Source organism: Lygodium microphyllum, chromosome 16, assembly GCF_053477565.2.
Source record: "Lygodium microphyllum isolate KBCC chromosome 16, Lygodium_microphyllum_v1.1.10, whole genome shotgun sequence".
NCBI classification, from domain to species: domain Eukaryota; kingdom Viridiplantae; phylum Streptophyta; class Polypodiopsida; order Schizaeales; family Lygodiaceae; genus Lygodium; species Lygodium microphyllum.
Window position 1 is genome coordinate 56,683,925 of NC_141150.1, and position 72,089 is coordinate 56,756,013.

Here is a 72,089-nt window from a genome sequence, read left to right on the forward strand (position 1 = left end):
TCTCAGCTTTGAATTGGGCATAATCTAGTTTGCCAGCAATATTTGCTTCTTGCTCAGGGTCCAAACATTCCTCTGCATCCTTGTCATTTGCTACCTCATCCAAAAGGCAAAAGCTGGAACATTTTGGACCTTCTAATTGTTTCTCATCAAAATTCACAGGATATTTTACAAGAGAAAACGTAATGAATGCAGTTGTTTTGGACATAAGCCTGCATTTCCTAGAATGAGCAGAACAAAACAAATCTGAGGTACAAAACCGGTCAAGAGAATGAGTTGTACACTTTCTTGCAAACAGGGCCTTCTCTGAAGGTGAGCTCCCAATAGGTATGTGAACATATTCCTTTGCATCCTTTTCAACCACTGGAAATGCAAGACTTTCAAACTTAGCAAACTCCTCCAAGAAAAACTTCTCCAAGAAAAACTTCTTACATGAGTTCAAACTTAGCAAACTCCTCCAATAGGTATGTGAACATATTCCTTTGCATCCTTTTCAACCACTGGAAATGCAAGACTTTCAAACTTAGCAAACTCCTCCAAGAAAAACTTCTTACATGAGTTCAATATATGGTAAATATTCCAGTCAATGTTAAAAATATCATTTGCAATTCCGAAGAAGAAAGTCTAGAAGCCTTTCAGATGGAGAAACCTCTGTGATTTGAGACAATCCAGAAACCCTCAATGGTGACTTGCCTTTGATTGGAGACTTCTTAGGCATTCCCACACTTGTTGTTGAACAAGGGGAGGAAGCTGTGGGAATTTCAGGGGAGAAGGCAGCACAACCAGAAGCTCTTGTTGACCCTGATGACAATCTTTTTCTTTTTTTAGAAGATTACCTGCTCTTGGGAGCCTACAACATCCTTAGGCTCAGACATGAGTGAAAGTATGATACCGCGCGAAAGTGTGCAACCACTTCACGAGCGATGCCTTCTCGCTTCGTATTTGCTAATTGACGATACAACACGAATTTGGCCAAGCAACCTCAAGAACAATATATCCTCACTTCGTATCAAGGGGTAAATAAAATCGTGCAAATTCACATAAGAAACACTAAAAGTGGGCCTCAACTCTAAACAAGCTTGTAAATTTGCAAAAAAAGTCATAAATGCCTGACAACCGTGTTTATATAGAACGAAAAATATTTGCCACGTGCGATGTCATGTAGACAGCCACGTGGATGACCCGCGCAAAACCTAGCCAATTAAACACTACTATGTGTCACGGGCCCCACAGTTATAAAAGATCGATTGTACCTTACATGGCTCACTTTTCAAATCTAGAGTGCGAATACACAGCCACGTCGAGATCAACTTCACCGTGTATCGGTCACCGCAATTACGGTGCGAGGAGTTGTTTTTTTAACCTGCGCTTAAACATAGTCGCCCCGTATCAGTCATCGCAAATACGATGCGAGTAGGTGCTCTTTTAACATGGGCTTCATTGTTTTCACGCCGTATCGAACACTACAAATCCGCGCTTCACTATTTTCACTATTTTTGCATTGTATCGTTCACACAAATACGGCACGAGAGGTTGCTTTTTAAAACTTTGTTTCGATGCATTCACGTCGTATCAGTTAAACCGTGATTTAGCCTATCGTAAATACGATGTGAAGATTAGAATTTTTGACCCACGGTTTGGCGCTATCACGCCGTATTTGTCATCCGCATATACGGCGCGAGAGGTTGCTTTTAAAACTTCGTTTCGATGCATTCACGTCGTATCAGTTAAACTGTGCTTTAGCCTATCGCAAATACGACACGAATATTAGAATTTTTGACCCATGGTTTGTCGCTATCGTGCCGTATTGGTCATCCGCAAATACGGCGAGAGGAGCTTCACTTCAAACCCAGGCTTTTTCACCTATCGCCCCGTATTTGTTAAATCTCTTTGGGTTACTTATGGTTTTTTAATATTCTAACTAGTCTCATTTTTTACTCATAGTTTTTAAATGTTCTAACAAGTCTCATTTTTCTACAGGTTCATGGCTAGGACAAAGCAGACTGCAAGGAAGGTGTATATAGACTGCAAAGAGAGTGAGGAGGAGACACGGTTTTCAGCTTCTCAATCTTTCCATCATGAGATCCCACCTACCCCTGGTTGCCCTCAGATCCCACCTACCCCTGGTTGCCCTCAATCTCCTGCCATGGAATCTAAACAATCTAGTGCAGAGACAATGTCTTCTCCTGCCCAGAGTAAGCTTCATCATGTACAGTCCTACCCTAGCAACAGCCCCTATTCAACAGACAGAGCAACCTGGACCCTCTTATCCCCATGGAGATGAAGACCCTTCCAAGAGAAAGAGAAAGTCTAGATTTTTTTATGTTCATAAATGTTTTAATGAGATAAGGAAGGCACAAAGAGCTACATAGCATGTGATTCCAAAGACAACATTTATTAGGGTTATCAAAGATATTTCTTTTAGATTATCAAGGGTGTCCACTGAAGTTGGCATGCAAAAAAAAAAAGGCAGCTTGCAGCCATTCTTTGCCTTCAGGAGGCTGTTGAAGACTTTGTCATTGATTTTATGAACGATGCTTACATTGCTGCTGCCCACGCTCATAGAATGACTTTGATGAACAAAGACTTTAGTATGGTTAGCAGAATCAGGTATAGGTTCGACAAGGTATTGAGGCCCTTGCCCACTACTGATAAAAAAGCATTTGAGATCCTTAACGTTGCTCCAAAATTGTCTAGGAGAGCGAAACGGCTAGTGATTGAGGACGTGACACATTTACACCCTGCAAAGATCACCTCCGAACTGTCTATCAAGAACCTAAAGAAGTCACCCATCAAGAATGACCACAAGAGACTATAGAGTCAGAGGATGAAGTTTGCAAGAGAAAAATCAATGTCCTTGGTCCTGTCAATCTAAAGAGAATGGATGAGGTATAAGGGCAAATGGTTGTGAATGTCTCTTGCACTTCTTCAGAAGACTATCTTAGTATTTCCCCTGAGGACAAAAGAATGTTTGTTAAGAAATATATTCAGTTGTTAGATTCAGTAGTCTTTTGTTGCATAAGGTAAGGATTTTTGGCTCAAATTTTTTTAATTGAATGATAGTGTTGTTTTGTTCATTGCAATTGACATTCATTTGATTTTGCTTTTGGTTTTACGGCGTTGATTTCTTCTCTTAGCCAAGAAATCTCTAAAACTATATTTATCGTTGATCCACTGTTATCAGTGGAATTGTTTTCAAAATCTCCTTCAAACCTAGAATTATTTTTCAGACCGTTTGATCCAATTACAAACTACCATATTTTTTTTCCTTAGGTTGAAAGGTATGCAATTTTGCAAAGGGTTTAATGTATACTTCTTTATAGTATGCATTTCTTACTAACATTTTACTTTGCAGAGGACATTGGAGCTTAATATATATTGATATTTTGACTCGAGAAATTATCCTTATGAACTCTCTTAGGGGTATCCACGGCGAAGCAAAAATGTGCATTGAATACAAATCCTCACTTTTTGGTTTATTGTTTATTTTATTTATTGTACTGTTTTTATAACATGTTTCCATTGACAATGCTGGGAGGTTGGTGGTAACCTTTTTGAATACTACATATGAGGATATTGCTGATCCTCAAAAACCATATAGTTTTCTTTTACAAGAAGTACCCTTACAAAATGATGCGTATTCTTGTGGATGGAGAGTAATTTCAAATGTTTGTAGGACAATAGATTCAAAGATTGTTAAGATAGATGGGGTTAATGTAAGTATCTTTCACATTCTGTTTTGAGCAACGTTATTAGATTTTGAGCAACAACATTATTATCAAATTTTATAATCATTCAATTTCTTTGCTTTTACTCCCTACAAGTACGAACTATCACTCACCTTACAACTTATTAAAATTTTCCTTGCAGTGCAAAGATTCATATACATGGTGGATAAGAGAGAGATGTATTGAGTTAATTTTGGATAGGGCAATCATGCCAGTGGACCCCGACTCTCCTCCACATAAATCCTTAACTAAGAGTAAGGCAAAAGGCAAGTCATCTGGAAAGACAAGTAAGGCAAGCTCCACAAAGATAGAAATGCCAACGCTTTCTTATCCATCTTCTCATCTACCCCCTCAAGAGAAGAGGGCCCCTCTCCAAGTTAAATTCTTCAACCAACAGAAAAAAAGCCACTGCAACTGCAAGATCTATCTTTTCAAAAAGTGACAAAGAAGTTACAATGATGAAAGAAGACAAATAGATACAAATGGCAAGATCTTTGTATATCTACACTTCAATTTTGTAACTCTTCATTCAATGAAAAGATTTTTGCCCAATGTAATGTTTTCAATTTTATGGTTCGAAGCTTACAATTGAAGGAGGGAAGCAACTCATACAAGAGAAAAAGCGTTCAGCTCTTTTCCCTACTACTTTACTGTTTACTTTGAACTTATATTCTGGGGATGTGCAGTCTAGCATCTCCAAGGTATCCCTTACATATTTAAGATTCCAATTGGAAGTGATATTTATTTCCTTTTCTATAATTTGCACCTTAAGATTGAAGGGCATGCAATCTATATCTGAATCCAAGGGAATCCACATGTCTAGTTTAAGTTTGTATCTCCTATAATCAAAACCCAAAGCAAGAGTTTGTCATGCTATATTATAACACAGAGACAAGGATTGGGGGCATACAATACACCTCATGGTGTCGCCCTTATGGTCAACATCTCTAGATTTCCAAAGCTTTCCTATAATGTTATCTAGTTCCGCGCTTGCAAAATTTCTACTGAGCCAATATACTTTTGTTCTCTGTAAGTTTGCTATTTTGAAGCAACCCACAAAGATATGTAAGGGGATAAACCATGACATGTGTATTCTTCTTGGGATCCTTCCAACTGTCATGGACTTTTGAATATCTTGACATATTTTGAATTTAAAACTATGCATGGTTGCCTTATCAAGAACCTCCCAAATAGCTACTTGTTATATTATTAAACTATGTTCAATGAAAATATCATTGTCCTCTATTGTAGCTTGTTAACTCATTCTTTGGGATATTTGATCGATTGTATAGGTTATTTTCACTTTAGTCAACCATGTAGAGTTATTTTTACTTTCCTCACCATTAACATAAATTGACTTCAAGCCACAAGAGTATGCATTGTGCTATATGTCCAATTTCATTGGTTAATCCAAACAATGAAGGTTGTCTCACAGATGGACTTCAACTTTGACTTCGTTGTAACATGAGAAGCCACCTAGAAAAATGTAGGCCTCCTTGCTTCCCATGCACTCTAGCACGAGCTATGTGTATGGAAGTGCATAGATATCTCTCTTGGTTTGCCACATTGAATTTCTTGTGATTTACTCATTTTTCAACTTTCTTTTATGCACTCTGACTATAAATGACACTTAGATAGGTGCATTGATTTCATGAATGAACCCTATCTTTTAGAGATTATCTAGCTTATTCTTCATGGCTTGTGCGTTATTTCGATTAATGTAGTGTGGCCTTAGCTTTATTGGCTTTGCCTTTGCAACATGTGAGTTGTATGAGGTACAACATTAAGTGGTATCCCATGAACATCCAAATATGTTATAGCTAGAATTCCTTGAGAAGAGCCACTGATAGTATCTCTTCATTGTTGCTATTGAGGTCTTATGGCATAAAAGTGAGTTTGGGTTATTTGACATCTCATAGCCAAGCTATCAAGTATTTATAGGAAGGCCATGGATCTTGCAATCTGCCTGTCAAGTTGACATTTTTGCAGGTCATTTAATTTTTGGTAGAGGTGCCCGATGTGTGATAATGGATGCATATCTTGAGTCTGTTCAAAGCGACAGAGTACCTTTATCTTTGTTAGAATTAGATACATTAGATGATCCATTTGGTAGTGAGACTTTGTCAGGTGACGAATCAAAAGAGGGGTCCACTACAGAGAGGATGTCTACCAGGTGACTCTAAATGAGCTGATAGAACCTCAAGATAGAATAAGAGACATGGATGTGTTTGATTTGAATCTTGGTACATTAGCTGATCCACGAGAGACTAAATTAGGGTCTATGCTCAGCTTGGAAGAAAGGAAGGACTACATGTTCTTAATCTAATTATTCCATGACATCTTCGCTTGGAGTTATGATGAGTTGAGGGGTATTCCTCCCAGTTTAGTTGTGCATACCATTCCCTTGAAGGAAGATAGCCACCCTGTGTGACAAAAAGTGAGGTGTATGTCTTTTGAACTAAGGGACAGACTATTTGAGGAGGTGCAAAAATTGCTAAGACTAGCCTGATATTTCCTATACAATACACAGAGTGGTGTTCATTGATAGTTATTAGAAATAATAATAATAATCAAATCTAGCTTTGCATTAATTTTAGGGAGCTCAACAAGAAAATGGTCAAGGATTACTATCCGCTCCCATTTATTGACCAGATTTTGGATTAGTTATTAGAGGGTGGGTAGAGATATCTGTTCATTCATAGACTGCTTTGCTATATATAACCAAATGGCTATTATAGATAAAGATAAGTTGAAATCGATATTTACCATCGTATTTGTACCTTTGCATATCATGCTATGGCCTTCGGGTTATGCAATGTGCTAGGTTCTTGGCATCATACAACTGATATGACATTTGGTGATATTTCCCAAGAGGAGTTGAAAATCCTTATTGATGATCTTGGGACAGCCACCACAAGGGAGGCAGTTAAGTTATTATAAGAAAATTTTTTGGGCATTGCAAGTAGTTCTGCATTGCTCTTAATCTAAGAAAGTGCATCTTTGGAGTACCCTATGGATTGCTATTGGGTTGTGGGGTTAGCTCGACTGGTTGCGATAGATATTGAAAAGATAAAGGTCTTATCATTATGAGTTAGCCAGGTACTCCTAAAAAAATACATATCTTTCCATTCATTAGTGGTATACTAATTCATCAATGCATTGACAGCCAGAGAGGATGTCCCTATTGAAAAATCTACTATCCTTTAATTGTCAGTTTGTTTGGAGTGACCTATGTTGAGTCTCCTTTGAGGATGTAAAGCAAGAACTACTAAAAGCTCCAATCTTGAAAGCACCCAAAAGAGGTGAGGTCTTCTATATATTTTCAGCAACAATCATAATGTATAACATCAGCTACTATTTAGCCCAAATTTGGGAGGAGAAGTGGTATCATCCAATTGCATTTGCTAGCCGTAAATTGGGGGTATTTGAGATTAATTACACCTACATGGAGAAGTTGTGCCTTGGGATGGTATTTGTGACGATGAAGAAATTCAAGCATTACATTCTCTATGAGAAGGTGGTATTTTATACGAAGGCAGAGGGGTTGAGGCTATCGATGAATAAGTTGCAGCCGCTTGACTGCCTAGCAAAGTGGTCAATCACTTTGCAGTAGTTTGATTATGAAATTAAGAGTAAGCCACCAAAGTTGCAAGGCATCGTTGAATGTCTTGTGGATTTCAGGGAGCCAAAGGAAATTATGGTTGAAGGTAGTGACCTTGAGGGTCTATTCAAAATTGGTAGGTTGAAAGTACCAACAAATAGCTTATGTGTATTCTATCGAAGATAGTATTAGAGGAGAAACGATATTGGGATAAGAAGTTATATGTGGCAGTGTGGGCATATAACATGACCATTAAGCGAGCTCCCGACCACTCCCCATTCAAGTTAGTTTATGGCAAGGAGTGTGTACTACCCCTAGAGATCAAGTTACAGACTATAAGATTTGCAATTAACCATTCTTTGGGGAATGAAGATGCACTCTTTGAGAACTTTACAACTTTAGCACACCTCGATGAGCTCAAATTGTAGAGTTTATTACATTAGGAGATAGCTAAGTGTTGAATGAAGTAGCTTCATGCTTTAAAAGAAAAGAAGTATACCTTTAAGAAAGAGCAATTAGTTTTATATTATGATGCACGTAGGGAGCTGTTTCCTAGGAAACTAGAGCCTAAGTGGGATGGTCCCTACAAAATAGTTAGAATCGAGAAAAATAAGTCCATAGTATTACTAGCAGATTTGCAGGAAGTGGAGTTTAAAAATAAGGTTAATCTAAATAAGATTAAACCTTATTATCTTTAGGCATACTAATGAGATAATTGTCTTGTAGGTCAAGGTTGGACTAATTTGAAACTTGCAAGAGAGGCTAAAAGTTGGTTGATGGGGTGGCTAATTCCCCATTTTTAACACCCATATTTGGAACAAAGATACCATCAGGGAAGACTTGTTTGGTGGAGCAAAGGTTATAAAGTGATTGAGCAAGAGGACATGATACTTGTTTGGGAGATCAAACTCTTCTACCATCACTGTTTAAGGATTTTGACGAGCATCCCTATTGGATTCAATGAAGTGTTGGGGGTAAAGGCGCCTCCGCCTAGCCACCCGTGTATTACTACACTTTACTACACTGACAGTACCCGCCAGTGCACACTGTAGGTGGCGGGTGCTCGTCACTGTCACTTATTCTTTATTCTTTTAGTAACAGTTTGAATAAAGGAAGGCCCGGCCACACATTTTGGTTGTTGGAGTTTCCACTTTGAGTTTCACTCTCACTCTTGCTCTTGCTTTCCATCCGCCATAGCTCTCACTGCCAAGCTTCTTCCTCCTGGGTTTCAATTCCCTTTCAACTGGTATTAGAGCAAAGGCATTGGAGCTTGCCCAACATTCTCTTCAGCCCGGATTTGAAGAGCTTCAACCCAAGCTTCAACCCAAGCTTCAATGGTAGCCATGACACCTTCATTTGCAGGTATGTTTTGATCTCTCGCCTCCTCCATGAGCCTCCGGACCTTCATTGGCATCTTCCAGGGCTACATCGGAGCCCCCTCGATATTGCCAAGTGCTCTCGAGCATTGTTGAAGAACACCCAGCCCCTAGGAATGGCCAGCGCAAAATGCGGCATATTTTTAGGGGGTTGGGCTAACCTGCTCCTAGCATTTCCCGCTGTCTCTTCCTCGCCTTCCTGACACTCTTGGCAACCTTTTCAATCATTGTTGGACTCCCTGGCATTAGTGCTTGGCTCCCGGTGATCGATTCGAGTGCTCCCCCCTTCAGCCATTGCTATATACACAGTCCCAGGACTGTCAAAATAGGGCAGCACTTGACATTTACTATTTGATGCTTCTTGGCATTGCTCGTTTGATGCCTATCGATGCTCGGATGTTATGGGATGCTATGTCTATGATTTGGGACTGATTTGGAGCAGATTTGGGCATCGTTTGAGCTTCAATTAACAGTAAATATGCTGCTGTAATACAGTGGGCTGAAGCTCATTTACTTGGTGTATGCATTGGTTCTTGGATACGGGGTGCTTTTACTGGAGGCTTGAATGATCATACCGATGTATTTGGAGATTATCAAATGCTTATTTTTGGTTTTGGAATGCTTTTGAGATTGGATTAGTTTTGGTTGTTCTTCACTGGCATTTGGCTTTAGTTGGTATGCTGCTTTGGACTGGTCTATGCCTATTGTCACTGCTTGACATTTAGGCTTCTTGCATTTATGCTTTGGTCAGATATGGATGCCACTTGGTTTGCCCATGCTTGACAGTTACTTGGAGCTTTGTCTTCAGATGTATTTGAGCATTTTGGATCTACTGGGCATTATATTTGGTTGTCAATTACATGCTCTTTGAATGCTTTCAGGCTTATGCTTTACGGGTCTAGGATAGCTTGGGATTTATGCTAGATTTATGCTCCAGATGTACCCTACTGGGATTTGGCATGTCTGATGCTATGTATTCAATATATTATCGCGTTGCTTGCTCTCATTGCATCAGAATTTACTTCCAGTGGGAGCCTCTTGGTATATTTGGATGTACACAGAGTCTTACTTACACTTGAGCTTGAGCTTGTGGGATAATTACATGCATTTGCTCTCTTGAGAGCTTTATGTCTGTAGTTAGTCAGTAGTGGGCTGATTTGATATGCCTATTGGGGAAGCACCTATCTCTATCTTGGATGGTTATGCATTGAACTTCTTGCTCTATCAGTTGTGCTTGTGCTTGGTGTCTTCTCTTACCCCAAGACCCATTACATGCATGACTTCTAGACCTATGAGATGTCTCTTACCTGATAGGTTATTGGTTTAACAGTTCTTGGTACCTTCTTGCCCCTTTCCACTCACTGTTAGATGTATCTTGCTACCTGGAAGTTGCAGTGACATATGTATCAGTGATTGCTTCATTTTGGGGCAGTTTTACATACAGCTATCATTTATTACAGCAAGCTCAAATCTGCAGTTTTTAAGCACCTCTATGAGGGTAATGCTTCCTAATTGATGTTATCTTGGTCATATTTGGTGGATAGGTGCTTCTCTTGGTGATATCTACTCTTTTAGCCAGTTTTAGTAGTGGTTTTAGTGCATTTTCTACTAATTATAGCAACCTGCCATTTTACTTTTTGGCTTTGATTTGGGACAGTATGGTTGGTCATTTGAAAGACACAGCTCTCTTTGAAATTGCCAAGTTGGATGGTACTAGCAACTATGGGTAATGGAAGTCCCAAATATGGCAGGTTTTGGTGCAAAAGTTGCAGATTAAACCCTTGCGTTTCAAGGGTGTTAAACTTGAGGATATTGATGATGATGTTTGGATGGAAGTTGATGAGCTATACAAGTCTACCATTATCTTGTCACTCTCAGAAGAGGTTCATTATAATGTTGTTGAAGATGAAAAACAAAGTGCATGGGATTTATGGGAGAAGATTCAGGAGCTTTATGCGCAACACAATCCTGCATCACAGATATATTGGCTGAAGCAATTAATGGGCCTTCACATGAAGGAGGGTACCTCCCTATCATCTCATTTTAACCAGTTTCATGCTATCATGAAGAGTCTGTTGTCACACGGTATTGATTTCAAAGACAACTTGCACCCGTTGTTTCTGCTTGGCACCTTGCCTGAATCATGGGATATCTTCCGTACTACCATATGTAATCTTCCGTACTACCATATACAAGAATCATGCAAAGTCCAGTGTGAAGATAGAAGAGGTTAATGTCATGCAAGCCACTGATTCAGATGAAGATTACATACTTGCAGCTTCTTCATGCGATGCCTTACAGGCTTCTGAGATACATTCTATGTATGTGCAGTGCTGGTTTTGGATTCGGGCACGTCATTTCATGTGATACTCTATAGAGATTGGTTTTATACCTATCTTACCATCTCTAGTTCTGTGCGTCTTGGTGGCAAAAGGTCTCTTAACATTGTGGGCATTGGAGATGTTAGGCTACAATTTCCTTCTGGTAGTTCCTTTGTTTTGCATGATATACGCCATGTACTTGTGTTGACTTGTAGCCTTATGTCAGTTGGACAGCTTGATGATGCAGGGTATTTTGTGTCTTTTGGAGACTCTGCATGGAAGATTACTCGTGGTAGGCTTGTGCTTGCAAGAGATGCCAAGTCAGGCAGTCTCTATCCCTTGTATTTGGAGCTACCTTGGACCATGTTTTGTCTGTGGATTCTATCCCCCATGTATCCCTCTAGCATGCTCGTTTGGGGCATATGTCCCTTAAAGGAATGAAAATGCTCCGTGCTTTGCAATATCTTCTACCTTTTGACTCTTTGCATTTTGATTCTTGTGATCATTGTTTGTATGGCCCTCAGACTAGAAATACACATAAAAAGTCTGGTAAAAAACACATGGGTGAGCCCTTAGCTCTTGTGCACTCAGATGTATGTGGGCCCATGCCCTGTCAGTCACTCGGTGGGGCAAAGTACTTTGTTACTTTCATAGATGATTACTCACGTAAGGTTTGGGCCTATCCCATCAAGAGAAAATCTGATGTCTTAGACACATTTCAGCATTGGCTTGCATTAGCAGAGAACCAGTCTAGAAAAAGACTAAAATGCCTAAGGTCAAATAATGGGGGTGAGTATGTATCACATGCTTTTGAGTAGTTTTGTGATGAGCGGGGTATTAAGCATCAGTTGATCGCCCCTTACACCCCACCCGAGAATGGTATGGCTGAATGCATGAATAGGACCATTTAGGAAAGGGTCCGTAGCATGCTTAGCCAGTCTGGCTTACTGCAATACTTTTAGGCTGAGGCAGTTACTACTGCAGTGCATCTCATTAATAGGTCGCCTAGTAGTGGCATTGACTTTTAGGTTGCAAAGGAGGTATGGGCAGGAAAGTCCCCCCCTTATGATCATTTGCGTGTCTTTGGATGTGAGGCATTCTGCCATGTACCCAAGGAAAAACGCAATAAGCTGGATGCTAAAAGTGTCAAATGCATTTTCATTGGCTATGGAGATGTAGGAGAGATGGGTTATCGTTTATGGGATCCGTAGGCGTGGAAAGTGATCCGCAGCCATGATGTCATCTTTCATGAGGACAAAATGCAAATGCAGCCTAAGAAAGTGGTTGAGGTATGCAGAGTTATCTTTTAGGAGAAGCCACCTGCTCCCATTCAGCTCACTGCTCCACGGCCAGCTAGATAGCGTGCAACATCACCTGATGCTCCTAGCCTAGATGTTAGACATGTTGATGTTAGATAGGATGTCGGTCAGGTAGCAGATCCTGGGTTGAGGCATTCTATTAGAGATAGATGACCTCTTGACCGTTTTGCGCCCTCTATGGATTATGGATTATGTACTGGTTACACATGCACATGGGTGATTGTCACTCTTGGAAGAGGGGTATGCAGTATGAGCTTGGCTCATTGCATAAGAATCAGACTTGGGATTTGGTTTCCTTGCCTCAGGGTAAGAAGGCTTTGCCATGCAAGTGGGTGTACAAGCTGAAAAGTACCCCTGGACACCCCAAGCCAGCATATAAGGCTCGATTGGTTGCTAAGGGTTTGAAGCAGGAGCATGGTGTTGACTTTGATGAAGTCTTTTCTCCTATGGTCAAGATGACCACTCTACGCTTAGTCTTGGCCTTGGTTGCAAAGCTTGACCTAGACTTGTACCAGATGGATGTCAAGATGACTTTTTTACATGGGGACTTGCATGATGAGATTTACATGGAGTAGTGTAAGGGCTTTGTAGACCCTGGCAGGGAACACCTAGTGTGCAAGCTAAAGAAGAGTCTATATGACTTGAAGCAGGCACTTAGGGAATGGTACCATAAGTTTGATGCATTCATGCAGTCACAGGGCTATAGCTGCAGTGCTATGGATCCATGCTTGTACATGAAGAAAGCCCGTGACCATTCATTACTGATTTTGGTCCTCTATGTGGATGCCATGCTTTTAGCAGGGATAGCTCATGAGAAGCTAGATGCTCTTAAGGGTCAGCTCAAGAAGAGCTTTGAGATGAAAGATCCGGGACAGGCCTCTCATATACTTGGTATGTGCATTACGCATGATAGATCTCATGGACTACTCTATTTGTCACAGAGGGAGTACATTCAATAAAGTCCTTGAGCGCTTTTGTATGCAGGATGTTAAGCCTACTGGCTGTCCATTACCTTCTCATGTGAAGGTTTCATAGGACGATTGTCTGTAGATAGACGAGAGATGTCCCAAGATTCCCTATGCATTAGCCATGGGCAGTCTTATGTATGCCATGATAGCCACCCGTCCAGATATTGCTTTTGCAGTTGGGGTTGTGGAGTGTTATATGGATACACCTGGCAAGAAACATTGGGATTCCGTGAAGGGTATCATGAGGTACCTGAAGGGCACAACAAATATGTGTATTTGCTATGGCAGCTAGGATACAGGAGTCGTGGGGTACACTGACTCTGATTATGCAGGACATGCAGATAGTAGGAAGTCCACTTCTGGCTATGTATTCACTTATGCTGGAGGGGCTATCTCTTGGATGTCCAGGGTGGGGTAGAAGTGTACGGCCCTTTCTACTACAAAGGCCAAGTATATTGCAGCCATAGAGGCTTGCAAGGAGGCTATCTGGTTAGGCCGTTTGATGCAAACCTTGGTATGACAGATGCTATGCCTACACTGCATTCGGATTCTATGAGTGCCATTCAGTTGGCCAAAAATCTGGCCAAAAATCCGGTCTTCCATGCAAAGACAAAACATATTGAGGTGAGGCATCACTTCATTCGCGAGGTCATTGAGGACAGGTCTGTTGACATTGTCAAGATTCCGACTGCTGAGCAGAATCCTGTCGACTTGCTCACAAAGAGCCTCACTATAGAGCACTTTGCATTTCTCAGGAGATTGATGGGTGTTGGATGAGACGACGCCTTTTTCCTCATCTTGTTGTACATGTGTACATGTTGTCCTATATTTTCTTTTTCTCTCTCACTGGGGCAGATTCACCTTTAAGTGGGAGGCTGTTGGGGGGTAAAGGCATCTCCGTCTAGCCGCTCGTGTATCACTACACTGACAGTACTTGCCACTGCACATTGCAGGTGGCGGACGCCCATCACAGTCACTTATTCTTTATTCTTTTAGTGACAGTTTGAATAAAGGAAGGCCCGACCACACATTGTGGTTATTGGAGTTTCCACTTTGAGTTTCACTCTCACTCTTGCTCTTGCTCTCCATCCGCCATAGCTCTCACCCCCAAGCTTCTTTCTCCTGGGTTCCACTTCCCTTTCATGAAGAAGGTGGGGTAGAGCCTTTGGTTCATTCTTTGAATATGTTGAATTTTGATTATCATAGTTATTAATAAGGGAGTCGACGATGGGGCCAAATGCGTGAACCCTTTATGGACATATACATCATATTTTGATGGAGGATCCACCAGGGGTCCCAATAAGAAAGGGATTATTGGGATAGTCATTAGAGATCCTCAATGTAGAATCATGATAAAATTAGCTACCTACCTTGGGGTAAGGTTTACTAATAATATGGCAGAATATAGAGCCCTAATCATGGGATTGAATATTGCTAAGGAAGGTGGTATTCACCAGTTACTTGTAAAAGGGGATTCCTAGTTGGTTTTGAATCAATTGAATGAGATGTACATAGTACGGAATCCCATTCTTCGTATGTATTATCGTGTTGCTATGAACTTGATTAATGAGTTTGAAAGAGTGTCTCTTCAGTTGATTCCATGGTATTGGAATCAGTTTGCCAATTCATTAGTAACTTATGCTTATGAAGAATTTTTTTTCAATTGTGGTCCTAGTTTAGATCTCTCCATTGATGATGAGATATGACCTAGTTGATTATGGGGACTTTTATCACAGAACATGCTTTATATGGTAGGCAATGGTTAGTATGGGTAATGTAAAGAGTATTCGAGACCCATTTAGTGTTGTTATCTTAGACATTTTATGCATACACCTTTTGCAGCATATGCAAGAGGTATGGGTCATAACCTGATACATCTAGTTTAGGGTTGGGGCCCCTCTTTTCTCCTTGGAACGGAGCATCTTGTTGTATGTTAGTACTATTCCAAGGAGGGATGTGTATAATCTGTATTGGTTGTTATGTTAGGTCAATGTTTAATGATATATTTCTTTAGGCCAAGAGGGCCATGTATCTGTTTGGTGCAGGTACATTTAATAGTTTTTTGTTTTAGGGTTGTACCAAAAAACAAGTCTGATGGATTACTTAGAGCGAGTCCTTTTTTGCACCACCAACACTTCTTATGGCCAAGTTGAGGTGATATCCTTCTTTTATGCATTCATTCCCTTTATGTTGAATGGTTATATGTATCTGTGGGGATTTTTCTTTCTTTTGTTGGGGACTGGTAGTCAAGGCATGAAGTCCCAAAGTTTAGGCTATGTATGTTTGGGGAGGTCCAAGTAGTTGTTTTCCTCTTGTAAAGGCATTATCGAGCATTCTATGAAATTTTTTAGAAGGTAGTCCTAGTGAGCCTATCTTGCTAGCCTGTGCTAGGAAGCTTGCCAAGTTTTTTTAAAAAAAGAGCAGAAACAATGCATCTATTCGAAGATTATAATATACGAAGGTGTGTAAAAAGGGGTTCTAATCCCTGAACAAAACAAAATAAATTAAATGAAAGAAAAATCAAAGAGCAAATAATTATTGCCTTACAAAGGCATGGTAGGTTCCTCAGGATGAGTCAAGACCCGGGGGGCCAATGCCTTGTCTTCCTAAGGGTGATGTCTAGTAGGAAAAAAAAAAAGGATGGTTGGAGTGAAAATAAAAGTGAGCCGAAGAAAAAAGGATTTAGTGTCACTTTGCGAGAGCTTGGTAGGTTCTTGGGTTGACAACACCTAGAAACAATGCCTATATTGTAAATTTTTAAAGCAAAATTGTACACAATTGGCACATTGCTACCAACTTTTTACATTAAGTTAATGCAGATGCAGTGTTCGTTGTTGCTATTTTTGGAGGACGGTCCTTGCAGGCTAGCTAAGAGATGTTGGTACAAGGAGGTTCTTATATGAGGGGAAGGTGGAGTTTTAAACAAAATCTGATAGATTTTCTTAGTGAATCCCAACCATGACCATCTAAAATCTAATGTGGCATGACGACTTCGTAAAAAGAAAAAGAATCTATCATTAAGAAGAAGAAGTCAAAAGCCACATCACCATTAATGGAAATGGAGTGGAGACTAGTAAATATGAATAAGGAGAAGGAGATCAAGTGGTTGATTCGACTGCGTGTTAGAGATCTCTTCATAAAGCAGCTTCCAACCATGCTTCATTTTATGTCAGGTTCTAAATTAGCAAGATGAATTGGCGACTTGCCATGGCTTGCAAATTGTCTTTAAATAATAATAATAAGGATTCTTTTTGGACAACAATATCTCTATACATCTTACATTCATGCTATAGCATAGCTCTTATCTTAGAACTTTCATTTATGCACAAGATATCTTGATGGAATCATTATCTAAAGTAATGTCATGCCTATGTTCTCAAAGAAATTGCATGATTGTCAAAATGACACATACATCTAGGTACGAGAGGCTCCTCCTTTATCAAATTTACATATGCTTCTCCTCTATTTAGTCAAGCAATTATAATCCTTTGGCTTAAGGCATATGCATTGTTACAAGCTTTCAAACCTGCAAACCAAGGTAATACAGTCAGGGGATACACCTTCCAGAATCATTTTTTTAAAAGGAGTCTGTTGCTTCTTCATGAAGACTCTACCCAACATAACCAAGAGATGTTTCTTCTTTTGAAATATAGGTTAATTTTCATGGCTTGTATGAAATGATTTTGATTGCATTAGGCTAGGTCATGAAGGATATAGGGAATATAAGTGAGATATGTATTAGAATGTATCTTGAAAAGGCTTTTGATATGACATTGTTACCAACATGTACATGAAATGACCATCAAATTGATGTATATAGTTGATATACATAAATAGTTAAAAGACTTTGAGTTAGTAAAGAAAATAAAATAATAAAACCGCTTTTTTAATACGATGTGATTGGGGAGGGGGATGAGAAGAAGTGGGGGGCGTGCTGTTTTCTGGTAGAGAGAGAGAGTGCAGAAAGAAAATGCCCCCAAAGGCCAAAGGCCATGCCCACACTAACTTGGCCTCTATGTTTTATCATCTAGTGCTCTCAGCTCCAGTTCATGGCGCATTGTCGCGGTGCTCGATTCATGATGCGAAAATTTATGTACATCTATCTTGAAGTGTTGAACGGCTAGGAACTTATCATGCTTTGATTTGGCACTCGATTTTTTTTTGAAAAATCTGCAATCACTGTGAAGGTCGATCTTTTGAAGAAATTGTAATTCCTATCTTCCACGACTACTTAAAATTGTCAGATCTGCGTATTTGGCTTCCATCGACCTTCCATTTCTCTTTAAATTTTCATTAGTCTCATTGACACTTATCTAGCATTTTTGGATGTTTAAATCCCGCTCTCATTGGCGACCATGGGATAGGGCAACTTAGCCTGTCGAATCCACGAACTGATCTGCACATTAGAATCATAAAAAGCATCATGCTACCACAAAACAAAATACTCAACAAAGCACAAGAACACCTCTTGCCCTACCCCCTAACAAGATCAATGTATGAAAATCCTCAAGGGATAGGCCAATTATAATCTAACAGAGATCCAAAGCTAGTCACTAACCAATTTCTCTAACACAAACATGCTAATAAGGACTAGCAAAGGAGTCATCCTAAGTGGTGATTTGACCTGCTTATCGGACCTGATCTGGAACTCCTATTAGGCGAGGACTCCTATAGCCTCGTCTTGCATTTTCAGATCCTTTTATCTTACCACTTTTTGATACTTCTGGACTTGATACTCGAGCATGTAAAAAGAAGGGTGTTGAGTGTAGTGACCCAAGGAGAATAGGGCATCAACCTCAAGTGTCCTAACTCGATACCCATGACTGGCCAAAGACCACGTCACTTTTAACCAGGTTACCAAGCCAACTCCTAAGAGTTGTTGCACTAGATAAGTGATATTGGTAACTAATTCCTACGATTTTCTCTAGCCTTCCTTGATACTTGCAACACTCGTTCATAGTAGTCCAACTAATCTAATAACCAGAACTCAGTAAGCTTGTTTAATCTTACACTTCGTCTCTTAAATATGCACAGCTAGGTCTTTATTTTGGGCACTAGGATGCTAAGCCTAGGAAAACTACGGCTTCTCTCCATCTTTCAGGGATAGCTCCTTATAAATTGCTCCTACCATTCTAGTGGCGGTTTATCCAGGAATTTTTGTCTTTGACTTTAAAAAGATTTGTTTCAAGGTATAGACCCCATGGATCTATCTGCACATCTCCATTTAAATTCCTTTTAGGTTGTTTCTTCTCCACCTTTTCATAATTATTTCCTTTTATTTATTTAATCAATAGCAAACATTCAAGATAAATCATCTAACGTTCCACAAACCTATAAACTTTAATTTTCCATTTTACGTCTCCCCTCTCCGTATTGCAATATGCATCGTTGTTTCTTTTAATGCTTAGATAATTAATTGTTTTTGTTTTGCGAGAGAAACGTCTTTTCTTTCCTTTTCTTTATTAAACACCAATTAGGATAAAAACAAGTTCTCTTTGCACTCTTGCATGGACACATACATATTTTATTTTAAATCCCCATACTTCCCCTTAAATGATCAATTATTCCTAGTGGCCCTCCACTCTTGATTGTAATTATCATCTAATTTCTTTAAATGTGAATAAAATGTGGATGTTTAATATAGATGTTGAGGCTTTCTCTCATGCCATCATATAACTAAATTATTAATTTTATATTACTTATAATTTAAATTAAATATTGTAGTTGTTTCTTGACATTAGCAACTATTATAATCCATATTTTTACCCCTCCATATGTCATAGATTAGTACACAGTGTATACTCTTTATTCTCTCAAAATAGAAGCACCATGTTTATATATGAATATTTCCCTTAAGTAAAATATCATTAAATTATTGTTTCGTTTATTTTAAACCTTACAAAAATTCATTAGCACATCAGAAATTATCTTTTTAACTTTTCATGATAAATCCACATTTTTTTTGTTGATAGAGAAAACATTTCTTTTAAATGAAAACTGTTATTTTTCTTTAAAAATAACTATTTTTGAATGTTTAAATATGTTAAATAATCTCTAAATATTATGAAAAAATTCAATAAAATTTTAAAATTATAGCCTTTATGGAAAAAATATCATATATCATAATAAATTAACCAAAATTTTTATAGAAATTCATTTATGCCATTTTGAGCCATTTTAAAGCATTTTTGACTATTTTTTATTTTTAGAAAATAAAATCAGATCCACATAAATAAAACAATCATTCAGCATAGGAAATCAGGTCTCAAGACATTTTCTAAAAATGTAAACTGAATAATTTCTCATGCTATATCATTTACTTTTGTTAAATAGAATGTGGCGCGTACTTGTTAAAATGCGGGTCATCCTTGGAGGCTGCGTCCTTTTGCAGTCCAGTCAAGGGAAGTCTATCTACCAACCAATCATCTTGATTGCGACCTCTTCACTTTTGTCTCTCCAGGACTCCCAATTGGCCAATTGCTTTTGTAGAACTAGGAATAGCCCTTTATAACTTTAAGGATTAAACTCTATTGAAAAGCTTAATTGAAAACCATGGTAATTGCCAAGAAGAAGGCGATGAATGAAGGGGGAGGAGAGTAATGCAATATCCTGTCAATTTGGGCACCAAATTGTGCACGGAGTGGAGCAATTCGAAGAGAAGAAATTCTTCTGCCTGCCTATAACTTTAGATTATACCAGTCTATTGAAGCTCTAAATTGGCTATTATAGAGAAGGCATGGCGATGAAGAAGTAGAAGAGACATGGGGATTCCGTTGATGTCTGCAATGATCTTTCATCTTATTTAGGCTTCCATGGAGATGATTCTTCATTCTTTACAGCGAATCATTGAGTGTAATGAGGCACCCTCTCTTCTTGCTTGACGTTTTGTTACCAAGCGCCTTCTCTTTTTGTCATTGACATTGCTTTTGCTTCTTCTTCTACATTCTATTCAATTTTGATTTCATGGCTTGTATAAAATGATAAAATTTGAGAGAGAGAGAGAGAGAGAGAGAGAGAGAGAGAGAGAGAGAGAGAGAGAGAGAGAGAGAGAGAGAGAGAGAGAGAGAGAGAGAGAGAGAGAGAGAGAGAGAGAGAGAGAGAAGACGAAGAAAAAAAGGAAAAAAGAGGAGAGGGAGAGAGAAGGAAAAGAGAGGAAAGGGGGAGAAGAAAAGGGGGGGAGAGAGGAAAAATGAGGAGAGAAAAAAGGGAGAGAGAGAGAGAGAGAGAGAGAGAGAGAGAGAGAGAGAGAGAGAGAGAGAGAGAGAGAGAATTAGATATAGGGGATTGGAAGGGAGAGACAGAGAGAGAGAAAGGGAGAAGAAAAAAATTAGAAATTGAGAGCGAAAAGAGGAGAGAGAAAGAGGAAAAATGGATTGTTGAGCGAAGTTGATGTGTGATGCTATACTATCGCACAGCAATTCTGCTTGCCACTTCAGGTAACAAAGCTACCCTAACCACAAAGCAGCCTAGCGTTCCATGTGCAGAAAGCACACAAGAACGCTACCAAGATTAAAATGACATTCACTTTAAGTTCTAGCCTTGAATTGGTTTTGACATCTCCATTTATATCCTCAAACTCTCTCGCATTAATTATTCCTTACTTTGTGATAGCCTTGAATCTCTTAGAGCCTATGTGGTGTGACTTGTGATCCTACATGCATTGTAACTACATGTGCATAGCCTATGCTAGGTGGATCGAGGCGTGAGTGAACTAAGAGTGAAATTTAGGACTATGCCTTAGTGGTGCAAGTGGTTGAAGACAAGTAAATGTATTACTACTTGAGATCAGGGTTAGATGTAGTGCATGCTTATTCTAATATACCTAAGCATGGTGGGTTGGTGTGCATGTGATTTTATGTTTAGTTATGGTGTGAATATTAAATGAACAATTCTAGTGGGTCAAGTCTCAAGTTGTGCCCAAGGGGGTGGATTAGTGCTTTGTGATGACCTAAGTTGGGTGTTAACAATAGCCTAACGGCACTCAAGGGTTTGAGTATACAAATGTTGTAAGTGTAGTTTCTTAGGTTGAAATGCCCTAGCTTGCTAATGTGCACATTCCATTCGACTACAATGGATGTTAGGATGCCAATGTGTTTGTGCCTAACTATGGGGTATGTAAGCCTATGAGTGGTAGATGGTGCATACTTAAGGTGAAGTGTTGGTACCTAACCCCATCAGAGAGGTTTGTGTGGCTTAAAGGAGAGGTGTGCATAGTGGGCATGCCTAACCCTAGTGAAAACGGGGTGTGTCTTAAGTATTCACAAGGGTGGTTGTCAAATGCCTATGAGACGAAATGTGAGTGCATGTATTGCTTGGACCTAGGCATCCATAGAGGACTAAGTGCTCATGATATGGAGGCAACTCCCGGTTAGGAGTAAGAGAATGGGGCGTGCCTAACCCTAGTGTGCAACGCACCTAAAAAGGATCAATCGACGAACAAACCCTTTGTCAAGCCTAAAGCCTACCTTACCAATATTATCTCTTTGGGTATATCTTTAACATCGATGTTTGTCCATTAGCGATGAGCTTCCGCAGGCTTACGTTCAATATGCTAGTAGCTGTGGGGCTTATTTGCTCGCATCTTTAGCTATGCATAATGGGTTTTGCATGCTACCCTTGTACACTAATCATTCTTTCATTTAACAACACCTTTATGACAACAACATTTGATATAAGAATGGTAAGAGAAGGTCATGATGGACGTTGGAATCCATTAATGGCGGAGGACTCAGATGATATAGGTTCTCTCCTCATTGTGGAGAATTAATTCCATCAATAGATCTCACAATATATACTCATGGAAAGAGAATGCCATGATGGACAGTTGGTTCCATGATGGATCACATTCATAGAATATCATGTGTGGACAATGAATTCTAGTGATGGATGATGGTTGATAGGTTGTTCCTCTTCACATCAACACCCATGGAAAGAGGACTGACAATGTTAGACAATGGATGCAGTGAAGGATGGTTTAGACACATGCCATATGGACACACATTAATAGAATACCATGTTGATTCTATGAATGATGATGGCTGTATGAGTTGCTACTCTTCCAAAACAACACTCAGTGGAAAGAGAATTGGCATGAGGGACAATGGATGCTTCAGAGGGTCTTCCTCTTCAGATTGGATCAAACTGGAAACAGGATGTCATGATGGGCAATTGTGTCCAGGATGGAATGTAGGTCGTGGTTTTCTGCTGCTGGGTTGATTTCAGGGGCAGCAGCAGCTGCAGCTGCAGCAGCTGTGCTGGATCCATCATCAGGGCTGTCCAACAGCCTGCCAATCCCGTCTCTGAACTTCGCCGCCAGCACCTTAAAGAGCACAGCATTCCAGGCATTGCGCTGCTTCTTGGATATCCACTTCCACCCCAGCTTTGGCTCCACACTGATTGCCACCATAGCAAAATGCACACTGTTGTCTGATTCCCTCATCACTGCCCACACCATGGAGTTCCTCAAGCTCCCATCCCCTCCCACCTCCTTATTCATCAGGCTTCCTTGTTCCACCCCACTGCTTACCAGCCTCAGTATCGCCTCGCCTTGCTTCGCGGTCACAACATTCTCTGCAGCCATTATCTGGTCCTGGATGTGTGTGTAGAGAGCCATCCTTTTCTCCACTGCATATATCACTTCAGGGAGCACCATGTACCTGACATGCAGTGTTGCTTTGCCTTCTATCTCAGAAAGCACGCGTTGCTCGTCTCCACTGAAAGAATCAGGCCATTCCAAGTTAAACATTGCGACAATTGTCAATGGGACAGATCACAGTAGCATATAATGAAGTCTACATGCAGTTTTTTTATGTAAATGGAGAACAGGCAATAACTGTAAGTAAAGATCTAAATTTCCAAGTATGATGCCACCGAATGGAAACTGAAACTAGACTTGATCCTGCGCAATTGAACCTTCAGCTCTGCCATTAGACTAGAGAGTTTTAAGGAGGACACTCAAAACAGCCATGGCAAGACTAGATCGCAGAGTTCAAAGACAGATTTAGAAAAATATGACTAGATTTTCCCTTGTGCAATCATCAATGACTAAGGCCAATATCTTTTTTCATTGTTAATACCTGAAAGCATTCATGATAGATAGCTAAAGGAAGTGGTAGAACAATACAGAATTGCCTGTACTCATTTGTCTATGATAGATAGCTAAAGGAAGTGGTAGAACAATACAGAATTGCCTGTACTCATTTGTCTTTTTGTTCTTTTTTCTGTGCATGCAGCACTGAAGCCATGTAGGCATAATGCCCACTAGAAGAGGAGGCAAAACCGCAAAGGAATAAATAACAACTAAAAGAAGAAGGGAACAGAAAAGACCTTAATAAAGTATTTGTAGTGTTTTCTAGCCAGTAGAGCTCATGGAGAAGGGAGGTGGGGAGGTGGGTGTTGGTGATGAGATGGTAATGGTGGGTGGCTGGGGAGGGGTCTGCAGGATGGGGCTGATCAGTCAGCAGAGAGGAATCATGGTAGCCCACCCTCCTGCTGATTTGCTGCTGCCACACTAGCATGGCCCCAAGAAGGGCCACAAGACAGGGAATCACCCACACTAGTAGTATAGCTCTCATCTGCTGGCACTTCCTCCTCCTTGGCCACCTTCTCTCTGGCACTGGTAGGGTTGCAGGTTGTCTTGCCAGTACCCTGCTCATCTGCAAAAACCAGACTATAAATTTGGTGTCCATGAGCACACCTTGCATGCATATGATAATACCTTTGAATTCTTCCAGAGTATTGTGAGCATTAAGAGGTTAGAATTTAGCAGGAATTTTTAGAAAATGAGATTAGACAGTAGCTGAGAGTAGAAACCAGGACTTAACAAGGAAAGAGGGCGGCATAACAGACCTTCGCCCTGAAGGAGCTTAGTGACCATGAGCTATGGCTTTCCTGTGGAGCTTATTATATACACAACCATGAGCGCCACACTTGGCCTTTCACCTTCTCTCCAGGAATCCAATCGATTGGTTTGGTTTGCATGCCCTTGCATGCTAAAATGATTTCAATTTTCATTGTTTGTGCCTACCACATGCCCTTTGTACCATTTGTGCCATCATTTACCACTAATAAACAAATTTCAAGGCCTGAATTTGATGGGCTGTCATGCCTGTCTTTGGTTATTTTTACAAAATGCTATACACAATGTGTGTGTGTGTGTGTGTGTGTTACATATTGAAATGCTATATGTGTTTTCGTATCGCTATTTTTCCCAATAAAAACATGTTTAAAAATTTGCATTTGTGAAATCTCATGCCTTGTTAACAATATTGTTTTTCATTGTTCACTATCTTTTCCATTAACTAATGTAGATTTCCTAATAGTCTCGGAGTTAATCTACATATTTGAAAGGTACTTCAAAAAACTAATTGTCACATTAAGTATGAGCCACATTATGTGTATACGTCAAAGGCACACACTCACATATCCAATTTGGTTAGCGCTATTTCACATGATCCATATCCACATCGCCTCACATTGATGCAACCATGCAAGGAAAGACGATTCATCTTTATGCAAGTCATTTGATTATTTCCCAAACATAAACACAGATGACACCAACACATATGGACTGAAGCTTTCTTCACTACATCATTTATGGCATTTCTAAGGGTGTCAAAAGTTGTTTTGTGATTTGCAAACCTTGGCTTACAACTTTCTATGATGTCCATCTTTTATGACATGATGGACAGTGAAGGTTAAGATCCAAGGTTTACTCCATAAGATGATTCTAGCATGGGACTATCAATCATTGTCCTTAAGTGCAATAATATAACCAATTAGATGGCATCACTAATGTTAAATGCAAGGACCATGCACTAGAATAAACCTCATATTTGTTAGATTAGAGCATCCAATGTGACTTTAAATAACTTTCCAAGAATGACTTATAGACATAAACTAAATTCAAAAGTAAACACACATTTTCCATCATCATCATCATCCATCTCTCTCTCTCTCTCTCTCTCTCTCTCTCTCTCTCTCTCTCTCTATTTTTGCTTTTGCCATCTATTTGCAGACCAATTATATATGTAAGTATGTGTAACTTTTAGATGCAATAAATATATAAAATGTAAGAAACAATATCCTAATAGAAGATTGTCCTATTTCAAGTCACAATAACTTAGTGGGAAATCCTTGTGCACTTTTATATCATGTTCTCTCAAAAGCATAATCATGCTCATATGCAAAAATATACGAAAGTAAAAATCAAGGGGAATCAAATCCCAAACATACTCAGTGTGTCTATTAATAAGAACTATGTCTACAAAATGAACAAAGAAACCATAGATATTATAGGAGAGATGGGTGTTTTCCTTGCAATGACAACCCCCCCACCCTCTCTCTCTCTCTCTCTCTCTCTCTCTCTCTCTCTCTCTCCACACACACACACACACACACACACACACACACACACACACACACACACACACACACACACACACATTAGAGCTTAAGTAGCTTACTACTTGACATTAGCATGGTAGCTTTGCATTAATTTTGCTACGTAGTAGCAATCATTTTGCTCCAAATTGTAGAGTATTAATTTCCAACACAATCTACATGGAAAGGAAAATAATATCAAAAAATAAGATAATTGAAAAGTTGGCTTGCAATACCTTTTTTAAAACCCTCTCAATATGACCCTTCCATTCATGATAAGAGAATAGTGGATAGAAGAAAATCCAAGGTACACACTATTGGCTTATGGTCATATGCATGATTCATTACAATTAAGCCACATGAAATCAATACAAAGTGTCACTTAGTATCAATGAGAAACATGCAAAGAATTTTTTAGTCTTCATTTTAGTTCTAATGGGTGGAAACTCTAAAATTATCGTCGTCTTCTAGAGCTCATATACTGATAGGGTGAAGAACCTTGTTGGTTATACACAGGCTTATAACACCAGAACATTGCAACTGTGCTTGTGGAGGCACCCCCATTATCAGATACCTTGATGTTAAAGCGGTTAAACATGTATTGATCCAATGGGAACGAAGGGACCTACAAAATCGATTGTCCCTCTTTCGTTGGAAGCACTTTCTCATATGCTTATTGGCCACAGTCACAAAGGAAATGTACCTTCTGGTAACTCAAAATCATATTGAAAAATGCTGGTGTAGGCAATTAGTTGAAACACCTCAAGTACCTCTGATACATACGTCTCTGCAATGTTGAAACACTGGAGTAAGCAATAAAATGTGTTACAAGTGCTCTGTAAGAAAATGTATAAAATAAAAGTACAGCTGCACTGTACTTGGTCTTCCAATCCGGGTAGAATTTTACACACAGACCCATTGATATAATCAAGAATGTCATTGGTAGTCTATGGATCTGCCAAAACCTACTCTGCAAAAGTGGAAATATCCATGCACGTGTTGCACACAAAACTTGGTGACACACATGCTCGAGCAGCCTGATCTAATGGCAGCCTGTGGGATGTTTGGAACCAATGGATTTTTCCTTGGAGCATAGAATGTGGTCTCTCATGCCTCAAGACTACACCGCATCAAGTCATGCCCCCATAAAAAATACAAGAAGCTAGGTAGGCAATACATAAGAGTGTAAGAGCCAACAAAAAAAATGCAAATTACATAGAAAAACACTGTAATACATTGTTTATGTGCATGATGAGAATCTAAAACCTAATTGCGATCCAGTTTTTCCTAGGCCATCTGCACATAAGACATCAGGAAATTCGATTGATCCTTGTGAACCTTAAAGATGACAAATGCCAAAATACTCAAAAGTATCCTACAGAGAACAATAGAGATTGATCACAATACATCTATATTATTATGAGGTTCTAAACTTGAGGTCATGTAATATTATAGTAGCATGTTATGCTCGAAGGTACATGTGTGATAAACTAGAGGCATCAAAACATGAACATATTCAATGGCCAATACTGTACAAGTAGACAGGGATGCAACTATCCATTGACTTCTGAATCTAAAGTTCAAATGCCGAATCAAATGAAAAACCACTTGGAATGCTGCACAAGAGTGGGAGGAATCTCCCCCATCACTACACTTTACACAAAACATGTTGATTGCACTGTTGCAACACATATCTGCAAACAGATATACGAATGCAAGAACCTGACACAAACTCATAGATTGCACTAGGCATAGCACAAATTTACCAAACATGAACCTTATATGCAAGTCATAACACATATTTGGAAGCACGAATCCTACATGCAAGTCACACAAAAATAGTAGATTACATTGAAAAAAACATATTTGCAAACACAAACAAATCCGTTATCAAAGCAATAATGCCCACCCCTTCCAGCAACAACAAATAAACAAGGCAAATGAGCAAATAGTCTTGAAAATCCAAAGAAGTATTTGTGGGAGTAAGATTTAATGAACAACCAAGAGAAATCTACCACCTTAAACTAAAAGCCATCTAAAACCATGAAAGTGCATTTTTAGCACCTTAATAATCTCCACCAATTGATCAACCCCACTTTCTCCATGAGAAAAAATGAACATGTAACAGAGTGTATAGAAAAGTAACTTTTGAGTATAAATTTCAGAGAATATTTTTAAAAATTGCTAAGCAGATTTGTACAAAGGTGAAAAGAATAACAGAGCACATAGAAAAGAACAAAAATGAACATCTAATAGAGTGTATAGAAAAGTAACTTTTGAGTATAAATTTCAGATAATATTTTTAAAAATTGCTAAGCAGATTTGTAGAAAGTTGAATCTAAATCTGTAGATTTATATTGTAGATTACTCGTCTTCACCTAGATGCTCATCTTCACTATCACCAAAAACCATTTGGATGTTTCTACGACAATGCTTCTTATACATTACTCGAGCCAAATTGTTCCTACGTTCAGTACCTCTACCCATATTATTGGTCTCTACATCATCCGCTTCAATTTGTGCTCGATTGACCACCTCTGATTTTGACATTGGTAGAACTGCATGAACTTCAAATAAGGTGGATGTTGATGTACTTGTGGTCCTACCTCAAGGTTTATTGATTTCTTGAGGGTTGTTTCAGCATCCCTTACCCAATCCATGTCAAAGGTGTCACCATGTAGTATGCAAATATTATTAGATCTGCAAGAACTTCGAGAGTGAAGTTCCACTTGCTAACCTATGCAAAGCTATGCCAATACGGGTTTGAAGTGGTATGGCTCATCTCATGCGAGTGTTTTGCTTCCCAAACACAGCAGACAACTTGCCACAAAGATAGTGGAATGTATCCCTACTAACACAAAGGTGTTTCTTGAACATTTGGGCTATGTATGAACCCATTAAAGTGGCTTGATAAAGATTTTGGGCACGTGGATAAGCCCAACATCGTCGAGTAAGGTGAGCTCGACAATGATTTAAGGTCTTTTCCTTCATCACCTTGGCAACAATTTTTGCCTCATAAAGCCATGCCTTTGCAATATCATCAACTTCCTCTGATATATAATCTAGCATGGCTAGCATCATAACAGATATCATCAAAGCACAATACAAAGCCATCTCTCTACTACATGTCATAGATTCTGCATTTGCAAAATCTAATCAAAACTTGCTAATCCTAAAGGACAAATTTGAAGATACACATATAAAAACTCAAATTGAGTTGTATTTTTCATACAAAAACACAAAAATATAAAACTGGAAATTTATGATGTCCATTTAGCAAACTCAATAGATACATAACTATTGAGTTGCATTTTACTAAGAACCAAGCTTCAAATTAATAGTAATTCAAAGTTAGTATACTTTTGAAACCAACATATGAATTTTTGAAGACATATGTAGAGACATTTTACAATATTGAGATTAGAACACCAACATGAGATTAAAATTAATCTTCAAACTCCCATTACAATTCAACATTGCTACACTAAGTAGGCTTCTTAGCTAGCTCTAGAAATGCCACCATGCTACCATGCATGGCTTGAAATATATCAAGTTTGTAGGATTCTATTACATCCCGTCGCTCAGATGAATCTTTTAGTTGTCAGATCAGTGTTAACCATTGCAGATAGGTAGTCATCAACAGCGGGCTTGCGACGTGTGCGATTAGATCCCAATATCTTTTGTGCATTTTCTACAGATGTACTACCTTCAACATTCCCTTGGGATGCTTCTCCCTCTACATTCAAGTTTTCTTGTGTGGAAGAAGCGTGGCTGATGCATGTGACATGAGTTCGGCCATGCATGTACTCATCCACTACATCATACCACTTACATGTTATCTTCCTATCATTGCCCGAGATTGTGTTGTGCTTTATCTTGCTTGTATTGTTGATACACACGGGTCCACTTCTTCCTGCAAGACTCACTATCCTTATCAAAATCAAAATACATGGAAGCCAACTATGTGGCGATTTTGCCCCAAAGATCAACACCTTGTTTTTGAGGCTTGTTGAACTGGTCATTCATACTACTATGAGCATGACCTAGCCACTCAACCCAAAAATCCTTCCAAAAGTTGTTCTTTTTTCCTTCTCCATCCTCCTCATTGTCTATGTCATTGGTCATGGCTTTCTTTCCTTTAGTCTTTCTCTTCTTAGGGAGAGGAAGGGTAAGTGACACATTATTGGGTGCCACTACACGCTTCTTTGTTCCCCGAGAGTTTGGAGGTCGTTGAGGTAATTTCACACTTGCCTCGTGATGGTCCAGATTTTGACCTTGGGTAGAGAAGGGTTGAACCTCTTGCATATTGGTAGCTTGAGGTGTTGTGTAATGCAGGTGTTCAGAATAGGAGCCATCATTAAGCATAGCACTAAACCCATGTGGAGGTATTTTGAATTGCATACCCATTTGTGGAAGATGCTGCAAATAATACGATGCGTTTGGGAGCAAACCTAAAGGACTCTCGATTTGGCTATCCAAAGAGATTTGTGGCTGTGATTCCATGACAATGTCACCTTGAGAGTCTTGCGTGTATTGATGGAAAGTCATTGCTGCAAGCCTACAAAATAAGACAATCATTTGATTACATTTGACAACATATTTACACATATATAGAGAAAAAAAAGACAAAATTGTTCCTAACCTCCTTTTTCTTTTTTCCTCCACAAACTTTCTATCAAGAGCTTGAAGGCTATAACAAATGGATACAACAACAAAAATCAAAGTTCTATTTACAGATGACATTCACAAATATATAGAGAAAAGAATAGCAAAATTGTGCCTAACTTTGTTTTTTTATTTTATCCTGCTCCACACACTTTCTACCACATGTGTGAAGGCTACAACAAATGAAAATTGAGTTCTGATGTGCACTAATGAATGCTACAAATTAAACAATGTATTGCTACAAAGTTGATGTGCCGTACAAGCGTTGAATTCACCCTTACATGGCAGCCAAAGCAAACATCTTTAAGCTTGAGAAGAAGCTGCATGTCAGAAAAACAGACTCTCATTGCACAAACTGACCTATGCCTTTGGTAAACTTCTACTAAATTCTTTTCTTTTTACAGACGATCCAAATCAACTTTTGCATGCAAAAATATAGCATGGAGTCTACTAATTTCTTTTCTTTTGTATGTACCCGAGTGATCCGTTTGGCTAAGAAATGATGCCAAGTGAAGCGAGCTGAGTAGGTGCTTCAACGTAAAAAAGGCCTGGTAAAAGCTCTCACGATGGCAAAAGATGAAAATTAGGCCAATTTCAACATAAATCCTGTAACGTGTCCACCTGTTATCTTCAGGACACGTCTTAGCAGTCCATAGGAAAGTATATCTAGAAGGCTCTGCCTGGCACTCCCATGGAATATTATGGGGTTTGCGATCTAGGACTCTCCACGTCTACCACGTAGCGGAAGTATTTCGGCCGTTCCCACTTAGGACCGACCTGAATTAGGGTTTTCCCTATTGGTCATTTCCTAATGGCAACTAGCTTCGAACCCGAGCGAACTACTTTACGCAGAAACGCCAGGTTTGAAGCGGATTCATGCTGCACTTGGTTCAAGGAGAATGGGAAACGAGAGGGATGCGAAGCTCAACCTCTCTACCATAAGGCATAGTCCCATTCCGTTCCCCTAAAACAGCGTAAATCGGGATCAATTATAATTCTAAGTCAACGCTCTTGTCGTTTGTGTTCGTTGACAATCTTCTGGCTGTCCATCGTGATTTGAGAAAAGTTCATGGCCAACCGAGACCACCCATTCGTAGGACGGACCTATGGTCACATCCACCGCACTTTCCTCAGGTTGTTTTAGTTATCTAATTACCTAACACATTAAGTTAGACATGTAACAATCAGCTTCTTTAATTAGCCCGTTAGGCACTGGTTCTTTCATGTAATCATATCACTTGACATAGGAAAACAATGTCAAACAAGTTCCTTATTAATAGGTTATCATATTTATATTTGAAATACAAAAAGTCTAGCCTGTAGGCCTATACAATCCGCCCGAAGGCTATTTAGCAATCCACAGGGATCACCAATCCAAGATTTCGCCCATAGACTAGTATGCGGGACTCGAGATCCAATCCCAAGTCACATTAGCCTCTTGTGTAGGGCCCGAAAGTCGAGGGATTTATGGCCAGAGCCCCCTCTGTCACCCAAGCGTCCTCCTGCTCCAAGTAGCGCTCAACGGAGAGACCTCTCATGGCGGGTTCGGTCCACTTACCCAGCGCGGTTAACAACCTCCTTGGTTAGGGTTAGGCAGGCAGTAGGGGATAACTGAAGCTACCTCTCCCTTTAGGCCTTCAACCTGAAGTATTACATATCCATTTATCTTTTAATTCATTGATCAAACAAAGCCGAACAGTGCTTTTGAATCTGTAACACGCACAAACATTTCCATTGGTCGTTTTTGTTGGCAAACTGCTAAGGAATGAATCCTTTCTCTCAAATGCGTTCAGCACTCGATCCGGGATGACTTGCGACTTGGCAAGATCCCCTATATCCCGGGTTAGGCGTACCCTACTAACCTGACTTGGTCAAACCTTAATATCATAGACTATTTCAGTTTATCGGCTGGTCTTTTGCTTCCAAACAATTATTTTTACTCAAGAAAGATACTATATTAGGATGATTATTCATCCTCTTGCAAGATAACTTGCGTAAGGACCTGCCAACCTCATTGCAAGAATTAGCCATTTCCTTGTGATCCAAACACAAGATCATATGACTCCGCACTTGTTGCACAAGTGTCGCATCGACTATGAGACTTCTACTCATCAAATGGAGTCACGAAACAATCTGTTCCTAATTACATTAGGCTGACATCGTCAGTCCTAGGGTTTCAAGTTCCATCTCGTAATATTCTTAGGGACAAACCCTAGATCACTTCCCAAATATGTTTCACTGTCCCTACATTCGGTGAATGTGGCCAAGTATTTGGGTATAGGAGTTTCAGTTTTAGCAATACGTACGATTAGGTCACGTATTAATTCCTAGTGAATTTCTTGGAATTTAACTCATTCTAAACGAGTACTCCGCGGTTTAGGTGTTTAGGTTTATGACAATTTGTTTAACTCTTGAAGAATTACGTTATCATTTTCACATGACTCGTTGTCTACGCATAAATTGATTTTCAACCCTAACTTATTGATTTAAGGTTAGGTTAATTCCAACTAATCTTCCTATAACTTGCGAATAAAATTCATGCTAATAAGCAACCTTTTATTAATAATTTATGTAGTTGATAAACGATAATTGCCTAGAGTTATGCATCGTAAGAATCATTTCATGCCTTGCACTTTCCTAAGGATTCCTAGCACTTCCCATGATGACTCATTGCGAAGAAGATATGGCTTAATAATGCGACATGCAGTTTATACTTCCATGTTTAAACGAAGTACGCTATCTTAATTCCGTTTTTGTAAATATGGACTAAATGTATATCAATTTTTTGAAGCATTTAAGACGAAAAATGCATCCTTATTTCCAACAATTATCCTCACACGATTATAACAATACCAATTAAAAATTAGGAATGAAAACCTGGACTTGGGGTGAGATGTCCACGTGGATGCTAGGAGACGATCCTCCTATGGTTGCGCCTCGGGCTTTCTTAGGAGGCATCGCAAATGCAGCCTTTCCGTCGTGGATGCAGCTTTGCGAATTCCCTTTTTGAAATACCATCGTCCTTTATGAGTCTTCTGTTCTTTCCTTTCATAGCAGCTCTTCGAAGGGATACTTGTGGAGGAGGGAAGAAACCACGAAAAGGGTCCCAAACCGAGAAGGGGGTGTTTCAAAGCCTTTCGCGAATAAGGCCCATTAAAGCCATGGGAAAGGCTTAATGGCCTTATAAAGACTCACACGAATGGGAAATAAAAGGTGTAAAAACCCTTACGAGGGTTTTTGTATGGGGAAAGAAAAGTGTCAAAAGACCCTTAACACCCTCTTTTCTATTTGTAAAGGGGTAAAACAAAAGGGTATATAAGGGTCCCTAGGGAGGAAATTTCGTGGATGGGGTGTTATATGCAAGGGCACATGAAGGCTTTGGAATTCCTGGGGGCAGGGGGTGTTTTGACAATCCCTCACGAACCACGGCTAGGAGGGAAAAGAAAAAGGACATGAAAGGCCTAAGGGAACCCTTAGGGAGGGATTTTGAAGGGGTGGGAGAAAAAGGGCTTATGGAGATCTTAGGAGGGAATTTTGGGGGGGGGGGGGGGGGTAGTCTTAAGGCTATAGGAAAGGGGCCTAAGGGGGATTTAAAACACGGGGGATAAAAGGGACCTTTAAGGTCAAACCTTTTTTTGGGGGGAAGGGGGCTTATGAAGCCCCTTAGAAAGAGATAGAGAGAGAGAGATAGAGAGAGAGAGAGAGAGAGAGAGAGAGAGAGAGAGAGAGAGAGAGAGAGAGAGAGAGAGAGAGAGAGAGAGAGAGAGAGAGAGAGAGAGAGAGAGAGAGAGAGAGAGAGAGAGAGAGAGAGAGAGATGCACCCAACTATTACGAAAAAGAAAAGAGATACACACGATTTTCAATGAAAGATTACATGTCATTGGGAAGAGAGGGAGAGATGCACCCAATCATTGTGCCATAGAGAGAGAGAGAGAGAGAGAGAGAGAGAGAGAGAACCTATAGATGATTGAAGCTCAATGAGAGTTTGATGATGTGATCAAAGCAGCACGCATATATAGAGGAGAGGAGAGCTCAAGAATTGCAATGGCAATCTTGAAGCTTTTGTTGCATAGGCAAGATGCAAGGTGCCAAAGAGAAGACATGGCGGAAGGAGAAGTATCCGTGCTGGGCAGATTGGAAGAGAGGAGCAAAAACTTGGCCCTTGACGTGTCAAAAAGGGCCCCAAATTTTTTTGGCCTTCCACCATGTGTGTGAACATATAGTTTTCCATGCTGAAATTTGATTGGTCATTTGTATTTGGGACACTTGTTTGTCTGCCAGTCTGAACCCACCCTAAGAACATCACAATGCAATAAGAACCACTACTAGGGACCTCTAATTATGGTGGTCTAGGAACATCACACTACAATAAGAACCACTAATGGGGACCTCTAATTATATTAAGCTACTCTTGGAACAACACAATGCAATATAGAGTCTTAACAGCATGAAGAGCAAGAAGATATGAAGAGAATGAGAAGCATGAAAAGCTGAAAATTTTTGGAAAAAAACACATTTTGGAAGAAGAAATCATTACATCAAATGTTGTAACAAGGGCGGGCTCCCTCCCATGCAAATTGTATTGGCAATAAGTGGTAGTTAGGAGTAGAAAATAGAAAAATCAACAAACCTAAGTGTATGCATGAAGAGAAGACTAGACTTTGTCCCCCTAAAAGTGGGATGGAGTGAGGGAGAGAGTGAGAGCCAGGGAGAGCTTGAGAGAGCTTGAGAGAGGAAGTGTGTGAGAGTGAGGAACCAAGGTGAAACCTCCATATTCTTCTCAAGCACTCTATCATGCCTATGCCCATGCTACTTCCTCACATGCTAAAGACAATAGAGGGTGAAGAAGGAAAGGAGTGCATGCTTGGATTGTGGAGCTTGCCAAGTGCGACCTTCAAGCTTGAAGATGGGCTAAGTGAGCTCACTACAAATGGATGTGACCTTTGCCACATGCAAGAGGTTAGGTGAGAGCTAGCTGCCTCACAATAGCACAAGTTGCCCAAAATTTTGGTTCCATCGGTGGGACTAAGGACACATTGAGAATGTGGTCACTTGTATGTCTCATACGTTGGAATAAGAGGGGTACACATTGCCAACTTTGAAACACTTTTTAGTTATTATACTAGTGTTTGCATGTTTGAATATGCGCTTTGGTTGTGGGTCTTATGCTAGCTTGGGAGGAATAAGGGCTTGGAAATTCCCTTGATGTTTTCTTTTTCTTTTTATTTTTTTATTTTTTAACAAAATAAGGAACTAAGCTACTAATAAATGAGCTCAATAATGAAAAATATGATATTTTCATGAGGGGGAGGGGTTAGAGAGGCTATAGCTCGTTAGTTTCCTTTTAGTGTAATATTTATTATTATTTTTTAAAGGGTTAGGAAAATTTTAGTATTAGTATACTAGTAGGATGATTAGGAGAGGGAGTTAGCAAAGTTAGCATTAATAGGTTAGTATAGTTTAGTAAATTTACATTATTAGGTAGGTTAGTGTTACTTTTTCTTTTTTTATATGCATTTATATTTCTTAGAAATGGAAAAAAGAAAGCAAAAGCTTTGCAGTTAATGGGGGACTTAGGGTTATTAGGTCCCACCATCCTCATGCAATAGTGACCAACTCCCCAACAATGACTCATAGTCCCCATTGTTGCCTATACTCCATAGCCCTAATGCCCACCAACTTGCTGCCTAGGCCATATCCCCACTATCCATCAACCTACCACCTATGCCACAACGTCATCATCCTCTAGCACTACCACTTGGGCTATGCCCTTAGTTCTAGCCCCGCCATACCAAAACTGAGTACGACCTTGCCCACTTTCCACTTGGGGCATAGTCCACATACCATTGCCTGGTTTCCAACCCACCACTGTGGCATAATCCCTAACCGCTATTGTCTCAGGGCCAAATCCATGCCTGCCATCACCATTATCGCTAAACCCTTCTACCCCACCTTTACCACCATTACCCTCATTTTGCCTCTACTATCAATCTTCACAACCTCCCCCTTCAAGCACTAGCATACCATGGAAAGGAGAAGACCTTCAACAAGAGAGATCAAGGAAAGAAGAGATCCATTATGCAAGGGAGAAGAATCATTGTAAGAGGAGCTTCAACCACTACTAGCAAGGAGGAGCCATTGAAGAGGGGCAACAATCGCTACAGCCTACTCACAATTTCAAGGAGGTAAGATGCTTTGGCTGCAACCATTTTTGAATTGTGATTGTTTTGATTTAGGCTTATGATGGATTAAAGGAGGGAGTGGGGTGGTGGTGGCCCATAGCCATAGGCAACCTTACTCTCTATAATCCCTCCTATGGTGGGAGAGAGAGGGGAGTCTAGGGAGGAGGTGGGCTCATAAATGCAAAGGTAATTGGGGAGGGTTAGTAACATGTGATTTGAAGAGCTCTATTGACTAAACATACCAACACATAGGCCCTCACTCATACACATGTGTGCATGGACCCTTTTCCACGTACACAAAAACCTTTGATCCTTGCACATGCACATAACACCCCTACATGTAGATGATTGCACATGCATGTAGATGCTTGCATGTACCCACTCACACATGCACATATACAACTACATATAGATATATACAATTTAATCCTTGCACTTAGGCCCCTGCACATGCACACATCCACACATAAGTCTTTGCACATGCACCTAGACCCTTGCATTCACACATAGGCACTTGCACATAGGGTCCTTGCATGTGCACTTACTCACTCGCATATAGAACCCCCCACATGTATACAAGTTCTTGAATGCGTACACAACCTCCTTTCACATAATCCTTGCATGCGCACTTGGACACCTATAGATAGGCCCATGAGCTTGCACATGAACACACGCATGTGGATCCACACATGCACACACAAACCATTGTTCATGTAAACAAGGCTCTTGCATGTGCACTAGTACCCTTGCAACATCCTTGTAGACACATTTAGTCACTCACACACAAATTCTTTCATGTGTACATAAGTCTTACATGTACAATAAAATCCTTATGCATGCATACAACACCTCACACATAGGACCCTTGCACACACACTTAGTTGCTTGCATAGAGGTCCCTACATCAAAACATTCAATCTTGTACTCCTTTGGGATATCAAGCTACTACATTTTCTCATCAAAAACTCTGAGGTAGCTAGATATGTCCTATCCATGAAATAGACCCACTTCCTCTACAATCACTTGAAGTGCTTGCATTGCCAAATCCTCCATCTGCTTAAGTTCTTGTACAATAATTTCATGTTCCTACATATCTATGACTTGATGTAGGAATTGCATTTGTATTGCCTCAATAAATATTTGAAATGCTTGTACATTGCAATCCATTTACAAATCTTTACGCTTTACTATATGTATATACTTCTCCATTAACTACATCCACGCCTTGCTACATTCCTTGTTAAAATCCTTGTCAAATTCATTATTGTATAGACTCCCATCCTACAATCCTGATGCAACATTTCATGTCAAGTTCACTACTATGTCAAAAGGATGTGCATGTAGGCCGATAAGACACGAGGTTTCTGTCAAGACATTCATGAAAGAGAAGGAAGAGTGGTAGAATTAGTTGAAAAAGAAGAGATGATTTGAATATTATGCACAACACTATAAAACCATAAATTACAATCCCTATCAAAATCTTGGAACTCAAATCACAAATTTCTTATGCACAACACTATAAAACCATGAATTACAATCCCTATCAAAAGATTGGAACTTAAATCACAAATTTCTTATGCACAACACTATAAAACCATGAATTACAATCCCTATCAAAAGCTTGGAACTCAAATCACAAATTTATTAAGAAAATGTCCTAGATGTTAACCCTCCATTTCATCCAAGCACTTCCATGGCTTAGGAGTGGTCATCACTAACTCTGAACTCTACTTAGCTATCCACTTCATCTAAGCATAATGATGCTCAAGAGTGACCAAAACTAAGCCTTTATTATTAACCTTGATCAAGTCCTTCCCATCATGTAATCAAGTATACAACTTCAATCATAAGCAATAAATTTGTGTCAAAGCCCTGAGGAGTGCAGTCCTATCCTAAATTTCTTGCAACTTGATTTTTCTCTTACTTTTACATACAAACCTAAAATGTAGTCATCAAGGTACTCAAATCAATCAAATAGGCATGATCTACAAGCTTATGCAAGCATATTTACAAAAACCATCTCGGAATAATAGAAAAAGCTACTTTTCATAAAATGCACTTTCTTCTCTTTTTTGGTCTAGATGCCCTCTGGCACTTGAACATAGACTTGACTTAACCTCGCTCATGGGTATTTAGCATTGTTACTTGGCTTATCTTTGGATAGATTTACATTGTCTCTTTAATAATTTTGAAACTCCTTATCCATTTCTTTCCTAAAGATCTTTCTTCTAAGGATTTGCTAGCTCACTTGTAGTACATGCACACAATTGGCATCTCAATTTTCTAGCATCCCACTAAGTTCTTGTATAACCATGTGTATATGGATCTAACATACATAATCAAGCCAAACAACTTGGAAAGAGTAACAACATTGCACACAATTGAGTAACTTAAAATGCCATGGAAATAAAGCTATATTTATGATTTTTTGTGGGTGGACACATAGCACTATGACAATGTACATACATGCTTGCATATGCCCACTTGCACGTGCATGTAAATGGGTACATATAAACACTTATACTTAAATCCTCACACTTGGGACCATACATGTGCACACATCCACACATAACTAGTCATATGTATGTAGTATACGCACTTACTCACTCACACATAGATCCTCGCACATGTATGAAGCTCCTTGCATGTGCACACAATCTTCTTGAACATAACCCTTGCACACACACTTAGACACCTGCATGTAGATCCATGTGCTTGCACATGAACACATGCATGTAGATCCTTACATGCACACACAAACCATTGTGCACATATACAACACTCTTGCACATGCACTAGTACCCTTACAACACCCTTGCACATGCACATAGATCCTCACATGCAAATCCCCACATGTGCACATAGGTCCTTGCACGTGCATATAGGAACTATTACTTAGCCTCTCGTACATATATCATATCACACATTGTTTCACGAGGAATGATCAAGGATAAACCTCTCACACAACCCAATGACACGAAAGAAAAGGAGCATCGATATGAGTTTCTAGTTTAATGTTAGTAACAAATCAAAAATATGGCAAATACAATCTAAGTAACTTCCTCTAATATGTAATACAACATTGTAGTTGAAATTTTTCATCCTACACCACCACCCAACCACTTAGGAAGACTTCATACAAAGATCCACATCATTAAAAAAACCATCTCTAAAATGATAACTCCTCAAGAATATGATGCATTTAAAAAAAATTCAAAACTGAAGAAGATACAAGAACAAATGCCCAATGATTACTAGGCTTTAAAATTTTTCACATATCCGTGCTCCTCAGGCATGCCAAATAGGGCATGAGATTGATGGTCTATGTCTAGACCTTGAGATACTCCTAGCCAAGAACAACCAAGATAAAATCCAAAAGGATATCATGGTAAATTTTGACTCCAATGCTGACGGGGATAGTAATTTGAACCCAGAAATCCCCCAACCATCACTATATATGAAATCAAAAGCCAAACATCTAATCCATTTGTGGAGATAACACTTGGGGGATGACATCCATAGCAGTGAGTTTGAATCTCAAAGTTAGAAGAAACCACATGACTTACCTCCATGCTTTACAAAGTTCAAGAAGAGTGATCAAAATAATCACATTGCTTAGGGAAAAGTACAAGGTACATCCAATGAACACATTGAGGGACCTACAAAGATAAATAAAGTGAATATTGCAAAGCCTTCAGAATCCCTAAGCTTGTGTATATCGCGACCTTGGCCAAGAGGATGAAGTATATCTAATGGACTTGATACAAGAATATTGAGATGTGTTCACTTGGAATTACTTAGATCTTAAGGGTGTACCCCACAAGTACTCATAAATACAATTCCACTCAAGCATTATGTAAGCCTATGAAGTAGCAATTGTGTCCCATGAATCCTCACTAAACTTGATGGCTTCTACTATTGCTACAATTTGACTTCTCCGTTATAATAGTGTGCAAGGAAAAATAGTACTTCATTTTGCTGGTCACTTGTCTAGAGTAGCCAGGTGGTGAAAAGACCATAGGGTTGATGAGGACCAACTCCCTAACACTCATCTATTCCACAATGCATTGATGATCACTTGTTTAGAGTGACTAGTGGCAAAAAGACCATAGGGGTTGATAATGACCAACTCCTCGATATTCATCTATTTTGCATTACACCTAAATCCTAGCTCTTCAAAGCCGATGTAACACCTTGTTGAGCCTAACGCACCAACAATCGGGACTTTGGATGGACTTCTATTGTTTTAGAAGTTGCAACTAACTCACTTTGGTGGCAATATCTCACCTTGTCTCTTAACACTCCACTCTAACTAACCAAGCATATCTTGGAACAATGGACACAAGGTGGCTTGTCTCTAGAGAACTGCCAAGTCTTGCTTAGAGATAGAAGGAATCAGAGGAATAGATCGTGATTGTGTCAGTTGGTCTTGCAACTGCTTGATTTGGGAAGCTTGTGATTCCACTGTATTATGAGCAGTCTCTAAGGCTGAGAGTTTTGCATCTAAAAGAGTCTGAAACTCTTGAGCTTCTTTGGACAATCTCTCTTTCTCCTCTGAGACTTTAGTGACCTCTGATTGAGCTTCTGTTAACTGAATCTTCAAAGAATATATCTCTTCTCTTTGGGTCTCAATCATTTGGGTTTGTTGCTCCATCTGCTTAAACAGATCTGCAAGTGTGTCTTTAGTAGAGGCTAACTCTGAGGTTGCCTTATGCAACTGGTCTTTGGACTACATCAGTTCTTCATAGAAAGAAGCATACAATTGTTGAGCACAAGCTGTCACACTGAAAGTTCAGTCGAACTCTGGATGTCTTTACAAAGGTATGGAATAGCATCTCCTGATACTAAGCTGTTCAGTGAAGGGACTGATATGTCCAAGGAACCCTCTCTATGTGCCCTGAACAAATTGTTACATGTGAAATAAGCAGGGAGGTTACTGCCAAATGTAGCAGAAAGTGTGACTGAAGGAAGAATTGAAGGAGTTTTATTTGCCACACGCTTCAAGCGCTTTAGCTGAATGACCAATGGAGGAGAAGAATCAAGATCCTTTATGTCAATAGGTTCTGACCCTTCTTAAGGTGGAGAGGGAGGTACTGGATCAGATGGAGGAGGTGGTAGCACATCCTTCTTTAGGCCTGAGTATGTCAAGAAAGCATACAAGTAGGATCCATATGTGACATTTGTAACATTCCCTTTGGTTACTTCGACAAAATGTTGGTCCATATTTGTAAGCAGGTAAGTACTCCAATCAATGGCCACCCCTTTTAACACCATCCTAGAAGCTGTGAAGAGTTCTTTGGATAAATAATGAGATGATGTTTTGGCAAGCATAAATCTATCTTGGAGAAACTGGCAGACTAACTTCCAAAGGGGATCATTGATCATGGAAAAAGATACGCCTGAAGTGTTTGTCACTTTCTTGACATCCAGAATCTCCCTGGTCTGCTTCTGTAATAGCTTGAAAATCTCATCGTTGGAGAATAATTGTCTAGCTGTAACAAAGGGCTCTCCTTTGTAGGGAAGAGACAAAGCCTTCCCTAACCCTCGGGGTGTTAACACCATGGAAGCACCATGAACCAGGCCCAACTTCTTGCTGTATGAGGCAATAAACTCATCACACATGAATGGATCATCTGGAATCAATGGTAATGAAGCAGCCACGAAAGTCGCAAGTCCAGCTTTCGCTATAGGCTCAAAAGCTAGTAGGGAAGAATAATCCCTATTGATCAGAGGGACATACTGGATAGGAGGAGCATGAGGCACCATTTAGATGGAAAACACAGACAATCACAAAGAATGCCTACAAAATAACCAAAGGGCTATAAAAAAGAAATCAATCAAAATAAGGAGACACACATAGATACGTAGCTAACCAATTTACCACCCTAAACAACCCACATCCTAGAAAAAATTCGGCATGACCTCTACACATATGCGATCGAAAACTTCATACGATGTAACAAACAGGCACCCAAACTCCGTATCAGGCAAGAAAGAAAGAAAAACTACAAACCGTACCCGTAATCGTAACACATAAACAAACCATAATACCATAAAAATGTAAATAAGACCCGACTATAACCTTGACCAACAATTTCAACTAAAAGGACTTTATGTGCCCATCCCATGAAGCGTGTTTATTAAAAAGGGAAAAAAAGTGCAGTGAGGGGAAATGGTTTTAATGAAGGGTTCTTTTTAAGAAATTATTGACAATGGGTGAAATTTTATTAGGTTATAAACCTTAAAAGAAAAACGACGGTTCCTTCTTAAAATTTTAATTACAATTTATTAGGGTGAAACAATGCTTTATCGAAACCCGGACTATGATTCCCAAACTGGGGTCTCTAAATGCAAATTCATTAATTAAAAATTAATAGTGATGTGGAGCACTTTTTTTACCAGCACGTGCTTTTTTGTGACGGCTGGTTCATTTTTATTAAAAATTAAGGTGCCTCTTAAGCGCATGCAAAGTGAACGGCTGGTTGATTTTTATTATTAGAAACTATGTGTTTAGTGCGAGTGCGCGTGAAAAAGTGGATGAATATAGTTCATTTTAGCAATTAATTATAGTTAAGGGATAATGAAAATGAATAAAGCTCACAAAATAAATACTTGGTAGGGGTGTGTATGCAATGGACTGAAGGCGCACGGAGTAGTCCCCCAAGTGCAAGGAATCCAATCAAACAAAAACAAACACCATTGACTGGAAAAAATAAATCACCTTAGTGTTTTTGTTTTATTTGTATTTGATTATTATTATTTTATTTATTTATGGTTTTTTTTAATTTTTTCATTTTAGGTGTGTTTGTATTGTGTATATTGGTTGATTTGTTTTGTTATTTTATTTTTATTTTCGTTTTTTAATAATTAAATCGAGATATAGGACACATGAATATGTTATGAAGTGTAAGAGTGGGATTTCAGCAATCTAGGAAGTGTCAATAATGTGTGTTAATTCATCCATGATTTTTCAACTGTTTTTTAGAATTTAAAATGAATTTTAATGAAGTGAATTATTAAAATTAGGATTTTTTGCTTCAAATAATATTTTGCCATTTATAAAAATATTTTTCATTGGAAAATTAGTGGCAAAAGGGAGAAGGAAATTTTTGGAAATTTTTGGAAAATTTTTGGATTTATTTTTGTATTTTTACTTATTTTTAATGAATTTTACTCATTTTATATGTAATTTTGAAGGAAATTTCAGATTTTGAATTTTTTGCTTTTTTTTTTTTCAATTTCCACCTTAAAAACATTCCAAATAATTTTAGCAATGTTGGTAAATTTTCAAGATTTTTTTTTGCAGTTTTTTTGAATTTTAAATAATTTTTTAGAATTTTTATGTGTATTTTTATGTATTTTTATGTATTTACGGGTTTGAAAATAAAAGGGAGTACCCGAGCTGCGTGTGAACAGCAAAGGATAACTATGTGTGAACGGCTGATTACAATACTCCACCGCACAGACAAGTCGGAAGTGCGTCCTCGCGCGTGAACGCCCGTTAGCACACCTATACACAACGGGAAAACAACGGAGGAGAAAGGGCAGGAACGGGGGCTAATTGAGTAGGTTAAGTGAATTAAGTGAGCTTAGTCGGAGAAAGTTGATTAAGTTAATTTAGTTGAGTAAATCAATTAAGTTAGTTAGGTGAGTTGAGTTTATTAAGTTAGGTTAGTTAGGTCAGTCTGGTTAATTAGGTTAGGCTGGTTAACTAGGTTAGTCTGGTTAACTAGGTTAATCTGGTTAACTAGGTTAAGTTAGTCTAACTAGGGTTAGTTAGGTAACTAGGGTTAGTCAGTCTAACTATGGTTAGGGTAGGGTAACTAGGGTTAGTCAATCTACTAACTATGGTTAGGGTAAGGTAACTAGGGTTAGGGAATTAACTGTGGCGAGGTTAGGTTAACTGTGGGTGAGTGTAGGCTAACTAGGGGTGAGTTAGTCTAACTAGGGTTTAGTTTAGGTTAACTATGGTTAGGTTGAGACTAACTATGGTGAGTTAATTAACTAAGGGTTAGTTAATTAACCAAAGGTTAGTGAATTAACCAGGGGGATTGAAATTAACTAAGGTTAATGTAAGTTAACTAAGGTTAGTGGAAATTAACTAACCAGTCGGGGTGGGGGGAAAGGGAGGTGGTGGAGGAGGAGGCGGCGGCAGTGCCGCCGCCGCCGGGGCGGGGGGGGAGGAAGGAAGGAAGGGGAGGAGGAGGAGAAGGAGGAAGCGTGGGACGGGCGGTTGAGGCGACGGGCACCGATCGAGGCGATGGTAGGGCGGCGACGGCAGCATCCTCGGTGGCAGCGGTGACTGAAGGAGGGCAACGGCAGGTGCTCCACGGCAGCAGCGGCGACGGTCAGGGTGATCGAGATCAGCAGGAGACGACGACAGGGCAGGGGGGGGGGGGGGAGGGGAGGGGAGGAGGTGGTGAGGGAGAAGAAGGTAGGGGAGAAGGAGGAGAAGGAGGAGGAAAATGAGGAGGAAGAAGAAGAGAAGAAAGGGAGGGAAGAAGGGGAGGAAGAAGGGGAAGGAGAAGGGGAGAAGGAGGCGGGTGGAAACGGTCATCAGGTTAGTTTTTTTCTTTGGTTCATTTTTTTGTTCATTGTGTGTGTGTGTTTTTTTTTCTTCTCTTTTTCTTTTTCTCTTTTGTTTTTTTTCTTTTTTTCTTTTTTTCTTTTTTGGTTTTTTTTCTCTTGTTGTTTTCTTCTTTTCTTTTTTTTCTTTCTCTTTTATTTTTTATTTTTTCTTTGGTTGCTTTCCTGTGTTATCTCTCTTTTTTTTCTTTTTCTTTTTTCTTTTTTTTTTCTTATTTTATTAGTATTATTATTATGTTTTATTTTATTTTTATGGTGTATATGTGGTTTGTGGTGTGTTGGATTGTATTATTGGATTTTTTGGTTGTTTTTTTTAAATTTGATTTTTTTAAAATAAAAAGAAATTGAATAAGGATGTACAAAAAAATGCACCCCTTGTCCTACGCGCATGCGCGGGGCGGGAGTAAAAAAATTTGCAGTGATAGGATCAAACGGGGCACAGACGGTGACGCGTGAGCCACGGACGCCACGGGGGTGTCCCGAGCCACGTAAACCTAGAAACAGGTGCGTTCACGCACGATACGAGAAACACAATCATACGGGAAAAAGGAAGAAAAATTAATAAAATCCAACCCGTTCGTCAGATCGAAAAATGGTAAGAAGGAAAAATGTGTTGGGAGACAAGGGGAAAATGATGGAAATATGCGACACGGGTTCCGGGGCAAAATCAAGGTGTTCACATGGAAAAAACACAAAAAAAACAGAAAACATGTACGGGTATTAATATTGGAAAATCTGCTCATCGGAACGAAGTGCAGAAAGAAGGAAAAATGTGCAAAATAAGGTGTCCAACAACCCTATCATGGCAAAACACAATTCCGATCAAGATAGGATGCGTTCACATGGGAAAAACCCCAAAAAGGAGTTTGATAATAACGGACTCGAAAATGAATACAGGAAAAACTGTGCACCAGAATAGAGGACAATAAAAAGGAAAAATATCCGAAAGAAAGGGATTCACAAGGCTGGCACATCAAAACTCAGTTCAGGGGAAATTAGGAGGGGTTCACATGGGAAAAACACAAAAAACACACCCGAAAACACTCGAAAAAATTAATAACTAAAAATCCGACAGTCGGAAGAGGGGGAAGGAAAAAGGAAAAAGTGAGGGAAAGGCTGATAGGACACGGCTGTCAAATCAAACTGGAATTCCGGTGAAAATAAGGCAGAGTCACATGGAAAAATGTAAAAAATAGACACGAAAAGGGCCTGAAAACCCGCAAAAATTAATACGGACCAACTGTGCATCGAAATGATATGAAGTAAAAAGGAAAAATGTCAGGAGGAATGGGTAGGACAGGGTTGGTACATCAGATCAAGGTTCCGAAGCAATATAGATGCATTTACATGGAAAATCGTCAATTTTATGAGAATTATTTCAAAAATTAATAACGTGAGAATCATTTGTCGGAATAGGGGTTGGTAAAAAGGAAAAATGGGTAGTTCAAAGGGACAAATATGGCTATAAGGTTGGATTGGGATTCCGGTGAACATAGGGTCTGTTCGTATGAAAGAGCGTGAAAATAAAGAATAAAGGCAAACGATCAAGGAACAATCCCAGGGACAGGTTGAAATAGAATGGAAGAGTGGAGAAGGGATCTCATCAGGGTAAAATGAAGTCACGGCATAGATGCATAATCAAAGCATGGTATATGCATGGGGATATGCATCATATACGCGTAGGGACATGTCCCCACACTTAGAATCTTAGCAGGAAGGGTAAACCGAACGTTAAGGACCTAGCACCTCACATCAGACCAACCACAATGTCCCCACACTTAAGACATGACCGTCACTGAGAAACAGAAGGTGTAAGATTAGAAAAACTTGCCCCATATTGCCGAGGAGGAATGTCAACTATTGAGGTGGCGTCTGGTGTCGTTGTCGGTTACAAGAGGTACCCAGGTGTCTTAACAACACACGTTCTTCATGGTAGGTACCACACGGTAGCACCCAGGGAGGTAGCTGGTTGAAGGAATCGCAAGAAATTTATCGATGGCGAGGAATATTGCACTCAACTCACAATCACTCAAACGGAATGAAAGAGCAGTCACTCGCCCCATTACTAACATCACTCGAGGAAATAATGATGAAACCTAGAGCTCACACCCGGTTTAGGAATCGACAAGGGAATGGTGCAGAGGGAGTATCCCAGGGTGCACAATTGATGGTGCATTAGTGCAACCTGCTCATCTGGCAACATAGATGCAAGTAGGAAGGCCAGGGAGCCTTGCAATGCGGTGTACAGAACAGAATGACGTGTCCTGTGTTGATGGCAGAGACCCATCCCGTGGGTGCATAGGAAAATGGGAACGTACCTAACTCCAATTGTTGTAACGTCTCTCAATACTCACCTCTCAATAATTGATTGAAGAAACACCAGTCACACTCAGCCCACCCTCTATCTCACGCTCGGTTGATAGATACAGAGGGCAACCCATTCCTGAACCCCATTGATGTAATCCTCACTTTCACTTGTGCAGAGGTTGTATGACTTGTACGCAATTAATGGTGTAACTGTGCATCCCGCCCTGTGCCAGCATACAGTGCAAGAAGGAAGGCCAAGGAGCCTTATGGTACAGTGCACAGGAACAGATCGTGCATTGTGCATTGAGAGGCCCATCCCGTGTGTGCAACACTTTGTTCACACATCTCACCTCTCATTTGATTTGAAGGGAAAGACTAGTCACTCACCCCATCCTCTGTCTCACGCTCTGTTGAATGATACAGAGGGCAGCCCATACACACATACCCATCCAGTTAGAATGAAAGCTCACATCACTCAAGGGGTTGGTGATGAAGATCATATCGACTGTTGTTGTCTTGAGGATCTTGAAGATGAGGCGTACCGAAGGAGGCAGCCAATAAGTCTCATACTTCAAGGACTTCTAAGAAGAGTCGTCTGTTAAGAAGGACAGACGCGGACTGATATTACAGAGACAACGCACCAAGGGAGGTGGCTTCAAATTACTTTCTAAAGAGGTTCTGCTGGTGAGTCAACTATCCTGAACTGTGGGGCGTTGCCACCTTTTCCACATTCAGCTTCTTGCCCAAGGGTGTTTCCACATTTTCTTGGAACGAGGCCTGTTACGACAGGGAATTTTTTCATTTTCTCCCATAACAATTTCATTTATTTTTTTCTTTTTGTTTTTGTTTTTTTTTTCTTTTCCCTTTTTTTCATTTAAGAAAGAAAATGGTAGAAATACCATATGTCAGGACCAACCTCGCCACTGTTGTTGGATCCGACGAGAAGAGAACAAGATCAGGTTGAGATGTTTCTGCGAAGGGGTAGCAAAACGAGACCCCCTCATGAGGAGAATCATAAGGGCTATCAGAAGCACAATAAGAAGGATAGTGCGACACCCAAAAGGGAAAGGGTAGGTCAACAGTGATTGGCATTCCCAAGGAGGAAAGTACAACTTCAGGTGATAACCATTGATCAGGAAAGGATCATCAGCGGCATCCATAGTCTGTACCTGAGCAGAGCCGTTAGGATTGACAGTAAGTACCTTGTACGAGCCCATCCACCGTTGTTGAAACTTGCCAGGAAACTTGCCGAATCTTGAATCATAGGCTAGAACAAGATCACCTTGTTGAGATATCGAGCTCCACTCGTGATATGCCAGGGTGACCATTGTGCATTTATGTCACCGACTTGTCAGTTTTGCAGATGCAGTTGGTACACCGCCCATGAATAATAGCTAGATGACAGCTATCCTTATCTACTCTAGTTTGTGGCTCAGTTAGTATGCCACCTTAGTTAGTTGAGCTTGGTTTGAGACCCATATATAGGGTTCTTCTATTTCTTTGTACTCGACTCCTTTTTGGCTTACACAACTAAGAAGAGGAAAACTGTGTTTAGCCTCCACCCTTGTGTGTATTCCCCCATTATGCAAGCAAGGAAGCTACAAGTGAGACTCCTTCCTTCTCTCCCACAATCTTGACATGGTATCAGAGCCTTGTTCGTGGTAAGGAGCTCAAGAAAGCAAGCCAAGCTCGCGGTGTTCTGGTAAGAGGAGCAGTGTTGCTTTCATTTTCTGTTCTGGGAGCAGATCTCTGCAGGTAGCACAGCCGGAAATTGCAAGAGTGCATTGTCTCAGGTTGAGACGCCCTTCGCGGTGAAGCAAGAGGGCAGTATATGCTGCGGGAGAGGCCTTTTTCCATTGGCGACCCTGTTTTTTTGATTTGAGGCCATTTCGGGGCCTGTTTTGGAGGCGGAAGTTTTCTACACGCACTCAAGAAAAGACCCTATTTTATGCTGTGCGACCACTGTTCTACAAGTTGGTGAAAAGTTACTGTAAAAATTGCATCATATGCTTGTGCGCAGAGACATTGGGAGTTATAGAATCATCCTTGTTGCCTGTTAATGCAAAATCGTCACTAGGAAGTGACTGTGTGGTCAAATACCACTTTCGCCAGTTTTGCAGATTAGCCCTTGTGAGGCTGAAGCTGTGTTCTTTGCAGTGACAGAATTTCTTGCAGTGTTCTGTAATGGCGTCTGATTCTCTCTCACAGATTGTCACTGAAAAGCTTGACAAGAACAACTTCCAAGCATGGAAGTTTAGAATGACAAATTTCCTTATGGGAAAAGAATATTGGGAATTTGTTGCAGGAAATAAAGAAGAACCAGTTCTTCCTGATGTTCCCAATCAACAGCAAATGCAGGCATTTAAAGCATGGCATGAGAGAGCCAGGAAAAATATGTATTGGCTGTCTATCAGCATTTCAGACTCTATGATTGTGCATATTCAAGATGCAAGTACGCCAAAGGAGGCATGGGATACTTTGTCAAAAATGTATAGCATAAATACGCAAGCCAGGAAAATGCAGCTCAAGCAAGAGTTGCATAATGTGCAAAGAGAAAATATGAGCATCAATGACTACCACATGAAGGTGAAGAAGATTGCAGATGCATTTGCTTCCATTGGGTCGCCAGTGGAAGATGATGATTTAGTTTCTGTGACCTTGAATGGTCTAGGAAAGGATTATGCACAGTTTCGAATATTCATTTCCGTCCGTCAAAGATTTCCTGATTTTGAGGAGTTGATTGCTCTTCTAATTTCTGAGGAGCAGAGAAATGGTGGTGCATCTTCTTCAGGAGGAACTTCAAAAGAAGCTGTCTTCTACTCAAATGCTGGAAGAGGTAGAGGCAGAGGTAGAGGAGGCCGATATGGAGACCGTGGTAGAAATCAGAATATGCAGCAAACTCAAGAAAACTAGTCCTATGGAGGAGGACGTGGTAACTCTAGAGGCAAGGGGAGCCAAAGAGGTCGTGGTGGATGGCAAAGAGGCCAAAATGCAAACAGTAATGTTGAATGCTACTACTGTGGTAAAATGGATCATATGGCTAAAGACTGCTATAAAAAGCAGAATGACATCATGAATGGAAAATTGCAACAAGGAAATCATACATCTTCTAGTAGACAGGGTGATGACAGAAATGAGCATTTGTTTATGGTGCAACACATGAACAATTTTGTGACAAGTGCAGAAGAAAGCAACGATGTGTGGTATGTTGACTCAAGTGCATCAAACCACATGACAGGTCATGCAGAATGGATGGAGGATGCAAGGAAAATGGAAAAACCAGGATTTGTGGAGACTGGTGATGATACTGCATATCCTATTGTGCAGATTGAAAAAATTCCTTTGTCTATGTAGGATGGGAAAAAGAAATACATGTCCGATGTATTTTATGTCCCGAATATCACCAAGAATCTGGTTTCTGTTGGTCAAATGGTTGAGCAGGGCTTGCAGGTCAGATTTAATCCTCATGGATGCTTTGTTGAGGATATGAAAAATAAAGGTCACTTGATAGCAAAAGGAAATAAGAAGGGCAGAATGTTTACGTTGGATGCAGACATGCCTGAATTGAGTGCAACAATGTTTGCACATGGGACCGGTGTAGTTGCAGATATTGATATCTGGCATAAACGCATTGGACATGTTAATGTACAGCGACTTAAATCAATGCAGGCCCAAAATATTGTTGCAGGATTGCCTAAATTCAAGGTTGCAGAAATGCATAAGGTATGTGAAGCCTGTCAATTTGGAAAACAGGCAAGGAAACCATTTCCTAGACATGTTCAAGAGAGTGAGAAGCCATTGGAATTAATCCACTCTGATGTGTGGACAACTAAAGCTGCATCTCTTGGAGGCTGCCATTATTTTGTCACTTTTATTGATGACTATAGCTGAAAAGTTTGGGTGTATTTTATGAAAAAGAAAAGTGAAGTTTTTGGGCATTTCAAAACCCTTAAAGCTATGGTTGAAAAAGAAACGGGCCTGCAAATAAAATGCCTAAGGCCAGATGGAGGGGGAGAGTACCTCTTAAATGAGTTTGCAAGGTTCCTACAGGAGCATGGCATAAAGCAGCAATATTCATGCAGTCATACCCCACAACAAAATGGAATTGCAGAAAGGAAAAACATGCATATTGGAGAGGTATCTCGTGCCATGCTCAATGTAAAAGACTTGCCTGATTTTTATTGGGCTGAAGCAGTTGCTACAGTAGTCTACATAATGAACAGGACTCCCACTGCATCAATACATGGAATGACTCCAGAGGAGAGGTATACTGGTAGGAAACCAGATATTTCTCATTTGAAAATTTTTGGTTGCATTGCCTATGTACATGTGCCAGATGAGTTGAGATCCAAGTTGGATCCAAAAGCTGAGAAGTGCATCTTTATTGGTTACTCTCTATAGCAAAAAGGGTATAGATGCTATAATCCTTCTACTCGTAAGTTTACAGTGAGCAGAGATGTTGTTTTTGATGAGATGAGTAGCTGGTATAAACCAGTAAATGTGATTGATGATGTAGATGCACAAAATGGTAATGATGCATAGAATTCACAGCAGCAGTCACAAAATATTAGTGGACCTGGAGCGTCCTCTAGCAGTGGTTCATATTCTTCGCCATGGACAGGCAGATTGAGATCAGGAGAATCTTCTCAAAGCAATGCAGATAGTGGTATACAGGTATCACAAAAAGGAAAAGAGAGGGTAGATCAGTCCATATTTGATGTGAATGCAGGTCACTCTTATGTGGATGGTGAATCCAATGGCTCAGAACAAAGCATTGATGATGAGTTGGGTATTCCTTCTATTGTTACACATGGAGTAAGGAAGACCAGGGATGTTCTGAGAGCACCTGGGAGTGAACCTACTTTGCGCAGATCTACCAGAGTTAGGTATCCTGTGGATAGGTTGAAATATGATGGATTTACAGCCATTCATTATGCATATATGGTCAAAGTGATACAGGAACCAGAACCCACTTCTTTTGAGCAAGCCATGGGAAAAGAAAAATGGGAGAAAACCATGGATGAAGAAATGGATGTCTTGGAAGCAAATGCTACATGGGAATTGGTACCTTTGCCTAAAGATAAGAATGCAATTGGCTGTAAGTGGGTTTATAAGGTGAAGCACAATGCAAATGGTTCTGTGAACATATACAAGGCAAGATTAGTAGTCAAGGGGTATGCACAAACATATGGCATTGACTATGAAGAAACATTCAGTCTGGTTGCAAGGATGGCAACCATAAGAGCAGCCATTGCTATGGCTGCATCAAAGGAATGGTCTTTACATCAGATGGATGTAAAGAATGCCTTTTTGCATGGTGACTTGCAAGAAGAGGTCTATATGGAGCAGCCACCAGGTTATGTGCATGCTGTTCATCCTGAGTTTGTTTGCAGGTTGAAGAAAGCCTTGTATGGCTTGAAGCAAGCACCTAGAGCATGGTCTGACAAGATAGGACAGTATCTTGTCACTATTGGCTTTCAGATTTCCAAGGCAGATTTCTCACTTTATGTGAGAAAAACAGAGAAAGGTATTATGCTACTTGTCATTTATGTTGATGATTTGATTATGACAGGTGACAGTGATGAAGATATCCTTCATGTGAAAATGCTATTGAAGCAGAAGTTTGAGATGAAGGATTTGGGAGAGTTGCGTTATTTCTTGGGCATTGAGGTGATTAGATCACCAAGTGGGATACAGCTCTTGCAGAGGCAGTATGGATTGGACATGCTGTCCAAATATGGGATGACAGGCTGTAAGCCTATTTCAGTTCCTTTGGAGCAGAATGTGAAGCTGAGCGGAGATGTAGGTGAGCTTCTGGAAGACCCTAGTATGTACAGACGCATAGTAGGAAGCTTGATTTATATGACTATTACCAGGCTGGATTTGAGCTATGCTATTGGATTGGTAAGTCAGTTTATGCAGGCTCCAAGTAAACTGCATTTGGATACGGCTAGATGCATACTCAGGTATGTGAAGTCCACTTGCATTATGGACTATTTTATGAGACTGAGGTTCAGATACAGTTGCATGGATACACTGATGCTGATTGGGCTGGTAGCATTTCTGATAGATGATCTACCAGTGGATATGCGTTCTCTTTTGGAAGTGCTGCAGTCACTTGGAGCAGCAAGAAACAGTCTATAGTTGCCTTGTCCAACATAGAGGCTGAGTACAGGGGTGCAGCAATGGCTATATGTGAGGTAGCTTGGTTGCATAAGCTACTTTATGATATGCATCAGTCTCTACAGATGGGCCAGCTATCATTTATTGTGACAACATGAGTAGTATACACTTGGCAAATAACCCAGTCTATCATGCTAGAACAAAGCACATTGAAGTGCATTATCACTATGTGTGGGAGAGGGTTTTACTAGGTCTTATTGATCTAGTTTATGTCAGCACAGAGGATCAGGTAACTGACATATTTACGAAGGCATTGGGCGCAGAGAAGCTGCGCAAGTTCAGAGACCTGCTTGGTGTGCAGGAATTGGGATTGAGCTCGAGGGGAAGTGTTGAGATATCGAGCTCCACTCGTGATATGCCAGGGTGACCATTGTGCATTTATGTCACCGACTTGTCAGTTGCAGATGCGGTTGGTACACCGCCCATGAATAATAGCTAGATGACAGCTATCCTTATCTACTCTAGTTCGTGGCTCAGTTAGTATGCCACCTTAGTTAGTTGAGCTTGGTTTGAGACCCATATATAGGGTTCTTCTATTTCTTTGTACTCGACTCCTTTTTGGCTTACACAACTAAGAAGAGAAAAACTGTGTTTAGCCTCCACCCTTGTGTATATTCCCCCATTGTGCAAGCAAGGAAGCTACAAGTGAGACTCCTTCCTTCTCTCCCACAATCTTGACACACCTTCTTTGAACTCCTTGTGCTTGATGAAACTGTCATGATAGGCCTTGCGTCGCGCTTGAGTGGTTTCCATGCACTGTAGGGCCATCCGTCGTATCTCATCCAAGCATTCCAAGTACATGAGGCGGTGTTGTAGTGACTCATTATCTCCCAAGCGTTCTTTAACTGCCACTCACAAAGAGGGCAATTCCAATTCAACAGGGAAGACGGCTTCTGTACCATACACTAGCTGGAAAGAGGTCTGTCCTATGGCTGCCTTATGGGAGGTTCTGTATGCCCAGAGGTCCTCTGTCAGTCGATCGTCCCAGTCGCGATGATGTGTGGAAATCGTTCTTGTCAGGATTGAGTAGAGAATGCGATTGGTGACTTCAACTTGGCCATTGGCTCTGGGGTAGTAGGGAGTGGACTTATAATGGCGGATCTTATACAGTTTCATAAGCTCCTCCATGATTTTGTTTAGAAAATGAGTACCTCTGTTGCTTACCAACTCGAGGGGACTGCCAAAACAAGTGATAATATTCTCGTACACGAATAGGGCTATACTGTTACGATCGTCCCGCTTCAGGGCTTTAGCTTCACACCACTTTGTGACATAATCTGTACATACTAGGATGTATCTATTCTGCTTTCGTCTGGTAGGTGGATCAATGGGACCCACAAAATCAATCCCCACTTCTTGAACGGATTTAGGGGAAGAATAGGTTGCAGTGGCATGGCACTTGCTTCGGTGGGTTTTCCCATTCGCTGATAAGAATCACATCTCTTGCAATGGTCATATGCATCCTTGTGGAGGGTCGGCCACTAGTATCCTACTAACAGAGCCTTCTTGGCTGTCGCTTCTCCTGCGAAGTGTCCACCACATGGTTCGTCATGGCATGCTTTCAATACTATGTCGATTTCATCCCCTACAACACATCTTCCCAGCACTTCATCTTTGCCTCTCTTGTATAGTGCACCGCCTAGCAAAGTGTAGGGGGCTGATTCTAATAGAAGCTTCTTCTTCTCACGGCTTGAGATGCCAGGAGGATACTGTTGAGTTGCAAGGAGGTTGGCTATGTATGTATACCAAGGAGTGACTGTTTCAACTAGAAATAAGGAAGCATCAGGAAGGTCTGGATCATCCTGTTCCTCTTCTTCTGTTTGAGAAATCCGTGATAGATGATCGATTAGGACATGGGAACAGCCAGGATTGGTGACCACTTCAAAATCAAACTCTTGGAATAGGAGTAACCATCTCATTGGTCATCCTTTAACATCTGCTTTGTTCACCAAGAAGGATAGGGATTCATGATCCACATAAAACTTGAAATGCATTGATAGTAGATAGTGTCGAAACTTCTCTAGTGCAAACACCATTGCCAAGCACTCAAGCTTTGTCAATGTGTAGTTCTGTTCCCTATCAGTGACCTTTCGACTTTCATAACATATCGATTGATCTAATTTAGAGGGGCCCTTTTGACATGGGACAACACCTAGCCCTTCAACTGATGCATTTGTGTGTACATGGAACTCCTTTGTCCAATCAAGAGGCTGTAAGATAGATGCTTGGATAAGGCACTATTTTAGGGTATTAAAGGCTTCTTCATAGTTATCAGTCCAAAGGAAATCCACATCTTTCCTTAGGAGCTTGTGCAGAGGGGCTACCATAAATCTTCTGTAGTAGCCCACATGGCCAAAAATCCTCTCAATTGCTTGAGGTTTGTTGGTGATGTCAAGGCAGTAATCTTTTCAATCTTTGCAGGGTCTGTTGCAATCCCTTGTGCAGAGACAATATGGCCCAAAAGCACTCCTGATGAGACGCCAAAGACACATTTGTCGAGGTTGAGAGAAATCCCATACTCTCGGCATAGGTCAAAACATTGCTCGAGGTGTCCCCAGTGCTCACGGATCAAACTATAGACACAGAAGTCATCAAGATACACCTCAATGAAATCATGAAGATGATTCTGGAAGGTAGCCATCATTACTCATTGGAAGGTGGCACGAGCATTATAGAGCCCAAATGGCATCACTCTATAGGCATAGGTCCCCCATTCTGTGGTGAAGGTTATTTTACATTGGTCCTCTTTTGCAATTTGGACTTGGTTATATCCGCTGAATCCATCCAAGAGGGAATACAACTCATGGCCTGCCACTGTGTCCAACAGTTGGTCTGTAAAAGGGATAGAAAAATGATCCTTCTTCGTCTTCGAATTCAGCCTCCAGAAGTCGACACATATTCGAAGTTTTCCATTCTTCTTGGGTACTACCACAATGGGCAAACCCATTCACTGTTGGCCATGGGATAAATGAACTCTGCTTTAAGAAGTTTCAATAATTCAGCCTTCACCAGAGTAGAGTAATTAGGATTCATATGCCTTTGTCTTTGCATTATAGGTTTGGCATCAGGCTCTAGGTCAATGTGATGTTGGCATACTGTGGGATCAATCCCCTTTAGGTCTTTATATGACCAAGAAAACACGTCTAAGTTCTCCTTGAGTAGGTCTCGCAGGACCACTAATTTTCCTTCTAGAAGATTAAGACCCACTTTTAGGTGACGTTCAGTACCGTCAGTATCCAGGAATGTTACTTGCCTTTATCCTTCCACTTCATGGATAAATGTCCCACGGATTGCTTCTGGATAGAGGTCCGACTCTTTCAAGAGAGTAGTATCCTCATCTGATGTTCCACTAGAACCAGTGTCCTCCTTCTGAATAGATGACTCATTCGTCTATTGAAGTTGCTGAAAGGGTATCAAAGCTTTGTTTACTTCTGTGTGAGTGGTAATTTCTTCTGGACTTAGGTATTCATCTTCAGAGGATGCGTCCAAGAATGTCACATAGCACGGACATTCTATACGCCCTGGCTCTGAGGGCTTGGGTTTCTGTTGACAAGGGGCATCATCATCATCTTTTCTCTGGACTGAACGGTCAGGGCGACAGGAGCCACTGGTGAACTTAATTTTTATGCTTTTAACCCATTGCTTATACAAATTTTGCATGCTTTGTGGTCCATTAGCCAACCCAAATGGAACCATGGTCATTCCATCCAGCACCGTGAGATCTTTGGCCTCTGAGGTCTCGGTAGACACATCAACAAGATCATCTACTATTAGAAAAAATTCTTCATCTGCACTCTCATAACCTACTTCATTTTCTTCCTCATCATTTTCATCCTCTTTCTCTTGAGGCTCTGTCTCTACTTTTGTAGAGGCTCTGTAAGAGAAGAACAGATCTTCTACCTCTGCATCTGCTTTTGCTTCTGTCATAGCTTCTGACTCTGCTTCTGCCTCTGGCTTTGGCTTTGGCTCTGGCTTTGTATCTGTTACTGTCTCTGTGACTGTCATGTAACAGGGAGAACAATACATCCATGCTTCTATTTCACTGTCAGAGGTGATTTCAGAAGTTAATTCTAGTTGAGGCAGGAGATATTCTCCCATGAACATGGATTTTACTTCCCGTGGCAGGTGGCTTACAGTGCCCAGTGTTAGGGATTATGCCTCTATTTTCTTAGGAAAGATCTGGTTAACAGCCTCTTCATCTCCTGTTGTACCATCTATTACCTCATTGGAGGATTCAGTTATTATGACTTCGATGGATGTGGATCCATTGCCTTTTTGCGATCTATACAGCTTCAACACCACTTTGTTGAGTCCTTTGCCTAGGGTTACGGTTCCTTTGAATCAACCCGTCCTGGCTCTCGCTTCAAAAAGCCAAGGTCTTCCCAACAACAGAGGGTATGAGGTCCCATAAGAATTTGGTTTGACCACCAGAAATGTCAGCCAATAGTCTCTTCTTGCAAGGGTTGTTTTTACATATGGGAGGATGCCCAACGATTTAATTCTGCTTTGGTCTACCAATCTGATAAGCCACTGTGTAGGTTGAATTCCTTGCAACCCTAAATCCTTCATTGTCACATCCGTCATTATGTTTACTGATGAGCCTCCATCAATCAATGCATCTGAAATAAAGCATCATTCTATCCACACACTAATCTCTGGGATTCCAGGATCTAGGAAGGCATTAGACACATCGACTTCCTTTACAGGATCTGGGGCCTTATTAGTCTTGGTCGCTGTTGAAGGAGAGATTCTTAGTCCACGACTTCTTGTCAAGATGCTTTTGAATTTCTTTTGACGCAGCTGGGAGACAACATTAGCAACTGTCGGAATGTTAGGTTTGGTTTAAAAGTGTCTAGGTCCTTTACCAAATCATAATCTTTGATAGGATCCACAAGCTTCTCCAGCCTGCTGGGGAATGGGGCTACACCCATTTTCATCTTTCCTTTTTCTTCTAATAATTGTAACATCGGCACTTCTTTTGTTTCTGGAAGTGCTTCTGTCTCATCTATCTCCTCGACCTCCGGTCCTGTCTCTAGGACTGTCTCTGTGACTCTCTGTGGCACTGTAGTGCTCTGTACTGCTCTATACAATCCCAAGTCTCAACAGGAGCTCTATCTCTCCGTTGGCAGGTTGAACTTCACAGTCTTGGTAGGAGAGTTATTTTCGTTTTGAACAACTGGTTCCGTTTTCTTGGTGTGTGTGACAGCGGCAACTTCCAACTCTACCAAATTGGGGGCAGGCTCTTATACCTTATGTTAGCTATCAGTGCCATTGGCCTTTACAGGGGCTGGGCTTGGATAGTCCTTTTTAGTGTGGCCTTCTCCTTTGCATCGGCTGCATAAGGGCTTGTAGTCCACAGATCATCTAGGGTTTGGACAATTCGGGGAGATATGACCCTTTTCTCCACATCTATAACATTCCACCTTTGATCTCTGACCACAGCCATACTATCGTCCTCTGTAACTTTGAGAGGGAAACCTCCTTGGACCGAAATTAGGACCAAATTCCCTAGGCTTTGGTCCAATATCATGTGTTTTCATTTTGGATTCCAACAAGTTGAATCTTGCATTTTCATCCTTCTGTCTTCGTTCATGTATCTCTTTCAGAGAGCAAATATCCTCTGTATGGTTCTTCCGCAAATAGTAGGAACAGAAGGCTCCAGGAATGGTTGGTTTTCGGGTACATTCAATGGCTAAATGTCCTGCTTGATGACACTTTTTGGACCATGTATTAGAGCGCATCACATCTCTTCCAGCTCCCACAGGAGTGGATATATTGGCGGTATTCACCTTTAGCATCTATAGCTACTCTGTAATCACATCCAAAAGCTCTTTCTTAATACTTGCACTGAGTTGGATAAGTAGTCCTTCATATTTTCACCTCCCGAAGTGCTTGTAGTAGGGTTTTGGGAAGCTTTTGTAATTACTGCATACACTGGTTGGGTCGATCCAGAAGGTTCTCTGTTCTGACTCTGATTCAAAGCTCCTGTTGAGACTTGGGGTTGTTGATTCCAGTTGGTAGGATTCCACTGTTGTTGAGTCGCCATTGGAGGAACTAGTTGAGGCCACTGTTGTTGTGGTTGAACCATCATTTGAGGCATTGTCATCTGTGGTGACCATAGTGGGTTAGGTGCATTATACTGCGGCACTGTTTGCATCTGGGGATAGGGGTAGGGAACTGTCCCTGGGACTGCATTTGGTGGGTATACCATTCCAGGCATGGGAGGAGGTAAGACTCCTCTTCCTGGAGTCATTGACAGCCTTGCTTCAACCTCGTCATACAATCTTGCACCTTCTACTACAGCTTGCAGATTGACTGGTCTTCTCAATTCCACGAACTTGCAAACTTCTGGTTGTAGGCCTCTATGAAACACTCCTTTATGGATTCCTTCATCCAAATGATGGTTAGTCCATCTCTTCAGGATGGATTCCATTCGCGAGACATAAGCTTCTACTCTTTCTCCAGAGGACTGACTTAGGTTCATGAACTCCTCTCGCATCCGCTCTTTAAAACCTTCATGCCTGAATTTAGTGAGGAAGGCCAACTTCGTTCCAAGTGCCAAAAGTTCCTGTTGCTTATCTCTCATACCACTGAAACGTCATGCCCTTGAAAGTGGCGGGGAATATTGCTAACCAATGCTCAGGGGTTCTGGCATTGTTAGCCACACATGCTACCATGAATTATGCTACATAAAGATAAGGGTCTTCATTGTACTCTCCCCTAAAAACTGGCAATGGGACTACATTTGCTGGCATGTCATCAATATTTCCAGGACGAATCTGACTAGGAAGGGGACCTTGAGTTGCCATGGGGACTTTTGTAAAGAGTGCTTTTGGGGCGTGAAAGGAGGCTTCTACTGCGAGCTCGTTCTTAGCTTTGATTTTTGCCTTCTCTCTTCTCACGTACCTCTGGACTCGTTCTAACAATTGCCTCTTTATTGCGTCTTTCATCAGGGGGTTGGCTCCAACCAGTTGGTCTGTACTCAACAGGATAGTATCAGAGAGGGCTTCAGTCCTCTGAGGAATTCTTTGGCCAACATCTCCTCTACTTCCTTCTTTTCAACATCTCTGAATTCGGCTTTCAAACCACTACAGAGGGGAAGATAATATGTTTTGAAAGTATCAAAACTCATTCTTCTTAGGATCGTTGTTGTGTCACTATAATAATGCCAGCTTATGAGGGTTTCAACAGTGTATGTTGTGCAAAACACTCTGTCTACCAACTTCCAATGGGTTGCTAATTTAACAAACAGAAGATTATCAGTGCACCAAACATCCCACATATATTGCTGTTGAGCATCCACGAACAAATTCCAACTCTTTTCCTTCTTGTTTTCGTGAACCTCAATATACCACGACTCCTGAAGCTTCTTCACGATCTCCCACTTGATGATGTCTGGAAACTTCTCAATGAATGCCAAATATTCCATCGATAGTCATTCTCTTTGTTTCTGCTCTTCAGTTTGTTCCCAAACAGTTTGCCACCAAGATGCAAGTTTCTGTTGCTTCAACAGGAAGAGGAAACAGCCCACCACATAGAGCATGCATCATGATGGTGATATGTTTCCACCATTATGGGATGAAATTCTTGTGAAAAGTAGCTTTGATGATAAGAATCTCCAACTCTTCAGTGGAAGAAGGAAGTTTGCAAACATCCATTGAATTCTCCTCTTCATGACAATGCCATTTCCTTCATTTTCAGCCTCTTCTGGTGCTTGTTGATGGCACATTTCCCCGGTTGCGCACCAAAAACATGGAGCCCCAAGAGGAACACCAAGGAAAAGGGGATTCTACTGCAAGAAAATCTATCTTGTAACATTAAAAAGATTTTATTTCATTCTTTTGATCATCAAAACAAAGAAAACAATAATTCTTCATGTAGCATTAGAGTAGATTTCTCCCACAGATTTGATAGAATCAACCATAGTCTTCAACATCTTTATAGAATCCATCAATAGAACACCATCTTTTAAATGAAAATAAATCACATAGTATTCATCTTCAATGTCTTCATAGTTCTCTCTCTCAATCTCTCATATACAGTTACATTGTTTTGATAGAATTGACTATCTTTGTCTCTCTCTCTCTCTCTCTCTCTCTCTCTCTCTCTCTCTCTCTCTCTCTCTCTCTCAATAGTACATCATATCCTCACTACAATACTCTCATAATAACTCTCAATAATCCTTCTTAGGTCGTGGATGCACCTCCCAAGAGGTATGTCTGATATGAAGAGTCACCAGAGCCACTACAGTGTCTTTTCATAGCTCACTACTATCACTGTCACTTCAGTCTTCTCTTCAGTATTCAGCAGCTGCTTTTTCCATTTTTTAAAGCTCTTTTGAACTTAGATTCATCCTTTCCAAAAGTTAGAAAAATTTTCCAAAGTCACACATACATTCTACAGAACACTTATAGAAGGTCTACAGAACAATATAGTACAGTACCAGAACATCTATAGTACAGTTACAGAGCAGAGACAGAGCAGAGACAGAGGCTCTACAAAAGGTTTACAGAGGGTTACAGAAGGTCATCAGAACCTCATAACTCATACTCAAACCATTCCAAACTATCAAAAACTATTCAATAAGCTTCCAAAAGATCTCACTCTTCGTCAGTCATCAATCTATGCTTCATACATAAGAAAATCAGAACAAAATAGAAGCTATACAGAAGGTGTATAGAACCAATCAGAACCTTAACAGAACATCATAGAGCTTCATATCTCCACTAAAAATCATCATGAACTTCCAAAAAATAATCAATATAATCCAAAACACTCTCAAACACTTCCATTAATAACTATACATCACTCTAAATCCATCAAAAATCAATCATTCAGACCTCAAAAATAACAAAAATCAGTCAAAATTTTAGTCTTTTTCCACTCTCAACAAGCATGCCAGCAAGGGAGCCATCATGCCACTCTGCATGATGGTAGGAAGCTCACGTAACCCAGGGAAACGGGTCTTGTTCCATATCCCCACCAACAAGCTCGAGCTTCAGGAAATCATAGAGTACTTGACCGATAAACTGAAGGGCAACATGGCTGCCAATCTAAAACCCCTAAGTGATCTTTTGGCTAAGCCTGAGTGGAAATGGACCAACATTCATGATCTGAACCTATTCTACAATTGGGCTTTAGTCACTGACGAAAAGGAGATTGGAGAGGAAAGCCTGGGGGATGACGAGCAGTCAGAGGAGCAAGACTTTGATGATGAGGAGTACGAGGACTACCGCTCTATTGGAGACGAGAGTGAAGAAGAGTTAGACACAATGGAATATGACACTGAAGGGAGAACGATCGAACAGATTAAGATAGACTCTAGGCCTAGAAGGAAAATGGCAGGCTAGAATGAAAGAGGAGTCATGCGGATGGAGTGTGATAGATCCTGGTTGGAGCACATAGGAGCCATTGATTACAAGCAGGCAGGAGTGGTGCAACCATTGGTAGTTCTAGTGCTTAAGAAAAATACACCTATCGAATTATGACCCCTTGGCGAAACTCCTTCCTCAAGCGAGGGATGTGAGTTTAACTCGGAGTCAGAAGTTAGTACGGAGAGTGATCCCAAAATTCCCCAACCCTCTAAGGTCAGACGCACCAAAGGGGACTTGCCAGTCCACCTAAGGCGCAGACGGCTAAAGGAGGAGGCCAGGAAGCTAACTAAGGAATCAGAAGCAGAGAGGCAAAAGAAGCCGTAGGATCTCCCCAAATGCTTCACAAAGTTTGAGAAGGGTGATAGAGTGGTAATTTTGCTAGGAGCAAAGAGACAAGGGCAAACCAGTGAGCCAATTGAGGAACCCACCAAGGTCAAAAAAGTCAACTTAATAGGGGAAGGTGAGAAGACTCGACCTGTGTTCATTGCTGATGACTTGACCAAGGATGAGGAGGCTAAACTTGTTGCTCTCCTATGAGAGTATGTCGACGTGTTTGCGTGGTCCTTGGAGAAACTTAAAGGAGTCGATCCTAGGGTTGTGACCCATAATATCCCAATGGTTCCAGATGCGGTGCCAACAAAGCAACGGCCTTACCCTATGAATCCTAAATACGCCTATGCAATGAAGGAGGAAATCGATAAGCTCATGAAGGCAGGATTTATATATGAGATTGAGCACACAGATTGGGTATCACCTATAGTGATCGTTATGAAAAAGAATGGTAAAATTTGAGTGTGCATGAATTACATGAAAGTTAATGCCGCTACGAAGAGGGACAACTACCCCTTACCGTATATCGAGCACATGCTGGAGAGGGTAGTAGGCAAAGAAGCCTACAGCTTCCTGGATGGCTTCTCTGGCTATAATCAAGTGCAAGTGCAACGTGACGACATGCACAAGACTGACTTCACCACGGAGTGGAGTGTATTCGCCCACATCATTATGCCCTTTGGGCTAATGAATGCGCCTGCAACCTTTCAACAATTAATGTGCACCATCTTCAAGGATATGCTTAGATGCGAGCTAGAGGTGTTCGTAGACGAATTACGCGTACACTCTAGTTGGGCCGAACACTTAGAAAAGTTGAGAGCTGTCTTTGAATGGTGTCGATTATACAACCTCTCATTGAACCCCTTAAAGTGCCAATTTTGGGTGAAACACAGATGTATCCTAGGGCACGTAGTGTCAAGGAATGGCATTGCCACTAACTTCTCAAAAGTTAGGGTCATTGTCGACCTACCACCACCCAACATTAACTACAAGGGCGTTCAGTGTTTCTTAGGCCATACGGGATACTATCGATGCTTTGTACAGAATTACGCATTGATTGCTAGACCATTGTACAAGCTACTAATCGTATTCGAGTGGACTGAGGAATGCCAACGTGCATATGAAGAGTTGAAGAGGGCTCTCACCACTGCACCAATCTTACGAGCCCTAGACTAGAGCATAACGTTTCATGTACACATAGATGCATCTAAGTTTGCTATTGGAGCTGTTCTATGCCAGCTTGGTGAGCATAACCTAGATTACCCCATGAGTTTTGCCAGCAGGCAGCTCACTGAAATGGAGATGAACTATTCCACTACAGAAAGGGAAGGGTTAGCCATGGTGTTTGCTGTAAAGAAATTTAGGCATTATCTGTTGGCCACCCCCTTCGTCTTTTTCGTTGACCATCAAGCCTTGCTTTATCTCGTGAACAAGCCGTGTGCTATAGGTCATATAGCTAGATGGTTGCTTCTCTTGTTGGAATTCGATTTCTTTGTGGTTGTACATAAGGAAAAGCAGCATTACATGGCTGATCACATGTCCCGCATACCCACAGGAGAAGCTACTGGACAAGGCATACCTGGCAACCTACTGGACGCTCATCTCTTTGGCGTGTCTAGCGAAAGAGACTTGTTTAGAGTTGATTTGACGCCATATTGGGCTGATGATGTAGTTCAAGTGTTAGAGAATGGTCTACTGAGAGGCCTATTGAGAAAACCAGGCTAAGGAGACTTACCTTAAAGATCCAACCATACCAACTGATCACCGGCCAACTCTATAGGCTAGGACAAGACAGTTTGTTGCGTAGATGTGTGTGTGAGTACGAGATGCATGATGTATTGAGAGAAACTCATGGTGGAATAGCTGGAGGACACTTTAGTGGGATACAATAGCCCGTAAGGTGCTACAATCCCAACTATGGTGGCCCATCCTATTCCGTGATGCTGCTAAATTTGTAAAACACTGCGATGAGTGCCAGAGGACTAAGGTGCTTGTGCGCAAGGATAAGATGGAGTTGACCCCGTAATAGCACAACAGCCCTTTGAAAAATGGGGCATTGACTTCATTGGACCTATCAGTCTTGCGGCACAGCACTCCCAGGCACGCTACATCATTGTGGCAACTGATTACCTGATGAAGTGGGCAGAGGCAAGAGCCACTAGGAAGAACGACGCTAGAACCACTGCGAAGTTCTTGTGGGAGCAGGTCCTTTCAAGTTTTGGTTGTCCAATTGAACTAATAAGTGATCAGGGCACACACTTCATTAATGAAGTGATATCCCACTTGCTCTCGACCTTCCTAATCATTCATAGAAGGTCCTCACCCTACTACCCTCAAGCAAATGGCCAAGCAGAATCCACGAATACAATCCTAGTCAACGTGCTTATGAAGGTGGTATCCACATCACGAAGTGACTAGGATAACAAATTAATGGCGGCCTTGTGGGCCTATCATATAGCTTATAAGACGGCTGTAGGACAGACACCCTTTAGGCTGACTTATGGAACGGAGGGCATTCTACCCTTAGAGTTCTTTGTCCCTAGCTTAAGGATAGCATCCTAGGAGCATTGGGAGGGAAGAGAGGCTTGGACCAACCGCTTAGTGGAGTTAGAGCGTCTCACGAAGACTCCACTCTTAGCCACCCACGCTCTGATTTATGAGAAGGCAAGAAGAAAGATGTGGTTTGATAATCATGTCAAATAGCGCAACTTTGATCAGGGGGACCTCGTTCTACTATACTCTGTGAAGGGTCACAAACAGAAAATGAAATTTCGAGGACTAGGACATTTCTGAGTATGTACAATTAGTAGAACATGCAATGTTGAATTGGAGATGCTCGAAGGTGAAGGAATAGGCTTTTTCAATGGTAGTCGCATGAAAAAGTAATATCCTCCTTTCCATCCATTGCACGAGCCACCTATGCTTGAAGCCCCTGTCAACGTTTGCGTTTCCACTATTATCGAGTTGACAGATCAAGATGAAGAAGCAGTGGCACCCACCTACCTACGAATCATGGTCACTGCAGAATGGACGTATTCTTTTGATGCCTTGATCGATGAAGGTGCAGACTATAATACCTTGACACATGACCATTGGACACGCATTGGTCAACCTAAATTACATCCCACAAACGCTAAACTCAGCCCATTTAGGGGCAACACTTACTCACTCTTAGGAAAATGCAAAGTGGTTGTCTCTATCGAGTCTGAAAGTATACCAGTCTTCTTTTATGTGTTGCCAAACACTAAAGGGGCCGGTAATAAGTCACTACTAGGTCACACTTTTAAAAATCAGATGAACTGCAATGTGAACTATAACCTAGATCACATCCATCTTGCTATATGCAATGTGCACATAGTGACTACTTTCAGCAAGGGTTATCTTGATCCTTCTACAATTGCAAAGCCACCGATAGAGACCCCTATGACAATGCCTATGACCAAGCCTAGGGAGAAGAGCTGTGATATCTCACCCCACACTCAAACTGCTAGAGCCAAGCCCACCAAGGCCATTCACAAGTCCAAGGAGCCCACGCTCATACGGGTGTCAAAACGACAAGGGACACCTCCTTGTAAATCGCAGAAATGTACTTCTAAACGCAAAAACTATCAGTCACAGCCTAAGAGGCAGCTCAGACGCTATCGACATAGGTGCACGACCATGCTGCGATGGATCACCAAAGATCTCTTGCAAGCACAAGGATACTATGAGGGAAACCCTTGGATATGGGTGCCTAAGATTGGACATCCAAGAGGCTAAACTCTAAGCAACCTCACTCCAGCTAGAGAGGCTTGCACATACGGAGCCCAGACTGCAAAGCAAGCTAGACCAGCACCAGTTGTGATTAATGAATCCCAACACATTTATCGTCCAAAGCTAGATGCCCCAGAATTATCCAAGTGAGAGGAGTTGAGCACCTCCATGCCGGCTCAGATAGAATGCAGCACACCTTCTATGCCACTGGAGCCCCCTACAGCATCTCAAAGTGCTTCTGAGTGCAAAATCCCATTTCTGACTCCATCAATGGAGTCACCACTGTCCAGCCCAATTGCACCATCACCACCAGTAGGTCTTAGGCCTTCGTATGAAAGATGATCTTTCCTTTCAGTGGCCAAGGATCTTGTTGAGACCTCGGGAGATGATGTAGTGACATGCATCAAGGTGTTAGATAACACCTTCACCACATTCACTAGGAGCTATGAGAGGCTTGACCTAGGACTTCTCGATGAAACCCCTTGCTTCCTTTATGACCATGAAATTCCCCAAAATTTCCACCGAATTAATCGCTAATGGAGAAATCTCAAAGGAGCAAGCCATTCTCAAAAGACTAATTACCTCTTACCGCAAGCCTGCTTGCTTTGCATCTGAACAAGAACTGGAGGAGCTCACACAGCTTGCCAACTCTGATTTTTCATTCTTACAACTGTGGTATGCCTTGCGACTCCAATGGGAGAAAAAAGGCTGCCGCATCATGACCAATGCCGAGCAAAGAAGGGAAATTAACACAATTGAACATGTCCCTACTTATGTGGCACCTCTTTTGTTTAGGGTTTTGGCCATTACACTCAACATACACTTAGATGACCATGTGTTAGCCCACCCTTGCATTGACCAATTCCTTACGCATTGACCAATTCCTTACGCAAGAGGAACTGCACGTTGCTAGCCGCCTCAACTCCAGGGACATCTTTCATGATGTCTTGACCTATATCACCCAAGCTTCCATACGACCATGTGAACTTGATCATCATGCCCAGCTTGAATATAACCCTAACCTCTATACTTGGCTATTGGCCAAGTAACTCGCCCCACAAAGTCCATGTGAATCCTCCTTCTTCCCTTGCTAATCCTAGGAAGGATTCCTTTAAAACTAGGAAGGGGAGGGGGGGAGCGGAGCAAAGTGAGAACCAAGTGATGTAGCAAGGTGTAGTGATGGATGAAAATGATCAACTGAATTTAAATATGAAAGAATGCAAGGAGGAAATAGATGTTGCTTTTGAATTATTTCCAAGTTTCATACCTCTGAAGCAGCACGACAAATTGTCACACGCATTCTTTCTTGGGTTTTTGTTAGTGATGAGACAATTCATAATGCTAATATTGACATGGTGTAATGGCAGGCACCTACCATGGCAGGACAAGAAAAGGGGGTTAAACTTCCATTCACTGAAGAGGAGCTGACAAAGTATGGGATCAATGTTGAGACACGTGGATTTAACTAGTTCACGTTCAAACATACCCTGAATTTAGACGATGCCATCCTGGAAGAGCCGGTAGTAAAGGAGTTGGTGGATAAATGCAACCTTCGAAAGTATGTGGAAAAGGTCAGACAAGCTATAGATTACAGCATGTGCGCTGACTTTTTAAAGAGCTTTGATGAAGGTAGGAGTTGTGGCACGGTCACAGTAAGGACTGGTGATCAAGAAAGAAGGGTGCAAGTGCCCCTTAATGCAGCTATCATCGAGAAAGCCCTGGGGCTTGTGTCCAAGAAGGAGAGGCACCCAAGAAGAGATGTATATACCATGATGGGAGTCAAAAAAGATGACGTGCACATAGTGGATGGAATCAGTTTGGATGATATTCCAGACCCCTAACAAAGATGCAAGCTAAAATGGTCCACGCCCTTTTCTGAGGATAGAGATACAATGCTTTAATGAACAGAATCGGGGTGCCATTACTAGAGAGCATCGCTGCAGGAGTTCCAGAGGAGGTGGATTGGAATGGTTTTGTGTAGAAAACTATCAAGAGTTCAGCCGCGCTCCTGGATCCAGCCACATCACCAACTGGTGGGGAGTCTCCTGCTTCTATTGCACGATCTGCAAGGAAAAAGCCTACCTCAAAAGCCTCCACAATTAGATATGGCAGTGTCCTGACGGCAATCATCCATGAGGCTATCAAGGATGCTGGTGTAGATGAAGAGCAAGCTGTGCATCAAAGCTCACCTCGCCACAAGGAAGAAGGCTCGAGTGAAAGGACAATAAGCGACAAAGGAGAGCCAGAGGTACCACCTACTCAAGCGGCTAAATCACGAGAGCAAAAGAAGAGTGACAAGAGCCAGAAGGAGAAGAAAGAAAGACTGAGCAAAGAAGAGCGAGCTGAGATGAAGAGGGCTCAAAGAGAGTCAAGAAGGGTGGAGGAGGAACGAATGAAAAAAAAAGAGGAAGAACTCAAAAAAATTAGAGAAGAATCAAAGAGGGCAGAAGAAGAGAGGCAAAGAAGGACAGAGGAGGAAGTCGAAGAACTAAGAATGAAATAACTTGATGAGTTGGTAGAGGCCACTCATAGATCTATCGAAGAAACCCATGGGGGAGGAGAGATCGATCCTTTGAGTCCCCGCCATGAAGCTGAAGCATGTAGCAGCTTAAGCAAATCCCCCCATCGCACGATTCGTAACATGGTATCGGAGTTGCATCACTGATGGAGGCTAGCTTTAGTGACTAAAGTAAAGGAGAAAAAGCAAGGATTAGAGAAAATAAGAAATAGGTATGAAGCTCTCCCATTCTCCCACTCTTTCTCTTGGATAGTACTTGTGGAGGCACTGAAAGTAGGGTAGAGAAAAAAATCTCAAATTGTTGTAAGATTTGGTGTGCAAGCATAGCAATGTATATTTCGTAGATAAGTCCTTAAGGCTCTTACTGCTTTTTTGACCATCGGAAGCTGTTTCGGGCCCCGTTTTAGACACAGAATGTTACAAACAACATTTTTAGGATATACTACAATTTTGATTGTGTTGATATTACATATTTTGAATTTTTAAGTTTTGAGGTGCTTGCCAAAAAGCAAACATAAGTTTTATCTACAAACGAGTTGTAGATTACATGTATTATTGAGTAGCCCCGGTGAAAAAGATTGCTTGGTGAAGAAGAGAAGAAGGTGAGTCTCTTGTTGCACACACCAAAGAATGAGCTCTCATTCACTTTTTGAACTTTATATACAAAGCCCTAGATCCCCTTTGGACGGTCATTCCATTTTTACATGGTCGAGGGCCCTTTTTTCCATTGTTCTCCTATCTTCCTAGCTTCCTTCGTACTGCCCATCTACATTTACAATTTGCATGGGTCAGAGCCCGGTGCTCTTAAAATAAATCATGGTACACCTTGCGCTCTTTTACAAAAGTATTGACTTGCACTTTTTCTTGTGCACACTTGTGTTTCTCGATTTTTCTTGGCGTGCCTTCGTTCTCCATTTCACTTTTGCCTTGGCATTGTTTTCTACTTTAGATTTTCTGGATGTTCCACCTTGTTCGTCTGAGGGTTAACATTACCCCCTCTTAGTTAAGTGCTAGTCCCGTGGCACTTGCTGGGTGATGAGTCGGACGGTGTTGCAAGGGTAGCTAGGTGGCTTTTTGAGTTTGTATACAAGCCGTGTTGAGGGGTGGGTTGGAGGGATTTATGGAACTGGAAGGTTCTTGAGTTGGGAATGAACCTTGGTGTTGGAGGGATGTATGGACCTATTGGAGGGATTTATGGAACTGAAAGGCCCTTGTGTTGGATATGATCCCTGGTGTGCTGGAGGGATTTATGGACCTATTCAAGGGATTTCTGGAACTGAAAGGTCCTTGCATTGGATATGATCCTTGGTGCTAGAGGGATTTATGGACTTGAAATTGACGATGGTGTTGGATGGATCCGAGTGGGGAGAGAGCCTGATGGGTGGATCCATTTTCAAAATTGAATATGGTGTTAGATGGATATGTCTCCTAGCCCTTCGCTATTTTCTTCTCTTGCGCTATTCCAAATGAGTTTCTTCATTCACTTTTTAATTGGGGCTGCCTCAGCGTGCCCTTGCTTTGTTTCGTCGGCATGGTGACATTATCGAATAAGATGGGGAGTGCATTGCATGGATGATGGGGTCTCTGGGGCTGGTAGTTGGGGCCTTTGTTTGTACTTGAAAAGAAAATAAGGTGCACTACTTGGGGGTGTGTTCCATTGTTGTGTGGTGCAATACTTGGGGGTGTGTTCCATTGTCATGTGGGGTCTCCGGGGCTAGTGGTTGGGGTTTGTACCTGAAAAGAAAAAAAGGTGCACTACTTGGGGGTGTATTCCATTGTCGTGGGATTGAGAGCAATCCTGGGCGTTGCCGCTCATGTGAGGACTTGGTTTGTGCATAAGGGAGGAGCGGTGAGTGTAGCTTAGGGTGGTAGGTCTAACCATAGGCGAGTGTTACCTCCCTAGGTGTGTCATGCCCTTGATGTGCCCGAAGCGTGAAGTGGGGGATCAAAATGAGGCTAGGGGGTTAGGGACGAAGCCTGCCAACAGAAGCCACCGAATGCTCCTAACTTGAGGACCCCTAAATGCAGTGACTATGGTCGATGTGCAACTTGTGGTGGCAATGTGTGATATCTTTTCCTTTTTATTTCTCTTCTTGGTTTTTTTAAATAATAAAAATAAAATTACATAGTTGTGACAAAAGTTTAATCTTCCTCATCGGAGTGAGGCAGAGAAGGGGGCTTAATAGATTTATTAAGGAATCGACATCTTTGCAGATACCCCTTGACGTTTAGGCAGACTTGAAGGGTGGTGGTGGAGAGGAATGGATGATTGTAGTGGGTGAAGCGGCTATCATTCATATCCTCTAGTAGAGCTAAGCAAAATGAAGGCAATAGAGTAGCTCACATCATCAGTTGGGCCATTGCGCAACTATCTATAATGTTAGGATCAAAATGGAGTATTGGGAGGCCACACTCGTGTGGGGTGGGATCTTGCCTAAGGAGTATCCTAAGAAATCTAAGGTAATTACAGGTAGTAATAAAGATGGGGTCAAGGCATGAA

The 72,089-nt window shown here is 40.9% G+C and overlaps 1 protein-coding gene across 5 annotated transcripts; it reads right to left on the reverse strand.

Annotated features, from left to right (window-relative positions):
* Positions 1-22,006: 22,006 nt before the first annotated feature.
* Positions 22,007-24,854, reverse strand: LOC148022859 (uncharacterized). 5 transcript variants are annotated; one of them, XM_087695142.1, is made up of 3 exons: positions 24,159-24,854; positions 23,637-23,979; positions 22,007-23,023 (listed from the first exon to the last, which is right to left on the reverse strand). In XM_087695142.1, the coding sequence occupies exons 1-3, from the start codon at positions 24,184-24,186 to the stop codon at positions 22,447-22,449; spliced, it is 948 nt and encodes a 315-aa protein (XP_087551268.1). In that variant the 5' UTR covers positions 24,187-24,854; the 3' UTR covers positions 22,007-22,446. The 5 variants fall into 5 exon arrangements, with proteins under 5 accessions (XP_087551268.1, XP_087551269.1, XP_087551270.1 ...); XM_087695143.1 differs by having other exon boundaries at positions 23,637-23,965; positions 24,134-24,854; XM_087695144.1 differs by having other exon boundaries at positions 23,637-23,965; positions 24,159-24,848.
* Between the last annotated feature and the right edge of the window lie 47,235 nt (positions 24,855-72,089).

What these genes read in the sequence shown, in the direction of transcription:
- LOC148022859 (XM_087695141.1), bottom strand. Translation starts at nt 24,013, where the DNA reads ATGCAAGGTGTGCTCATGGACACCAAATTTATAGTCTGGTTTTTGCAG. An exon ending in ACTACAAATACTTTATTAAG is followed by an intron (nt 23,024 to 23,636) that starts GTCTTTTCTGTT and finishes TGATTCTTTCAG; the next exon opens with TGGAGACGAGCAACGCGTGC.